Consider the following 72,089-nt stretch of genomic DNA (forward strand, 5'->3'; position numbering starts at 1 on the left):
GAGAACCTATTGTTAAATATTTGCCAACACATCTTTGGTAGCATGGTTTCATCATGAGTAATCTGGAATTGTGGCTGGTCATTGTGATGATCAGAATTCTAAAATCAAAGTTGTTTGTCTTTACAATAATGTTGTCATTGTAGGCATTTTTCTCCTTCCCTCTGAATCTGTTCATATAAGTCTTCTAAGTCTTCAAAGGTGTGCATCTTGAATCTATCACTTCTCTATCAGGAATGAGAAACATGCTTTATCATTATTAATATGCTGGAATTGTGATAGTTCACTGCATTGATCAGAATTCTTAAGTCTCAAAGTTGTTTTTCTTAACGAAGTTGTTGTTACATTATGAATTGTTCTCCTGGTTCTCATTTCAATCTATAATCAGTTCATACAAGTCTTAACAGTGTTTTCTTAAACCATCTCTTACTTTCTTACATTGAACAATAATACTCTATTGCATTAATAAACTGTAATTTGCTCAGCCGTTATCTAATGGATGGGTATCTCCTTAGTTTCTAGTCTTTTGTCACCATAAAAAGAAATGCTATAAATAACTTTGTATCTGAGGGTCCATTTCCTCTTTTTTTGTTGTTTTTTGTTTTCTTTGAGGTATAGGCCTAGTTAATGGCACTGCTGGGTCAAAGGGTATGTGCGGTTTGGGGCATAGTTTCAAATTGCTTCCCAGAAATCCTAGACCCACTTCCTCTAACAGTATACTAGTGTGCCTATTTCCCTCTAGGCTCTCCAAAATTTGTTGTTTTCCTTTTTGGTCACCTTTGCCAATCTGATTTGCCTTTAATTATGTTTTCCACATGGCATTGATAGTAGAATCAAAATTGTCCATGTTATTTTCTATAATCCTCTTTTTTCCTTCTTTGGTCATGAACATTTCCCCTATCCACAGATGTGAAAGGTAATTTTTTCCTTATTCTCTAATTTATCATGTGATCTTTTATCTCAGTCATGTATTTATTTGCCATTTGTCTTAGTTTTTGGTGAGAGGTGTTTGTCTAAACCTAATTTTGGCCAGATAATTTTCTAGTTTTCCCAGAAGTATTTGTCTATTAGTGAGTCCTTTCCCCAGTATCCGGGATCCTTGGGTTTATCAAACACAAGACTGTTAGGTGTGTTTGTTTCAGCATTTTGTATTTCTAATCTATTCCACAAACCAACCTCTATATGTTTTAACCAGTACCAAATAGTTTTGATGATTTATACTTTGTATTAAAATTGAGATCCAGTACTGATAGCCCCCCTCTCCCCCTCTTTTTCATTATTCCCCTTGAGATTCTTGACTTTTTGTTCTATCAGGTATGAGTTCTTGACCTGAATTTTGTAAACCCATTTTATAAAAAAATGCTGAAATTGTCTTTTAATAGAATTGATTTTCTTGTAACCTGGTGTAATTCTTATTTTATGCATTTAAAAAACAATATTCAGAGAAGGGGGTCTGTAGGCTTCACCAAAGTGCCAAAGGGGCATAAAAATAATGCATGAAACGTTAAGAATCTCTATTCTAGATAAATGTTATTTCCCCCCTAGCATTAGAAAGAAATCCTTTGGCGTGGCACTGAATAAGTAAATTAATTTAGGCAGTATTGTCATTTTTATTATATTGCCTCAGGCTGCCCATGATCAAATAATATTTCTTCACTTTCTTTGGGTCTGTTTATTTCTATAAAGTGTTTTGTAGTTGTATTTATATAGCTCTTATGTGGGTCTTGGCAGTAGACTTCTAAGTGTTAGGCATTCTGTACTTATTTTAAAAGGAATTTCTCTTTTTTTCTTTTGCTGGGTTTTGTTGGTAATATCCAGAAATGCTAAAGATTTAGATAATTGTAATTTTAAATCTGCAATTTTGCTAGTTATTGTTTAAATTAATTTTAGTTGAGTTTCTAAGTAAACCATCATCATCTGCAAAAGGGTTGATTTTTTATTCTTGTTTGTTCTTCTTGATTTCCTTTTATCATCATCTTAAAATAATTAACATTTCTAGCACTACATCAAATAATACGAACATCTTTATCTTACTCCTTATCGTAAATCTGTAGGTCCCACTTCCCCCCGCCATTACATAAGGTTGTCCCAAAAGTCATAGTGCAATGAAGATAGCCTGTATAATGCTCATTCTTGCTTTTAAATATACCACTTATTATAGTAAAGAAAAGTTTGGGGGCAGCTAGGTGGCGCAGTGGATAAAGCACTGGCCCTGGATTCAGGAGTACCTGAGTTCAAATCCGGCCTCAGACACTTGACACTTACTAGCTGTGTGACCCTGGGCAAGTTACTTGACCCCCATTGCCCCGAAAAAAAAAAAAAAGAGTAACTTCTCTTAGCTCCCCACATGATCATGTGAAAAAAAAAAAAAGAAAAGAAAAGTTTGTCAATTACTATGCTTTTTAGTGTTTTAGACTGGAATGAATATTACATATTGTGTTAAGCTTTTTTTATTGTTGTTCTTAATAATATGGTCTAGTGTTTATAGTTTTCCTACTCCATGGCAGGTATAAATCTAACTTGGTCATACTTTATAATCTTTTTGGTATATTGCTTTAGCCTCTTTGAAAAGAATTATATTTAAATTTCTTGTGTTGATACTCAGTAGGGATATTTATAATTTGTTTTGTTTTTTTTTTGGTATGTGTTTTGACTTTCCCTTATTTAGTTATCAAGATCATATTTGTATCACAGAAAGATTTTGGTAGAATCCTTTCTGTCCCTATTTTTGCAAACAGCTTATGTTTGCATAAACTATTTTAGTAATACTGGAATTAATAATTCTTTGAATATTTGATAGGATTCACTTACAAGTCCACTTGTTCCTGGTTGCTTTTTTTTTATTTAAAATTTTGGGCACTGTTATAACTTGTTTAATTTCTTTTTCCAAGACCAAGTTAATTTAAATTCTTAATTTTTTTTGGCCTGATAATTTGAGCACTTTATATTTTTGTAAAAATTCATCCATTTCATTTGTTAGTTTGATGGGAATATAGTCAGGCAAAATAATTTGCTTTATTTCTTCTTCCTTTGCTGTGAATTATTTTTTATTTTTGATACTGGCAATTTGTTTTTTCTTTTTCTTTAAAAAACCAAATTAGCTAACAATTGATCTATTTCATTGCATTTTAAAAATCAGTTCTTTGTCATTTTAATGGAATTTTTGCTTTCAATTTTAATATTTTGAATTTTTAGAATTTCTATTTTGGTGTTTCATTGAGGTTTTAAATTTTATTGGTTTTTCTATGTTTTAAATTATTCTAACATATGCCTAATTCATTGATCTTTTTGTTGTTGCTGAGTTTGGTATGTTGTCTTGTTGAAATTTTCTTTAATGAAATCTATTCTTTCTATGATTTGTTTTTTGGCTCACCAATTCTTTAGGATTAAGTTACTTGATCTTCAATGAAATTTTTTCCTTTTTTAATGATCATTTACTGAATATAATTTTTATTTCATTATGGTTGCTAAAAGATGCATTTTAAAATATTTCTACATTCATCATTTTTTAATTTTTTATTTTTAAGTGAGGCAATTGGGGTTAAGTGACTTGCCCAGGGTCACACAGCTAGTAAGTGTTAAGTGTCTGAGGTCGGATTTGAACTTAGGTACTCCTGACTCCAGGACTGGTGCTCTATCCACTGTGCCACCTAGCTGCCCCCATTCATCAGTTTTTTATACATATGTGGTCAACTTTTGTAAAAGTGCCATTTACAACTGAGAATATATATACTTCTTTTTATTTCCATTCAGTAACCACCAGGGATCTAACATATGTAACTTTTATAAAATGTTATTCAAGGTCCTAACTTCTTTCTGTAGTTCTTGTTGTTGTTGGAACTAAGTCTGAAAGGGGCACAGTGAGGTTCCTCTGTATTATAGTTTTACTATTCCTCCCTGCAACTCATTTAACTTTTCCTTTAAATATTTATTTGATATGCTACATGATACATATGTATGGGGCTTTTAAGCATAATGTAGTTTCTCCATTTTTTTCTTGTCTATTTTTGCTTTTTGCCTTGAGATCATAATTATCACCCCTCCTTTTTTTTGAGTTCTGCTGAAGCATAATAGATTGCTCTAACTCCTCATTTTAACTGTGTGAATCTTTGTTTCAATATACTGTAAAAAATATTTTGGATTATGTTTTCTAATTCATTCTGTTGTCCTCTTCCATTTTGTGGGCGAGTCCATCCCATTCACAGTCATAGTTGTAATAATTGTGTATTTTCCTTTATCCTATTCTTTTGTTTTTCCATCTCTGTCTCTCTCTCCCTTTGACAGAGACTGAGAAGAATGTGTATAGCACTAATGATTTTTGCTTCATGCTATCTATTTTTGCTCCACTGCCCTTGTTTTTAATTCTTCCCACCACAGATTATTTTTTTTATTTCTTTCCTTTTAAACTTTCCTTCACAATCTATCTTTTGAGATTGAGAATGAAATTTATTTTGGGTTTGACTAATCTCTCCTTGAACTTCCTTTCCCTCTTATTCCACATTCCCTCTCCCCTTTTCTTCCTGTTTTCTTGTCCAATTGAAAGTCTTTCTACATCAAACTCTGAGTATATTCTAACCTACTTTGACAAGTTCAGGTCAAAGTGAGGTTCAAATCATCCTCCCCCAATCTCTACCTCCTTATTTGCACATGTGAGAGAGACAGTAAATCTCCCCTCTTCCTTTGCTAGGATATTCCTTTCTTTTCCTTTTTCTTTCTTATATAATGCTTAAAGAGTTGCAAAGCATTTTACATATGTAGTCTCATTTGCTCTTTACAAAAACGTGGTGAGGTAGGTGCTATAATTATCCACATTTTACAAATGAAGTAACTGAAGCTAAGAGAGGTTAAGTGACTAGTCCATGGTCATACAGCTAAGTAATAGAGACAGTATTTGAAGTATGGTTGTCTTGATCTCAAGTCTAGAACTCTATTCACCATGCAACACCTCCATCAGAACATTAAAAAAAAAAAATGATTCCCAGGCCCTTTTTCTTATGTGACTCTTTTTATTACTGCTAACATTAGAATTTGGGGGGAAAGGGAAGATTTCTTTTCCTCATAAGAGAATGTAAACACATTATCCTTGTAGTCTCTTCTGAATACTCATTCATATTTACCCTTTTATGTTCCTCTTAATTCCTGTGTTTACATTTCAAATTTTTACTTAGGTTTTTTTTTTTTTTAAATCAGCAATACTTGGAAGTCCTCTCCTTCCCACCCTCTTTCTGTATGATTATATTTAGTTTTGGTGTGTCATTTGCCTTTTGAAATATATTCCAAGTTCTTTGTTCTATTTTTTTTTAAATGGTAGCTGGCAAAACTTGTGTTATCTCCTGACTGTGACTCTTTGGTAATTGAGTTTTCTTTTTGGATATTTGTAGCATTTTCTTTTTAAATGTGAAAGTTCTGGATATTGGTTATGGCATTCTGGGGAATTTTATCGTGCAGTGTTTTTCAGAAGATGGTAGATGATTCCTATTTTCATTTTGCCATCTGGTTCTAATAGGTCTGGGCAGTTGTCATTCATGATTTCTTGAAATATGGTGGCCAGCCTCTTCTTTTGTGTCATGGCTTTCAAGCAGCCCAATAACTCAGATTTTTTTTTTCTACTTACTCTTTTCTAGGTCAGTCGCTTTTTTTTTTTTTTTGCTGGGCAATTGGGGTTAAGTGACTTGCCCAGGGTCACACAGCTAGTACGTGTTAAGTGTCTGAGGCCAAATTTGAACTCAGGTCCTCCTGAATCCAGGGTTGGTGCTCTATCCACTGCACCACCTAGGTCAGTCGCTTTTTATATTAGGTACCTTATGTTTTCTTCTTCTATTAGTATGTTTCTTTTATTTTTCTTTTTGCTGTCTTATGGAGTCATTAACTTGTTTGGTTTGTTCTAATCTTACTTTGGTAAGGTTTTGTAACTTTTATACTAAGCTATTAAATCTCCTTTCAATTTTTTTGCCAGACATCTTTTTTTTTTCTTTTTTGCAGGGCAATGAGGGTTGAGTGACTTGCCCAGGGTCACACAGCTAGTAAGTGTCAAGTGTCTGAGGCCGAATTTGAACTCAGGTCCTCCTGAATCCAGGGCTGGTGCTCTATCCACTGTACCACCTAGCTGCCCCCTCATTTCAGTTTTGATTTTTAAACTTCCTTCACTTCTTCCAGGAATTCTACTTAACCTTGACTTAAGCTTTCTCTCTTCTGATGCTTTGCTTGTAGATGCTATGGCACTATTCCCTTCTGGATTTGCATCTTGGGCATCTATGGCTCCATATCTTAGGTCCTTTTTTGTTACTCATTTTTTTCTAGAATTACTTCCTGAATTATAACTGGATTAGGGACAGATTCTGTCTCTGGACCTGGTTTGATGCTGATTTTGTATTTTCTGGGTCTTGCTGTTATTTTCTCTGGGTGCTGTGTTCTTTAAGAATTTCAGAAGTACTTAAGGCAGGGGACCTACAAACATTTAGTGTGCCCCAAGCAGTCTGACCTAGGAAGCTGATCAATCATGGCCCTCCTAGTCTAATTGCTAATATCTATAATTATATAACTATATAGTGCTTACTGTGTGCCAGGCAGTGTGCTAAATACTTTACAGTTATCTCATTTGATCCTCTTAACAATCCTGGGTGCAAAGTGCTCTTATTATTCCCACTTTACAAATGAGGAAACTGAAGCCAAGAGTGTTGTGTCTTGCCCAGGATCACACAGCTGCCATATTTGAACTCAGGTCTTCCTCATTCCAGGTCTGGTGCTCTATCCACTGAACTATCTAGGTTGCCCTGAACTTTGTAAGCTTCTGATCCTGCTTTGGGTTTGGGTGCCACAACTGAAGGTTTTTCCTTTGGATTTCCCAGTCACTACTCTGGTGCTCTGAGGCAGCTAGATAGTAGAGTGGGTAGAGCATCAGACCTAGAACCAGAATGATGAGTTCAAATGTGGCCTCAGACATTAACTAGCTCTGTGATCTTGGGCAGGTCACTTAACACTGTTTGTCCATTTCCTCACCGGCAAACTGAGCTGGAAAAGGCAAAGCACTGAAGTACCTTTGCCGAGAAAACCCCAAATGGAATCACCAAGAGTTGGTCACCACTGAACAACAAGCCCTGTTGCTCTTCCTTGAACTTTTCTGGAGTTGCTGGAAAGAACTGGGCTGTCCTGCTTCCTCTTACTCTACCATCTTTGTCAGGATACTTATTTTTCCTTTTTATCACTCACAGTATCTACCTTTAATGTGCTCAAAAAGTTTTACTGAACTAAATCTGGTACCAGAATTATGGTTGTTGCTCAAACGAAATTTTTTTTTCCTTAGGAAAATCCAAATAGATGTGTCCTTCATGATAAACTCCCTCCAATTTCAAGTTACTAATATGTGAAATGTGACATTATTTCTGTGCCTCCCTACATTCCTTTACACTTAGCCTTTTTTTTTTTTCCCCGCTGGATGAGGGTTAAGTGACTTGCCCAGGGTCATGCAGCTAACAGCTAGTGTCAAGTGTCTGAGGCCAGATTTGAACTCAGGTCCTCCTGAATCCAGGGCCACTGCTTTATCCACTGAGCCACCTAGCTGCCCCTAGCCATTCTTTTTGGTTTTTAACCTAAGCCGTTTACTCTCCAGTCTCTACCACATCCCATTTTTTGCTCCTTTTCATTTTGCCCCTTATACTTTCTGCAACTACAGTAATATTCAACCATTTTGAGGATATCAAGTATTCTCAACTTTCCAGCCTTTACATGCTGTTAAGACTATAGGGATCTGAAAAGCAGTCGTGGTGAATCCATCTTCCTGAATAATGTGCTATTGGGAGTAAAAACTTGAGTTTAAGAACATCTGCTATTGTCAAACCATTCTAATATAAAGTGTGATACTGTATTCATGAAAGGCAATTGTGCTTAGAAAGAGTGTCCTTGGGGCAGCTAGATGGCGCAGTGGATAGAGCACTGGCCCTGGATTCAGGAGTACCTCAGTTCAAATCTGGCCTCAGACACTTAACACTTACTAGCTGTGTGACCCTGGGCGAGTCACTTAACCCCAATTGCCCCACAAAAAAAAAAAAGGAGTGTCCTTACATATCTCTGCACAAAAATAAATGTACCAAAAGAGTCAAAGAAATTTCATTTGAAATTAATCTTTAATTCACTTTACAGTACTAATTTGAAATTTATTCACACAGACCTATTCAGCCCACATAGGTATTGTAAAGTGCTTCCAGCAAGTCAAGAAGCATTTATTAAATGCTTACTACATGCCAGCCACTGTTCTAAATGCAAAAAGCACAGTCCCTGCCCTCAAGGAGCTTACATTCTATTGGGAGAGACAAGTAGACAACAAGGTAGAGCCAAGGCAGAGAGCAGATGGAAAGTAATCTCAGAAGAGAAGGTATGAGCAGATGGGAGGAATGGGAAAAGCCTCCTGGATTAAGTGAAATTTCAGCTGAGTCTTAAAGTGGTTCAAGGAAACTAAGAGGCAGAAGTAAGAGGGTAGATCATTCCAGGTGTGGGGGACAGCTAATGCCAAGGCATTAAAGATAGGTAATGGGGTGGTATTCAAGCTGCCAGTGGTTCTGGAACAGTGTACCAGGAAGTAAGTAGAATGGCTAAATTCCGAAGGGTTTTATCCTAGAGGTAATAAGGGGCACTGGAGCTCACTTAGTAGGCTGGGGTGACGTGGTCAGATCAACATTTCAGAAAAACAAATAACTCTGGCAGCTAAAGGGAGGATGGATCAGAAGAAGTTAAGAACTGAGGCAGGGATGCCAACCAGAAAGTGGTTGCAATAGTCCAGGTGAGAGGTGATGAGGGCTTGAACAAGGATCATGGATATGTGAATGGAGAGAAGCATATGTATACTACATGTTGTAAAGGTGGGAATGTCAAGATTGGAAGTGTGGGATGAGTGTAATCATTACTGGAATGGCCTCTAGGGATCAGTACATTTTGCAAAATGTCTGTTGCTAAATGAAATTAGATTTTTGTATTATAGAACCATAATGAATATAAAGACCAGCTATATTTTAAAAATAGATCAAACGGATGTCAGTTTGATAGGGAAGTGCATTTAGCAAAGGCATTTGCTAATTAGCAGTTCCTGTGTTAATTAAATTCTGTGCTGAGTGATCATTGAACATGATTTACAACCAGTATAATAGAAGTAGCCTTTTATTCTAATTCTTTATTTTGGTGTGGAGGCAACTCTGGCTTCCTGAAGTCTACACCAGAAGAAAATAAGCTTAGGCAGTTCTAATGCTAAGAGGGAAAGACTTATAAATATGGGCCCCAATGGCAGATTACATCTGTTGCCTGTAGACCAGTCTAGTGATGCTGAAGGAAGCAATTTATAAGGAATCAAACCACAAGCATAAGAAAAAATGTTCACTTTGTCTAACAGTACTCTTTAACATGGAAGACCTATCAGGATGTGTTTTAAGGTTTTAATTTCAGGTGCATGATCTCAAAAGTAGAGCTTTAAAAAATTAATTACTGAGGTCTTGATTACATGTAAATATACCTTAAACAGAATAAAGTTTCCATTTATCTCAAAAAGCTTCTATAACGACTTTAAAAATACTTTTATATTAGCATCCTTATCAACCTGATGGGATTTTAAAAAGTTGCATCTCTGGGCATCTGCTTGAACACAATGAATACTTCATACTAAATTCTCCAATTTTTCTATTTGAAGTTCACATTAAATTTCAAGGTGTGCGCCTTCTCTTACTCTCTATTGTAAAAAGTTATTTCTAGGGCATTTAAATCTCAGAAGACATCACAACACAAGCACATTAATGCTTTTTTGAAAATGATGGTTAAACACAAGTTAAAAGGCAAAGAGAAGTGATGTTCAGGAAGCATAAAAGGCTAATTTAAAATCAGCCTCTGAGGAGGAATTGTACTAATTATTACATAAAAGGCAAAGATGCATGACTACATTCAAGGACAGAGTTGGAACTATAGTATTTCAACTAGTGGGAAGACACACAATGCTTTAAAACATGAACAGTAAATGTAAAATATAGCCAAAAATGGGTCATGAATAGAACTAAAGAACAAATTTCAGGTGGAGAGAGGACTACGTAAATACTGCATTCTTCCTTTAGTCTAGCAACCTTGAATCACATTGTTTCTTGTTTTCAAAATGTTTTCTGTAGTGTTCTGGCAAAACTAAGTGAGGGTGGCCATATGATTAGGATTCAGAATTTCAATCCAGTAGCCATCAGGATCTTGAATAAATGCCAGTCCTTTCATTTTGCCTGGGTGGAGAGAAAGTAAAATGTTTACTACTAAATCATTAAGAAAGAAAATTTAACATTTAAGGTCTCAAACTAATTCCTAATCCCTCTTTGGATAGAATTATACTGTTACTGAAAGCGTACCCCTCTCAGAATGCCTGAGGCTTAAGCACATACCTGGAAAATGACCTTAACTGTTAGTAGTAGCTTCGACCAAAGAATCATGTATCCAGAGCTAGAGGAACCTTATAGGCTGTTGAATAATGTAATTTTTTTTACAGATGAGGAAAACCTAGAGAAGTGAAATGACTTGCGAATTAGCAAGTCCTCTGATTCCAGAGGCAGTAATTAGTCTTTCCATAATAGTCACATTGCTGAGTGTTGAAATTTCTTTTTTAAATTCTCTATCAGTTGACCACATGCAGAGCACTTTACTGAAAGGAACCAAAGAGGAAGGGGAAAATCAGAGGAGCAGGGCCATGGAAACCTAAAATTTCAGAGCTAGAAGAACCTTGGAGATCAACTAGTCTACCCTCACCTCATTATATATAAGTGGAAAAAAGTCTAGAGAAGCAATTGACTCCAGGTCCCAATGACATCATGTAGCAGAGGTGGGATCCAAGGTTTTCTGACTTTGAATTCAGGACTCCTTCTGTCAAGTCACACCCTGTCATATGGTTTCCAGTTGGGTTTAAAAGTAAAGACTCCTCAATCCTAAGCCCAGGGCTCTCTGCAAATGTGGCTAATGCTCAGGGCTGGATTCTTCCCAGAAATTTACCAGGTATTAACTTTTTATAATCTTATACTGTCCAGTGAGGCTAGATATATATGCATTCCATTATGAGGTCTTTGATTCAAAGGGCAAAGGGAATCATTGCTTGACTAGTGATCATTTTACAGTTTTTGCCTGTACCAGTAGAGAATACCTCTAGTTTACTAAGACTCCCTTCTAATCCAATTTAATCCCCAAGCATTCATTAAGTAGTTACTACAGACAGTTCTTGCTTTATGTAAACTGACACAGACCTCTCCTTAAAGCAATTTTTACAAAATGCAAATCTGTCCATAGATGTGGGGAAAGGATAGAAGGAGAAAAGAAGAGGGCCACACAAGCACCTGTGGAGGGAGGAGGCTGGCAAATAGTTCAAGAGTACGTGGGGTTCAGGGACAGAGAAGCAAGAGAAAGAGGGGGAACATGTAGGGACTGGGGTCAGCCATATGGGGACCTGGCCAGGAATTGGGGACAGACATATAGCACTCCAGCACAGACTGACAGGGTCAGGGAGAGACACATGAGTGAAGCAGGGCAAAGGTATTCTCTACTGACTCTATAGGTCTCAAGTCAAGCCCCACCATCTGCTCTGCTGGCCATGGGGGTCTCTCTGTTCTATCAGTTTTTCTGCTTTCACTTGGAGGGTTTTTACATATGTTTGTGTGTGTGTGTGTGTGTGTGTGTGTGTGTGTGTGTATGTAGGGGAAAGCCATGAATCACTGAGTTGAGGGAAAGGAACAGAGAGAAAGAATAGTACTGTATAGTAATGTTAATGTCTTCATATAAAGTCAAATTTGTGTAATGTGAATTTATACAAAATGAGAACTGTATATGCGAGGTAGTCTCTGTGAGGTGTTAAACAACAAAAATCATAGCAAAGGACAAATTTTAAAGCACATACCTTTCCAAGGCCCTGGAAATACCAAGTTTGGGACATGTACTAGACCATGGCTTCTTACATTTTTCCACTCATGACCCCTTTTTGCCTGAGAAATTTTTACATGACTCTGGGTATATAGGCATATAAAATAGTTATACATAACCTTTTCCTGTTGCCAAATTTTTCATGACCCTCACATTCAGATACACAACCCATAGTTTAAGAAGCTTCGCATTAGATAATGATATTGCTCAAATTTACTGTCTAGTTGTTATGGGGCATAAAACAGTGTTATGCAAAACTCTGGGTACTTAAATATTATTTAAAATGAAGGAAAGTGGGTGGAAGACTGATACTAAGACTTACCTTCATCAGGTTTCTTCACAAATTTTACTCCTAGCTCCTCAAATCTTTTACAAGCACTTTGTACATCAGGAACAGCAATTCCTATGTGGCCTGTGGGACCAGAAAAAAAACCAATACAGCAAAGTGGGACCACAGCTGTTGAAGAATTCTAAAATGTAGTTTAGTTCAACTATCTCATTTTATTTTTAAAAATTTATTTATTATTATTATACACTTAATAAGTACCAAATAAAACAGGCATTTTCATATAAAGAGCAGAAAAATCATACTTGAAATTGGCAGCTAGGTGATGCAGTAGATAGCATTAGGTTTGGGGTCTAAAAGACCTCAATCCAAATTCTAGCTTCAGATACCAGCTTTACAACCTGGGCAATTCTCTTACCCTCTATTAGCCTGTTTCTTTCTCTGTAAAATGTGGCTAATAATAGTACCTACCTCCCAGGTTTGTTGCAATGAGAAAATGAGATGAAACATGTAAAATATTTTGCAAATCTTATTTTTGTTTACATATCCCTGTTCTCTGCCTCCATTCCCATTTGTTTAAAAAAACAAACAAAATAAAGTCCTTGCAACAAATATGCATACTCAAACAAGATCAATTTCCACATTAAGCTGTTTTCAAAAATATATAGAATATTTTGTATCTTCTGTCAAGAGTCAACCTCCTCACTTTAGAGAAGGGCAGAATCCTAGAGAAGTGTCAGGGCTAGAATTAAAACCCAGGTTCCCTAACTTCAAACTCAAAGATCTTCCAATTATTACCACACTGTCTCCTAATATCATCAGAGACGTAATAAAATCCAGTTAATTTAAAGCATAAACTCATAACATCAGCTCAAAAACTGACTGAATCAACTTGGTTCGGGTTAAAAGAACAAATGGTATTTAGCAGGCTGACAATAACAGTTACTTTGACTTCAGCATTGTTCTGAATGTTATATGGATTCCGTGAGATAATACCTTTGAAAATACCATTGCCATTTGGTCCCAACCTGTCTTTCCAGGCTCACTGCCCTTCCCCTCTCTTCCTGTACTATGAAATCTACCAAACTGGCTTTCTCTATTCCTCACAGTGTGCTATCTTCTTTCTGAATATTTGCCCTGGCCAATGCCCATGCCTGGAATGTATTCCTCCATACCTCTGCCTCAAAGGATCCTTCTTTTCCTTCAAAGTGCAGCTTAAGATACATAGCAGGCGCTTAAATGCTTGCTATTTGAGTGCATCATGGTATCTTCTTTTTTACTCCATCTATGCCTATGGTTTACTACCAAAAGGAATAACCATATTTAGTATGTTTAAGATTCTACTGGGGCAGCTAGGTGGCACAGTGGATAGAGCACCGGCCCTGGAGTCAGTAATACCTGAGTTCAAATCCGGCCTCAGACACTTAACACTTACTAGCTATGTGACCCTGGGCAAGTCACTTAACCCCAATTGCCTTACTTAAAAAAAAAAAAAGATTCTATTGGCTTTAAGGATAACTGAATCCTATGATTTTAATGGGAAGATTTAGTTCAAGACAGAAGTATCCAGTTGGTCTGGGTATGACATGATATTGGCAATTACAATTTTTAAAAATCTGCTGCAAATACGATGAGGATTCCAAAGTGAATCTGCCACAATGAAGCAAATCTAAAACCTAGGCAGAGGCAATAACACTTAATAATTTCTAAATGAGAATGCGTGTGAAGAACCAGAATGACTGCACTACCAATGCCCTACTTATACTAGTTTTGTATTAGTGAAATTGAGGAGAATGACACCAACTCAAAGCATATTCATACTAAAAAAAAACATAAACATAAATATTACATATGAACATGTGACATACCAAATCCCCGAGGATCTGAATTGCCATTATGGTAAGCCTGGTTCTCATCATTTTCAGTGCCCCAGTTGCTGCAGAAGGAAGTAAAATATAAATATTTCAGAGTAAAAATTTTTTAAAAGAAAGCTTTTTGAAATCCTATAATATCAAGCAATTGCCTCATTTATTCAGCCCTGTCCCTGTTATTGCAAAATGAAGAATGCTTTTGGTCACAGTGAGTGAGAATCCAAAGTACAAACACTTTGTTTTTATATCACATTTTATTTCCAAATATGTCAGCTATCCCTACCCAGTTCTCTCTTTCTTGTAACAAAAACACAGTTCATCAAAAGCAAATAATCGATCAAGTGTGTCAGAAAGTACATGCAACAGTCCTGAGCCACAGACCTCCTTCTATGCTGCCAGTGAAGGAGGGAGGTGCCTTTTCTCATCTCTTCTCCAGGGCCAAGCTAGGTCATTATAATTATATACAATATTCAGTCTGACTTTATTTTTTTATTCACACTGCTGTGACTCCATGTATATTTTTACCTTGTTCTGCTTATTTATTTCACTTTGCATTGGTCACCATATGTCTCTCCATATGCAGGGTATCCTGATAGATGCTAATACCTCTACTTCTCTTCATTCACACCTCTATCACTCCTCATCTCTCTCCTAAACTAATGAAATATATGAGTCTGGAATAAACTGCAGACCACTGCCCCACAGCACAGAAGGGATGAACTGTCTCCAAGTCTCTCCTTCCCTAGTACATTTTCCACAAGGTGCCAATTCAATTCTCCTAAGATGTAGGTCACCTGTATCAGCCCAATAAACTGCAGTGTGTCCTTACTGACTTTAGGATCAAATACCATTTCACCCTTAAAATTTATATTGTCTTATAGCATATATATATAATTATTAGTGTAACATTACATGTCTATAATTCATAACAAGTAAATATTTACATACTGCATGTGGTATGTATTTAAAAAATAATTTTACTGCTAGGACATGAAAAGTCTGGGGACTGCCCCACTAGGGGTTTAGTCATGGCAGGAGTTTGCTTATTGTTTATGCAAGGTTCTTCACAACACCAAGCTTGGTTTTTTGTGATTATTGCTTCCTTTTAGAGATATTCACTTATTTCTTTCATAACATACTATAAGATCTGGCCAGGTGACAATGCCAAGCTCCCTGTTTCTTCCTACCCCCTAATGTATCCCCTCCTTCCCTTTTTCAAGACTAAGACATTTGTCCTTTTCCCAGGACTGTGGGGCCCCTGCCGCTCTTTGTAATTTCTCGTGGCTCTCCAACAGTGGCTCATTGTCCCATTCCGTTACACCATAACTGTCAGGGCCCCAGACTTGGTTCATCAGGGTCAGGAGACCTGAATTCATCAAGGACAGCTCAGAGTTTTCAGTAATTCCTCCCTCTCTCCTTATTTATCTTGGGCACGAATTCCCGACTAGCCTTTTTCAGTCTGATTTTTCTAGCCCAAACATTGTTCTCCTCAGAAGAGAAGAGGCAAGCGAAAGAGGCTGAAGGTCTGTGTTCCTTCAGTTGCTGGTTGCCACTTTGCCAGTCTTCAGCCTTCTTTGCTCTTCCTCACCAGCTTTAGCTTACTCTGACTTCTGGCCTTCAGGATAACATTTATATATTGGGTCCTTTTATATCGATCCTTTGCTAATCTGCCCTGTTCCCATCCTCTGTAGATAAAGGACCATACGTTTAGAGTTGGAAGGGTTCTCAAAGACCATCTATTCAACCTCCCTCATTTTACTGAGTCCCAGGGAGGATTTACCCAAAGTCTTAAAGAAGCAAGCCTCAGAAGCAGGATTAAAACCAAAGTCCTCTGACCTTGGAGATAGTGCTTCCCCCCTCGAATGCATTTCCTTCTTTGAAAGATCTAACTCAAGGGCAGCTAGGCGGCTCAGTGGATAAAGCACTGGCCCTGGATTCAGGATGACCTTGAGTTCAAATCCAAGCTTCAGACACTTGGCATTTACTAGCTGTGTAACTCTGGGCAAGTCACTTAATCCTCACTGCCCCCCAGAGAGGATTGAGAGGAGAGAGAGAGAGAGACAGACAGAGAGAGAGAGAGAGAGACAGAGAGAGAGAGAGGGAGGGAGGGAGGGAGGGAGGGAGGGAGAGATCTAACTCTTTGCATCACATTGGTTTCTTCAGACCACCTCCATTTTGTTTCCTCATTCCCAACTGAAACTGTCTCTTTGTGTCTTCAGGATTTAGTTCTTGAGTTCTCATTTCTCCTGCAGTGACTTCTAGTCCACAGCACCACACCTGCCCCTCTCCCTAATCTTTTTAAATCTGCTCTCTGAAAATCAAGGATGCCTGTCAGAGCATGCTGGGCTTTCCTCTTCTCCTCTACCACACACCCTCTGGGAGTGGGGTCACTTCTCTCCAAAGTTCCCGTTATTCTAAACCCTAGCAACCAGTTCCTCCCTGTTTGTGAAAATGAGATACAGAACTGGATTTCCCTCTTTTAGGTTCCTCTGCTTCTGGAAGGATGACATTAGTGTTGAACAAATAAAAAAAAATATTAGCACCTTTGCAGTCAAATGCCCATGTGGATAGTATTACTTTCCCCTATGATATTATGAAGAGGATTCTAGTAAACAAGACCAGTATGAGACAAATTCTTGTAATAAGACCTAAGAACTTGTACTCACTGTGTTAATTCAAGTGTACCTTTCCTGGAAAACAACCAAGCTGTTCGTTCACTTTCATCTTTTGGGATGTCATTTTTGTCCTCAAAAGCCAAGAAGTAGAGTGAAAACTTCATAGTGGGAAAATCATACTTTTGGAGTAGTCTGAAGTTAGAGAGAGGACAAGATGAAGGCGATTAGATGAAAATTTCAATAAACAAAACAAAACAAAAAAACAGTTATTTGTGAAAATAACAAAGTCCAGTTAATATACATGCAATGAGGTGTTTTTAAAATCCCCCAAAGAAACCTAAACTAAAAATATCCTATTTAAAAGAACAAATCTAAAAATAATCAAAATACCAAGGAATCATTATTATGCAATTATTCTAATTCTCACCCCCCCCCAAAAACCCCAACTCTTAACTTCTTTTTATTAGGCTTAATGTTTATTTAGGAATGTTCACATTTGGGGGTCTTCATCTAAATATGTTGATCACAATAATTCTCTTTTGACTAAATTGGTTCTAAAGTATCTGCTCTTTCTCTACAATGAAGAAGTGCCAATGAGCCTTAGTAAGAGTGCTCGATGGGGGGCAGCTAGGTGGTGCAGTGGATAAAACACTGGCCCTGGATTCAGGAGGACTGGAGTTCAAATCCGGCATCAGATACTTGACACTTACTAGATGTGTGACCCTGGGCAAGTCACTTAACCCTTATTGCCCTAAAAGAAAAAAAAAAGAGTGCCCAATGTGTACCCACTTAACTTAACAAAAATAATACACTGTCACAATATGTCCATGGTCTCTGAGGTTTGACAGATTGTTTTTTAATATAACCACACACTTGCATGTACATACAGAAACATAAATCAGACCCAGAGGACCTTAATAAGCATACTTCTTATGTGGCATGGAAATTGAAATTTGGGGAGAAAAAAGAGGCACAGGAAACAGTTTCTCCACTTTAGGAAAAGTTTAAAAATCCAGGTTATTTCACTCATTGCTATTTTAGGATAATAAATACTTTTAGGAGGGAAGTTACAAAAATAAAACTACCTGGAAATTAAGAACTATCTCATTCTTTTTGTTAATCGAAGCTCTCCTTAATAATACATTTCTTGAATACTAAATAAATTTGTTTATCAATGTAATTTCCTCAGTTGAGAGGTGCACACACAGACACACACATTCTCTCTCTCTGTCTCTCTGTCTCTCTGTCTCTCTCTCTCTCTGTCTCTCTCTAACACATACCCCTCTAATTTAAAGAATGGAAACTACATTAGTTCCCATAATGGTTAATAGCTATGAGGTAAAATTTTTCGTAAGACAAAAACCCTGACGTCAATGTAGACTTTCCCTTAAATTTTATTTTTATTCTGACTTAAAAAAACCCCCAGCAAATAAAATGAGCATTTCTGTGTACAAAGGAGAACTGAAAAAGATTATACACAGAACTGTAGATCTCTACTACATACAACTTGCCTTTATTTTTAAGTACAAAATAAATAAAATATGTAGCTTTCAAAGTCATCTTATTTGTGTATACTTCTGGTCTTCCTTCTATTCTCTTCTGTGCATTAAAATGTTTCAATGACCCTATTTTGTTTCTTTCCATTTTGGGCAAGGAGGATCACGGATAATGATGTTATATGGTTTTTAAAGTTAATATGCTGAGGACTTTTAAATGGCCCTCCTTTTCTATCTGAGTTTGATACCACTGGCCTAGAGCACCAAGAAGGTTCAGGAACTTTCCCAGGGTCACACAGGCAATATCTATCAGAGGTAGGACTTGAACACAGATACTCTGGGCTCTGAGGTCAGTTTTCTATCAACTACACCATGCTACCATATTAACAAGGCTTTAACAATCATTCTCTAGTGTGTGAAAGAGTTCTACCCAAATACAAGTTAATTTAGCATGCATTTATTAAAATGTTTCCATGACAGGTGCTGAGAATAGACAAAAATGACAAGTCCCTGAACTCAAAGAGCTTATATTCTACAGGAAGGAAAAAACATTTACACACAGAGAAGTGAATATAAAATATATGCAAAGTATACACAAAGTAAGTGGAGGAGAGGGAAATACTAACATGAAGGGCGTCTTGTAGGAAATGTCATTTGAGCCTTGTCTTGCAGGAAGCTAAGGACTCCAAGAGGCAGAGGTGAGGAAGAGGGGCCTTCCAGGCATGGCACAAGTGTCCAAAGGAGGGAGAGAGAATGATATGTAGTGGGAAAATCAATTTGGATGGTTTGCCTGGGAAGTAGAATGTGTGAGAAGTAAAATGAAAACAGTCTAGAAAAATGGGGTTGGAGCAAGACTTTGGAGAGTTAACAGGAGTCTGTATTTTATCCTAGAAGTAACTGAAAGCCATTGATGGTTCTTGAGCAGTGAAGTGACATGCTTAGAGAGAAGCTTCAGAAATAATAATTTGGTAGCTGTATGGAAGATGGATTGGGGAGTATCAGGAAGATCATTCAGAAAGCTATTTGTTGTAGTAGTCCAGGTGAGAGGTGAACTAGGTGTCAAACAATAAGCATCTAATTGTTCTCTATCTCCAATGAAAATTTGAAAAGAGGAAATTGGCTGAAACTATGACAAAAAACTAAGAGACAAACTACAAGCCCATTCTAGCTTACTTAATTCTATATTTTTTCTTATGCAAAAATAGTGTATTCTTATTGCTGAAAAGCCTGTGTAAATTTATCTCAAATATTAGGTTTGCTTTAGTCCACCTAGCTATTTATTAGCAATAAAATATCATGAAATAACTCCATTAAACTTCTCAAGAACATAAATAATGTCTTTACAAATATAATCATACACTTTTTTTTTTTAAAGGCAGATAGAAGTATGGAGCCAAGATGTTGGAGTAGGTAGAATTACAATGAGCTCCCTCATTCCTCCCCAAACCCTCCTACAAATTGGTCTGGAAAATGCACTGGACTAAATCCTGATTGCAAATCTAAGGAAAAAGTTGAGTGTGACCCAGGAGACACAGGGAAGTCTGGGCACAGGATCTGGCCAGAAGCACACTGTGTAGAGCATTCCAGTGCAGGGAGAGGCTGTGTGCCCGGCAAAAGGAGGCCCTAGGTCCAGCATAAAGGAGCTTACACTTGTGTACAGTGTAGGGAAAGGTATCAACTGCAAGTGTGTCAATAACTTCCCAGTTCTAAATCATGAAGGGAACCTGTGCCTTCAGGTAGCATTCCAGGGTGACTGACGAGTGGTTGTTGATGAGAGAGAAGTAGGTCCAGAAGCACCAGAAGTAACAGCTATGTGGCCCAGATTCTAGGAATAGAGCAAGATCTCATTTCTGGCCTTTAGTCTGTCTGCAGCCTGCCCTGGAATTACCAGGGCACGAATCCCAGACCAAAGCGGAACCTACAAGTCTGTCACTCTGAACCAGCAGAGCTTCCCAGCTGGATAACAGTGACTGAATCCAAAGACAATCTACTGGTACTCCAAATGAGATGAGTGCACAGTCCTTTAGCTTAGACCTAAACTCAGGTCAGGAACTTGCAGGGCTCAGAACCGGGGGAAAATAATCAAACTTGACCTAGATCAGATCATTGTGGGATCACTGAAAGCTTGCAGGTCCCCAGCCCGAGATCCTGGAATAATACAACCCTCAATACCCCAAGAAAGCAGAATCAGGACAAGCCCAAATCTCCCCTCCGGAAGTGGAAAAAACCTGGCCCTAAAAGTCTGAAGTCAGGAAGTAAGCTGGAAGAATGTGCAAACAGAAAAAGAATCTCACCATAAAAAGCTATTACGGGACAGGGAAGCTCAAGTCACAAATCTAGAAGAAGAAAATGTCTCTGAAACATCTCTAAACAACACCTCAAAGAAAAAAACAGCTTGAGTACAAATTCAACTAAAACTCCTAGATGAGGAAGTAAAATTTTAAAAAAGGTTAAACTTTTAAAATAAATTAAATAAGAACATGAGAGAATAAAATGGAAAAGAAACAAGAGCTATGGAAGAAAAAATTGGAAAGGGAATTACAGCTTGTTACAAGACATACAAAACCTTGCCCAAGCAAAAGACTCCCTGAACATTAGAATGGACCAAATAAAAGTCAATGACTCCATGTGACAACAAGAAATATTAAAATGAAGACAAAAGACTTTAAAAAATAGAAGAAAACTTAAATATCTCATAGAAAAAAAATTGACCTGGAAAATAGTCATTGACAAGAAAAAAAGTTAAGAATCACTTTATTTCCTGAAAGCCATGACAAAAACAAAAAGAGCCCAGACATCCTATTTCAATATATCTTAAAAGAAAACTGTCCAGATTTCTTAGAACAAGAAGGTAAAGTGGAAATAAAAAGAACCCATTGGTCACCTCCTGAAAGAAGTCCCCAAATGAAAACTCCCAGGAACACTATAGCCAAATTTATGCGCTTCCAAATAAAAGAAAAAAAAATACTGCAAGCAGTCAGAAAGAATTCAAGTACCAAGAAACTACTCAGAATCACACATGATTTAGCAGCCAACACTATAAAGGAGCTGAGTGCTTAGAATATGGTATTCTAAAAAACAAAGCTTATAGGCTTACAACCCAAAATAACATACACAGCAAAACTGAGTATGATCCTACAGGGAAAAATGGATATATGTCTCATATAACTCCTGTTACTGTCAAGGGCACCGCCATCCTCCAGTCCCCCAGGATTGATTCCTCACTCACGGCCCATATTCAATCTGTTGTCAAGGCCCACCCATTTTACCTTTTTACCATCTCTTGAATATACCTCCTCTCCTCAGAAACTGCCATCACTGGCGCAGGCCCTTATCACTTTACACCTGGACTACTGCAACAGCCTGCTGGTGGATCTGCCTGATTCAAGTCTCTTTTCATTCCAGTGTATTCTTCACTCTAAGTGATTTTCCTAAAGTGAAAGTGTGATCATATGCTGCCCTCCAACTCAATAAATTCCAATGGCTCCTATCACTTCTAGGATCAAATATAAAATCCTATTTGCTATTCAAACCCTTTCATAACCTATCTCTACTCTTTAACCTTACATACACAATCTTCAATCCAGAACTCCTTGCTGTTCCTTGAACAAGATATTACATCTCCCAATTTCAGGTATTTTCATGGAATTCTCTCCCTCTTCATTTCTACCTCCTGGCTTCCTATGCTTTATAGGAAGCCCTTCCAATCCTTCTATTTCTTGTGTCTTCCCTCTCTTGACTATTTTTATAGCCATAAGGATAAGAAATAATTGTGTGATTTGTAGTAAAGACATAGTCCCAGGTAGAAAAACCAGTGTGTAACTCAACTATGATGCAGTCCAAGAAAATTCCTGTGTTAGTTAACCCCAGAAGTATAACTAAATCATTATAAAATGTGCATCTTAAGTATGTTACCATAACAATCATACCTATTTATTAATCTTTATATTAAAATGATAAAGCAAGAAAGTTCTATAAAGGGCTGATTGAGACATTATGGAAAGTACAAAGTTAAGATATCATAAAGTTAGGGCATAGTGACCTGTAAAATGCAATCTTAACATGAATCAGCTTCTAGAGGACACTGCTGCACTATGCATGAATGGAGAAACCTACAAATATCTGTGAATTCTGTATTTTGGCATCCCAGATCATATGGGATAGACTGTAGACCCTACCTTTGTTTCTCTTAATAAAAGGTCGGTTCCTTTGCCCAGAGAAGTCTCCCAGTTTCATTTTTACAGAATCCAATGGCTTCCCAGTTTTTATGGAAGTTTACACTTTTACAATAGCAGGACAAAGGGAGGAAGGAATACCAGGAAAGGGCTTAACATGGGAGGGGGAACAATGCAGCAAAGTGTAGAACACCAAAACCACTTCCCACAAAGCCGCATTCTTTTGTCTTGGGAACTGCCAAACTAAGAAGATAGGAGGGTGCCCTTATCTGCAGAAGACTCTTGTTGCACAAGCAGTATCCCAGGCTGGCACAGATGACTGACACCAGTCTTACCTCCCAAGGATACCCAGGGAGTCCAGCTTGGGCTACAAAAACAAATTATGTCAGCCCAGGAGGAGCTTTCTTCTTGACTCATTCAGGGCTTCCTGTATTCTCTGAGTCTGACGTTTCAGGGAAATATGGCAACTCAAAAAGACAAGTTTAGGGTACTCCTTAAGATACCCTCTCCCTGGTCAGACAAAAGTGACCCCTGCATACACAGATGATCGACAGAGAACACACTGGCTAAAACTGTACTGTGAATACCACTTCGAACAGCCCCAAGTGGGACCAGAACCATTAAACAAGCAATGGTACAAGTCATAATATAAGAACAACCAAAATTAGGGACTAATTCGAAGGGGGAAAAACAAGCAACATCAAAATAATCAGGAGAATGTAGTATACAGATACAGAAAACAAACACCAAAGCAATAACAACAGACATAAAGTCTCCCTTCCAACAGAGTACTCCTGCCCAATGTCCATTCAAACAACACGATTCCTCCTGGATCTGATATCCCATGCAGATGTCAGGTCCCTGGGCATATCATTCCTTGGAGCACCCTGGAAAATACCATGTCCTCAAGGGCATTCCTCTCTACTGGACTCATCCATTCTGTCTCCAGGTTACTTGGAGCAGCTTCTCATTTGTTCCTGCCAGAACCCCTGATCTTAATACAAGTAAGCACAGACTCTCAAAATTTACTTTTCCAATAACTAGTTCCTATTGTGAAAACCAGCTCAAACCACATAGTTCCAATCTAATCAATAATAGAGCAAAAAGGGGAGACACCAAAGTAGGAACCCAAACTTTACCTGAAACTTTAGGGAATTTAAGTTATAAATACCTCACACCATTTACATCATACTCTAAACTCTGTACCTCACATAAACACTGGTCACAACAAGCTAAAGGACTACTGATGCAGTGATATATGTAAGACATCCAAAATAAACCAAACATTTTAAATACCCCAAAGGGTTCCTCAAAATTTACTCAAATCACCTTTTTAAACTTTGCAATATTTACCAATTATTTATTTTACTAAATTAATTATTTTAGAACTCCAAATTCAAACACCATTTGATTTAAATTAATTCCAATTCAATTCAATTGTCAGGGACAGACAAGGATTTTAACCCTCACACAAAAACATATGGTATAGAACACATTTTACAAGAAGATGACCCAAGATATAAAAATAAAGTTACATAAAAGTCATCAAATTAACTTCAAAAATAGCAAAAGACTTGGGATGACACTCAAGTAATCAAGTTCCAAACAGTGCACATCAAATAAGTTGTTTATAAGGAAAATCTGGTTTGTACCACAGGATACACAGTACAAACAGATGTTATTTCCACATTAGTAATAAACTTGAATAATATTGACTTTTCCATTGATATGACATAAACTATTCCATAAAGACATCCCTCTAAGAAAACTGATTGCACTAAAATTCTCTTCTCCAAATCAAATTGTAGATGTTCCTACTTTAGTTTCAGTGATTAATAGAGTAACAGTTAAGTCCCACAAACAGTTGTATCAATATCCAATTATTCATACATCGTTTTGAAACATTCAAGAACCTTGTTTCATAGAGATGCATATATCCAGTAACAGGTAGATGACTAGGCCAGACACTCATTTACTAAGTTGTTTAGGGTATAGAAAGGACTATAATTCTTAGGCTGAATAGCTCACATCTTAAACACGTGCATTTTATTATAGTAGCTCAGATGCATGCCAGACTCAGTTCATGGGATAATGATATAACAGCATGATTACATCTTTGGTTCACAAACTTTTTTATCTTTGTCTAATTGTTTCTATATTATCCAGAAAGGATAAGCTATTTCTGGGACTTAATTTTACACATGACTATGTAAACATAGATGGCAGATGCCATCCTGAGTACTAATTTACCTAGTTGTCTGGGATATGGAATGATTTGTGCCCGTATAAGGTGGAATAGACTAACACTGCTGCACACCCTCACACCCCAAGGCAGATTGCTCTGGATAAGCAGAACCAATCCAGATAAGGCTTTCACCTCATCCCCTCCTTTCCATAAACAGTAATCAATGACCAGTTAGCACAGTATAAAAAAAATTTTAGAAACATAACAAATCATAAAGAATATTATATAATTAAAACTTGATACAAACCCATTAGTGATCAGGTGATTCCAAACCAGCTAAATGCATTTTCAAATTACTTTACACAGAAAATCAGGCATCTTATCGCCACTGGCATTGTACACTGATCACACCTACAATCCTACATAAAGTTATCAATTATGAAGCAATTACACCTAATTAAGGAACTAATAATAACTGTGGATATCTATAGTGTTTGCCCTATGCTAGGAATTGTGTTAGACACTTTACAATCATGTGAAATAAACTGAGGTAAATAGATGTGAGGTGATTTGCTTAAGGCCACCCAGTTAAATTTCAGATCCGTGCATTTTCCCAATTTGTCAATGCCAAATAGTCCAGCTAGAAACAATAAGCCCAATCCTGTCCTAGCTAAGAGAACCTTTATCCAAGCATTCAGCCCACTTATCCAGTTTGGATTGTCAAAGCCATATTGGCTGGGATCACCTTAAAAATAAACCAAACAAGGCTTTACCTTTGTGTCCCCTTTACTAGAAGACAACCCACTTTTTCTTGTAATGAGGAACTCAACCCAAAGAGAGGGGAGTCTGATATATGAGTGGAGAAAGTGAAACTTCATAACCAGAGATCCAATAGAGGTGGGGGGAAAAAGCCCATGCTGGTCTTGAGCCCTGCATCTGAACCCTCTAGCCAGTCTAAGTCACTTCTCTTATCATAGCCTACTGTCAACAGGCCATCGTGAGACATATGTGAAAACCAGGTTTATTATAGAAGAAATGGACATATATGTGAACCCAACAGGTTCCCAGTTTTTACAGAAGTTTACACTTTTATAACAGCAGGACAAAGGGAAGAGGGGGTACAGGAAAGAGCTTAACATGGGAGGGGGAACAGTGCAGCAAAGGCATAGGACACTAAAACCACAACCCACAGGGAGGAACAGGACAATGGCAAAAGCCACATTCTTTTTCCTTGGGAACTGCTAAATGATGAAGATAGGAGGGTCCCCTTACCTGCAGAAGGCCCCTGATGGATGAGCAGTATCCCAACCTGGCACAAAAGGCTGGTGCCTGTCTTGCCTCCCAAGGATACACAGGGAGCCCAGCTTATGGGGTACAAAAAATATTATGTCATCTGAGGAGGAGCTTTCTCCTTGACACATTTAGGGCCTCCTGCATTCTCTGAGCCCAGTGTTTCTGGGAAATATGGTAATTCAAAAAGACAAGTTCAGGGGACCCCTTGACCACCCTTAACAGCACTCAATAAATGTTTATTGTCTGACTTTAATGAAACAGAGGCTTTCCAAGCATTTCTGATAAAAAGCTGCATAGAAACTTTGAAGTATAAACACAGGAGTCAAAAGAAAAATAAAAAGGTAAAGATGAAAAATCATAAGGGATTAGTCACTGGAAGTGATTCTATTATGATAACAGGAGGGTTTTAAATGATTTATTATTTTTTTCCCAATTTTTGCTGGTTGTATTTGGGGGGGGGGGAACAGGGCAATGAGGGTTAAGTGACTTGCCCAGGGTCACACAGCTAGTAAGTGTCAAATGTCTGAGGCTGGATTTGAACTCAGGTACTCCTGACTCCAGGGCCGGTGCTCTATCCACTGCGCCACCTAGCTGCCCCATATTTATATTATTCTTATGTTCTGGGTGGGATAGAGAGGAAAGGAACATTGGTCATTTAAAGTTTACCTCTGAACATAAGCCATTAAATCCTAAAATATTTCTACTAGATTTTTAATAAAGGTTCCTGAATATTCCCCTCCCATCCTCATCCCCTAGTTACAAGGCCAATTTTGTTTATTTATTTATTTATTTTTTAATGTATGAGGTATTTTATTTTTTCCGTTACATGTAAAGATAGTTCTCAACTTTTGTTTATACATGCTTTACAATTTCAGATTTTTCTCCCTCCCTCCCCTCCCTCCCCCCTCCCCTAGACAGCAGGTAATCTGATATAGGTTATATCTATATATCTCTATACATATACATATATATATATATATATATATATATACACACACACACATATATATATACACATAATAACATTAATCCTATTTCTGCATTAATCCTGTTACAAGAGAAAGAATCAGAGCAGTGATGCAAAACCTCAAAATAGAAAAAAAAACAGCACCCAAAACAAAAGAAATAATATGGTTCAATCAGCATCTATACTCCACAGTTCTTTCTTTCTTTTTTTTTCTTGGATTTGGAGATCCTCTTCTATCATGAGTTCCCTGGAACTCTTCTGTACCATTGCATTGGTGAGAAGAATATAGTTCATCACAGCAGGTCAACACTCAATGTTGATGATACTGTGTACAATGTTCTTCTGGTTCTGCTCATCTCACTCATCATCAGCTCACGTAAGACCCTCCAGGTTTCTCTGAACTCCTCCTGCTCATCATTTCTTACAGCACAATAGTATTCCATTGTATTCATATACCACAACTTGTCCAGCCATTCCCCAATTGATGGGCACCCCCTCAACTTCCAATTCCTTGCTACCACGTAAAGAGCAGCTATAAATATTTTTGTACATGTGGGTCCCTTTCCCCCTTCCATGATTTCTTTGGGCAAAAGACCTAAAAGTGGAATTGCTGGGTCAAAGGGTATGCACAGCTTTATTGCCCTTTGGGCATAATTCCAAATTGCTCTCCAGAATGGTTGGATCAGCTCACAGCTCCACCAACAATGCATTAGTGTTCCAATTTTCCCACAGCCTCTCCAACATTTATTATCTTCCTTTTTTGTCATTTTAGCCAATCTGATAGGTGTCAGGTGGTACCTCAGAGTTGTTTTAATTTGCATCTCTCTAATCATTAGAGATTTAGAGCATTTTTTCATATGGGAATAGATAGCTTTGGTTTCTTCATCAGAAAACTGCCTGTTCATATCCTTTGACCATTTCTCAATTGGGGAATGACTTGGATTCTTATAAATTTGATTTAATTCCCTATATATTTTAGAGATGATTCTGAAAATATACTTATATATTTTCATACATGTAGCTTATGTTTTACTTACGTCATTCCAAGAACCCTCGTGTAGAAATCCAGTGACTTTTTCGGATCCTTTATTCTTAACATTGTTTGTTGCAACAGGAAATCCTAAGGAAAAATAATAATAAATGAAAACATGGTTTAAACTACTACCTAGATAGCAGCACGGAACAGGAGAGGTAAGAGTGTTGGCCTGAGAGTCTAGAAGGACTGAGTTCAATTCTGACCTCTGTCATATTGGAGGTGTGACCCTGGGCAAGTCAACCTCTAAGTGCCCCAGGCAATTCTCTAAGACTATATATTTCCTAGGTGCAGATATACACTGTTATAGGGAGTCCCTCACTAGGAGCTCCATATACTGATAAAATCATAGGTCTAGTTAAAAAAAAAATAACAAAAACAACATAAATAGTATACAATCATGACAACCATTCTGATATTTGTTTTTTGGGGGGGCAGCAATGAGGGTTAAGTGACTTGCTCAGGGTCACACAGCTAGTAAGTGTCAAGTGTCTGAGACCAGATTTGAACTCAGGTACTCCTGAATCCAGGGCTGGTGCTTTATCCACTGCGCCACCTAACTGCCCCCTTCTGATATTATTTTTTAAAAAAATAGTGCTTATATTGCCTAGTCAATCTAATCTAATGAATTTTTAAGACTTTAGTTTGGCACAGGTTATAGAACAGGGATAATATGAACAACATGGAAAACTGAATCTTGAATGGTTGACAGAGAAAAGGGTCTTTTTTTTTTTTTACCTTTTCTTGACACCCCTAATGATGCTGAATAAAGGAAGTACAATTTTATATTCATAGTATATGTAATGTACTGAGAGGTATGGATAGATAGATGACTGGAATAAGGCCTAAACTGAGGATGGGTCTGTTCTGATAAATCCACAGGTATGTATTTCATGGTCTTAGAAACTGTGTAACACTGGACTAATTAACAGACTTATGAGTCTCACTCTAATCTCAACTCCTTAAATTTATTACCATATGACTTTACAAAAATAGATAATTTCCCCTGAAATTGAATTTCTCACATAATGGATTGCTGCCTAGGGATTTTTTCAGATAACTGGAGCTTATCCCTTTAGGAACTAAAATTCTTTTATTTTAACCACTTTTGATGGAAATCTTTGTAAAACGTATTACAGACTTCTCTGCCTTATCAAATTGAGTATTATGAATGTTTCTGACAACTCCATCAACTTATATCAAATTAGGCTGAAATTGTTATCGTCAGTTTCTCATGCTTTCCAAATCCCCGTGTCTCCTTTTCCCATTAAAAACTCTCTCTTTTAAAAAATCCGTCTCCTAAATCTTCAGATCCATCAGTTCTATCAATGATAGACATTTATATTTTCCAGCCTTCATATCTTCTTAGGGTATACCAAAAAACCAAAGTACTTAATAATTACTCTTGATCCATTCAGAAAAGTATACTCTCAAATTTACATATTTTGGGGGAGGGAAGATTTTGCCACAGATGCTCTACTTGGTCTTCCATAGAGTAACAGAAAATCTCCATGCCCTGGAAACTTACAGTTAGAGCGAGCATGGCTATGGAATGCTGAAAAGAGTACTGGACATGGAGTAAGGGAGCCTAGGTTTGAATCCCATTTCATTTATAAGCTGTGTGATCATGGGGAAGTCACTTATCCTCTCACACCCTCAGTTTTCTTATTAATAAAATGGGAATGATAATACACACAACCACCTTTTTTAGTTTTCATGAGGAAGAACCTTTGCAAACCCTGAAGGAATACGTACAACACTAGTTCATCTACTTTGTAGAAATGAAGAATAGGTATGATTTTTTTTGGAAAAGCAATCTGGAATTATGAGGCAGCATGGCATAGTGGAGAGAGCTGATCTCTGAGTCAGGAAGACCTGGGTTCAAGTCTAGCCCCAGAAAAACAATGGCTATGTGATCCTGGACAAATCATTTAACTTCTCAGGGACCCCCATTTAATTCTCAAAGACTGGAAGCTGCAGAACAAGTCCTAATCTACAGGGACAGAGGGAGATTCCTATCTACTTGTTCTCTACACAGATAAAATCACTGGTCTAGACCAAAAAAAAAAAAAAGTTTTATTAAGGCTCTATGAGATTGATATCATCTCTTCAATGATGACTATGCTGTGTCAAGGACAACACATCCAAGTCATGTATAAAAGTGAAGTGGATGAAGTGAAAAATAGTTCAAGTATAAAGAAGGGGCTCACCTTCCTCACCAGGACTAGCAAAAACTATCGACTTAACTGCCACCAAAAGGTAGATCAACACAGGAACCCTGGAAGTGACAGCACCCCGCCCCCAACTCCTACTTCCAGCCCAGCTACCATGATCCAGGGAAGCCAACACCTATGGAGAAGGGGCCAGCCAGCCCCACATATTGCCCCTCACAGGTCAGGTAAGCCAGCCTAGCCAGAGAAGCTGGCATGATGAGGAAGAGCCAGGGGCTCCTAGAAAGCAGGGCATCTCTTAATTTTCAATTTTTATCCCCAGCACTAAGCACAATGCTTTGCATCTTATAAGTGCTTTAAAAATGCTTTTTTCCATTCATTCATTCATTTATTCAAAATGGCACAACCGGAACTCCATCCAAAGGCCCCTGATTATAAGTTCAATATTCTTTCCACTAAACATTAATGGGCTCTCGAATTCAACAATGCTAGATAGCAAGGCAATCGTGAGTGTTCTTGAGAAATAAAGGTATTATTTCTTATTAACATTAATCAGGTATATATCAGTAGGGTGGCGAGTATAAGGATCATCACTGAGGCAATGCATAATGCCATGACTTAGGAGAAACAGAACAGTCACCCTTAAGTCAAACAGTGGTCCTAGGATTCTCCACCTCACCCACTTAAAATTACCTCTATCAAGAAACCCTTAAAATGCCTGCCAATTCTAGAAGGCAGTCCACTGAGAACTCAACACTGATAAGGCAGGAGGGCTAAATAACTAACTCCAGCAATAATTTAGCATTGCCTTAGGCTAAAGTCCAGAGGAATTGGCTTTCCTATATGTTAATGGCCTGGGTAGCTACTTAAATATTAGTTACTTAACACAAATACACAATACACTCCAGTAGCAGGTGCTGAATTGACATGTTGTAAGGTGGAGACTTGGAAATCTTTTTGGATGTTTTTTTAAGCTAGAAGGGCAGTTTACCTCACCTGGATCTGTTTCCTCAGTTAAGTAAAGGCTCTCTCAAAAATCTGAAAGTGTATATATGTTAAGGTAATGTATGTATATTAAGAAAGATAGAATGAACTTAGAACTGCTGTAATAAACCAAGTAAACCCTAGGAAGAGTTAACCTCAGGAGACTGATAATTAGCATGACTGGGTTGGAGGTAAGGGAGTTATTGGAGATGAGTCACCTCGGGTGGCCCAAGGGCCTTTGAACCCCACCTGTTGGGAATTGGAAACAGCCACAATAGCTAACAGGGAACCTTCAGTTCACAGATGTAGAGACTGAAAGAACCGTAGGTTCTAGAAATAAACAAGTCCAACCCTTTGCCTGACTTTATCAACAGGGAAATTGAAGCCCAGGTAGGTCCAGTGATTTGCCTAAGGTTACATAAATAGGAAGTATCAGAAGCAGGATCTGAACTCGTGTCCAAAGACTTCAATCACTGCTCTTTCTGGTCACTGCCTCCCAGAGTGGAGACTTGCGACCTCTGGAGAAAAAAAAAAATGTAATAAAGAACGTGTTAATACCAGCAGGCAACAGCTCCACTGCAGCCAAAAACAATCACGATATTCACGACAAAGGATGATAACTGGGGGAAGGAACGGAGACACTCTTTATGAAGCTCCTGGGGAGAAGGGTAGCAAGCGAGTCCCCAGTGGGGCCTGCTCCCGGGGCACCTTGGGCGCTCAGACCCCATCTCAGGCACCAGGCCTCCGGAAAGCGAGGAGAAGAAGGGCGGCGCTGGCCCGGGGCACCTCTACTCATCCACCCACCTTGGTGCTGGGGTCTGGCTCAGAGCAGAAACTCAGGGCGGCCTCTCTGCTAAGGCCCTCCATTGGCTGCGAGGTCTCGGCCATGGCGATGCGCGTGACTCGCGTGGGGCCTGGGCAGAGAAAGGAAGAGGCTAAGAGAAGGAGTTCTCAGCCCCCGCCTATTCTTAACTTCGCTCGTAGCGCGCAGGGCCACTTTAGTACGCTTTGAGGGAGGGGCTCTGAGGCCGATCATCCAATCAGGACTCAGAGAACGAGTTCGTTCTCCCAGGATTGAGTCCCGATGAGTCACGGCCTTAGAGGTCTCGCGCCGTGAGCCTCCGAGGAGACTACAACTCCCAGTGTGCAAGGCGGCAAGTACGGTTCAATTGGGTCTTCTTCCTACGGAGGCCGGATGTAGATAAATAGAATTTTTCTGGGATGGGGCCAGGTTTTACTAATGTATGGGCCTACGGCTGAGGAGCCTCTTGTGCTGGGCGGCCCCCTACTGGGAGGTTTGGGCAACGAAGCTGTAGGGCCTGAAACCAAACTCATTCTCGGCCTTTAGGGCTCAGAGAAGAGTCCATATATAGTCTTTTCTCTCAATGTGAACCAGTTTAATGACAAGAGGATGACCTAAGTGGCTACTTAAGGTCCATTGATTAAGGCTCACTAAATATTATCAAGTTCTCACTTGATTAAATATTATTAAGTTCTCACTCATTCATTAATTCAACAAATATTTATTTAAGATATACTACATGCCAAACCCTGCTAGTAGGTCCTAAAGGACATGGATACAAAGACAAAAAAATAAAAGTGAACTAATCTTACCTTCAGGGAGCTTACAGTCTATTGAGGGAGATAACATACACATAAATAAATACAAAATGCAGAGTAATGTTTGGAGGAGTCACTAGTAAGTGAGGAAATCAGGATTAGCATCCTCTAGGAGATGGAAATTAAAGGAAGTTGGGAAGATGGAGAAAAGGAGGGAGAGGATTCAAGGTGTGGAGGACAGATTGTACAAAGGCCTGGAGACAGGAAATGGAATATTATATAAGCAGGACAGCAAGAAGGAAAGTTTGGATAGATAAATGGCAGCTGTTCCTATTATTACATAATTATTTAAGAACTAAGCCAGAGAGGGAAATAGAAGTGATAGCAGCATCACTTCTCTTATACTATTCACAGACTTCTCACTGAAATCAGGGACACTCCATTGTCCTTTGGGTTAGCCACAATTTTGATTCTTTGGAGCATGATTTACAGCTATATAGCTTCAGTGGAAGATATTATACTCTCAACAAATGTTAATGGTAAAACCATTGTAAATCTGAAAACTAGAGAAAGCCTTGCCTAGGTATATAGGAACTGTGCTGACAAATGTCACCAACTGGAAACCTATAATATCTCAGGTTATTCTCCACTGTCCCTGATTCCCATCCTTTCTTTTATTCATCAAATCTTGTTGATTCTATATAGGCTTTCTTCTACCTGCTCCTTCCTTTCTGTATACTTTGGCACCAACATAGTCCAAGCCCTTATTATTTCACATCCATGTTATTGTAATAGTCCCCTAATAGGTTTCTTCACCTCCATTTTCTTCCCTATATTCTCACTCTTTTCATTGAATTCAGAAGCTGCTACTTCTCCTTGTTAAAGTGATCGTCTCAGGGTGGCTAGGTGGCGCAGTGGATAAAGCACCGACCCTAGATTCAGGATGACCTGAATTCAAATCCAGCCTCAGACACTGGACACTTACTAGCTGTATGACCTTGGGCAAGTCACTTAACCCTTATTGCCCTGCAAGAATAAATGAATAAATAAAGTGATCATATCTATTTATGTCTGTGATCCCATTCCCACACCACTCCTATCTCCTCTGGGAGCCTACTATAAAAGTTTTTTTTTTCTTTTCCTTTCTTTGTCTTACAGCAAAGTTGAATTGGTCTGTAAGTGCCATCCCATTGAAAGTGATCAGAGTTGCCATTACTGTGACTGGTGGAAGAGTTAGGGTCTGCTTTAAGCCATATGAAATGGCAAGAGTCCCCTTATTTTATGTGGTACTATGTGGTACTGATAACTTCCATATACAAATAGGAGCAACCACCTCCTCCCTCAGTTGTTCTTTTCCTTCCCTTGTCAGAGCAAATATGTTTTGTAATCTCAACTAGGTTCTCGTTGCTTCTGGGCAATCCTTCTACACCTCCCTAATTAACACATTATCCCTTACACCACAATGGTTCTTTCAAATCTCTTCATACCTGAAACTCCCCATGGCTCCTCTCCCCCTATCCTTTCAACTGAGAATCTTATCTCGTATTTTACTGAAAAAAATTGAAGCTATTCATTGAGAGCTTCCTCATCTCTCCTTCTCCTTATCTCATATCACTCTAATGCCTTCTGCCACTATCTTCTCCTTCACCTGTATCTCACATGAAGAAGTGGCTCTTTTTTCTTTCCAAGGAAAACCCCTACATATGCACAAGTAATACTATTCTATCATGTCTTCCCCAGTAGTTTGCCCTTTTTCATCCCTACTGTCTCATACATCTTCAATGTCTTTTTGTCTTCTAGCTTCTTTTTTACTGCCTACAAACATGCCCATATCTCCTCATGTTCAAAAATAACTCTCCCTTGATCTATCTATTCCCACTAGCATTCATGTCTCTCTTGCTTTTTGTGGTTAAACTCCTTGAGAAGGTTATCTATAATAGGTGCCTCTACTTCCTTTCCTCTAATTCTCTTAGTTACCTATAATCTGGCTTCTGACTTCATCATGACGATTTCTTAATTGCCAGATCTAATGGCCTTTTCTCATTCCTCCTCCTTTTGACCTCTCTGTAGCCTTTGATACCATTGATCACCAGTTTCTTAATACTTCTCTTTATATTTTCATGACCCTACTTGGGGTTTTTGGTTCTCTTCCTACCTCTCTGATTGCTTCTTCTTAGTCTCCTTTGCTATATCTTTGTTCAAATCATGTCCTTTAACCACAGGTATCTCACAGGCCTCTGTCTTTTATCTTCCCTTTTTCTCCCTTTATACTCTAAATTCTTAAATTCTGGGGCTCAGCCTCATATTTGGTCATGTAACTGAATGTGAGGGGTCTCAAAAACTTTGACAGCAGTAAAAGGCTATGTATACCTATCTTATACCTGGGGTCATATAAAAATTTCTTGGGCAAGAAGGGGTCATTAGTGAAAAAAGCTTAAGAAGCCCTGGTCTGTACTATTTCACTTGGTGATCTCATCATCTCCCATGGAGTCAATGATCATCTCTCTGTTGATTGTCCTTAGATCTGTTTATCCAGCCCTAACCTCCCTACCCACTTCAATTCTCTTATTTCCAATTACCTTTTGGATATCTCAAACCAGATGTCAGACAAACATCTTAAATTCAGCATATCCAAAATGGAACTCATCCTTCCTCCCAAACTCTATCCTCTTCCTAGCTTCTCTATTATAGTCAGGTGGAGAATCTCTCCAACAGACTCCATAATATGCAGAGGGTGTATAAATATATCCAAGATGAGCCCTACAAATATACTATTTCCTGATTTCACTTTCCCAAAGGGAAGTAAGTCAGCTACATCTTTCCCTTGGGGTTCTAGAGTTTCCCTTAAGGGGTTGTAAAGTATGGAAATTTGTTCTGCATGACAATACATGTATAATCTATCAAATTGCTTGCCTTCTCAAGGGATGAGGGGGAGTCAGAGGGAGGGATAGAATTTGGAACTCAAGATTTAGAAGAATGAATGTTAAAAAATTTTTTTACATGTAATTGGGAAATAATGAAATAAATAAAATATACTAAAACAAGAGACTAGATTGTGCTTCTCTAATGCTATCAGGCTGAGCCTTCATTCTGATGTTTTAACCACTGTTAGCCATCAGTAATTTGTACCACAATTCCATTTGACCAACTAAAATCAATTAGCTTTTACAAAAGGACATTTACTTTGAATAAATAGCAAGGGCAGAATAAGAAACATTTCCCCCACTCTTCCAACACTTTGGAAGCATCCTCTTTTGTATATCATCTTATCTGTTGGGGAGAACCTCATATCCAAATGTGGCATTGCTGCTAGTCGAGACCCTCATCAGGTACTGCCTTAGTCCCAAAGGAAAGCACTCCTCCTTCTTGGGAACCTCAGAGTTGCACTGGCTAGCTGCAAACCCTGGCATGGACTCTACACCCAGACCTTGTTAGCTTGCTCTCCTGATCTTTCAAAACTCATCAGGTTATAGCCTCCAATCTCCTTCACTTAAAATGAAGGACAAATACTGTGGCAAAGAATCAACACTTGTATTTATGGGCCACATGATGGCCTTTGATGGGAAGGGACTGAAATCTCTCCCCTTAAAGTGTTATCTTTCTTCCCTCACAGGAATATCCCCAATCAGGAAAGAGGCAGATAAAAGGAAGGGGCAAAACCAGGCAGGCTTGGAATAAATAGTACCTTTCAAACATTCCCAGTTCTAGTTATAGAAGCAATCGAGGTGAAAAGCTATGGGGAATTGTAAAATGTCTACTCATGTTCCAAAGTCCACATCAAAGGTACTCTGCACATGTTCAGAAGGACTGCCCGACTTGGCTTATCCCCTGTTTTGTATGTAATAGGACTGGTTCACATAGAAAGCTGGGAGTGTCATAATGCTTTTTGTTTGTTTTGCAGGGCAATGAGGGTTAAGTGACTTGTCTAGGGTCACACAGCTAGTAAGTGTCAAATGTCTGAGGCCACATTTGAACTCAGGTCTTCCTGAATCCAGGGCCAGTGCTTTATCCAATGTAGCACCATCTAGCTGCCCCCCCCCATTCACTTTAAAAAAAAATTAATAAAGTATTTTATTTTTTTTCTGTTACATGTAAAGATAGTTCTCAACCTTTGTTTATACAAGCTTTACAATTTCAGATTTTTCTCCCTCCCTCCCCTCCCTCCCCCGTGCCCTAGACAGCAGGTAATCTGATATAGGTTATATATATATATATACACACACATAATAACATTAATCCTATTTCTGCATTAGTCATGTTATAAGAGAAAAAAAAAACCAGAGCAATGATGGATAACCTCTAAATAGAAAAAAAAACAACAGCATCAAAAACAAAAGAAATAGTATGGTTCATTTAGCATCTATACTCCACAGTTCTTTTTTTTTTTTTTCCTGGATTTGGAGATCCTCTTCCATCACAAGTTCCCTGGAACTCTTCTGTGCCATTGCATTGGTGAGAAGAATATAGTCCATCACAGTAGATCAACACTTAATGTTGATGTTACCGCCATTCACTTTTTTTTTTAAGTGAGGCAATTGGGGTTAAGTGACTTGCCCAGGGTCACACAGCTAGTAAGTGTCAAGTGTCTGATGCCAGATTTGAACTCAGGTCCTCCTGAATTCGGGGCCAGTGCTCTATCCACTGTGCCACCTAGCTGCCCCCCCCATTCACTTTTAATTGAGAAAAGATCACTAATGTGATGCCTTGGAGAGATAATGGAGCTTGTATAAACATTCTGTAATTGGTTCTTGCTGGCTTACCAAATAAATGTAGGCTCTTTGATTGTCTGTGGAGGAATTAAAAGAAAACTAGAGACCTGAGCCTTGGCTATTTTTTTTTTTCTGCTGTTCATTTTTGGTGAAACTGTTTGAGTCCTTTGCTGACAGCATCTGATGTGAGACCTTGAGCCCACCCACTATGGCCAACATATACTCTTGTGAAGCAAGCCTTGGTTATTTGCTACAGTGTTTATTTTGTTGTTTTAGGTGAAAGAGCTGAATCTGGAAGCTCCAACCTTGTGAGTTTCAAAAGATGAGGAGAAAAAAACCTCCAAGTTCCTGGGTTTCCATTGAGAGTTTATAGTGTGGCACATAATCTGAAATGTTGACCTGAGCTTTATTTCTGTTGGTTTCTTTCCCAGCAGTTGTTTTTGAATAGTGGATTTATTAAACACTAGGACACTAGATTTATTTGCTTTTATATGGTGTTTGAACTGAGTACTGAAGGAAATAAGGGATTCTGTGATGTGGTAGTCAGGAGGTACCAGATTCCAGGCACAGAAAATAACCAATGAAAAGGTATTAGGATGGGCAACAGAATACCATGAATGAGGAACACAGAGAAGGCTATGTTGGATGGATTGTAGTGGAAAGGGGAGTGGTATATATAACAAGGAATATATAACAAGTGGTATATATAACAAGGCTTGGAAGATAGGTTGGGGCCAGATTATGAATGGCCTTAAAAGCCAGATATAGGGGTTTATATTTTATCCTAGGGACAATAGAAAGCCCTTTGCTGAATAGGGGAATGACATGGTTATGAACTGATGTAAAGTGAAGAAAGCAAATTTTAAAAAATGTATGAGATAAAGACAGTCATACAAATATAGAGGAAAAGGCAACAAAACTCAGGCCAGATACAACTGACAATGTTGATAATCACTATCAAAATTAAAGTTCATTCTGTTAATGATCAGTACAATATAAAAGTGAAAAATGATGTGCTATCAGTTATAATCATTCTACTGCGTGGTTTTACTGAACTATTTGGGAAGAATGTACTTTGAGAGATTGTTGGGCAGTGTCTATTTTAGCAAAAGAAAATATGCCCTCCAACCCCTCAAAGGAAAGCATTTGCTAAAGCAAAACATTGAGAAAGCAGAAATATGTAAAAACATATTTTTCCATTGGGAGTTGGCCTTGGAATCAGAAGGCAGGATTTCATAAGAAGTCAGATTCTTTTACCTACTACTTATGTGACTTTGGGCAAATCTCTTTTTTTTCTGAGTGTCAGTTCTCTGATATGTAAAATAGGCAATATTGTTCTCATACTACATATTCACAAGGTTATTGTGAAGAAAATGCAGAATTTTGACTTTAAAAGCATGATATAAATGTGAATTCTTATGACAAATTGATTTTTAATTTTAATGCATAAAAGTGAAAACCTTTCAAAATATAATGCAATATTTATAGATCACTTCTTGTCACTCTTGCAAAAAAAAAACCCAAACCAAACCAAACCAAACCAAGACATTTACTAGAATGCCCAACATTCTTTTCATTGCCTTTAGATTTCACAAATTAAATGATCATACAGAAATATTTCATTAATAATTATTTACTTACCTTTCCAGAATTATTAAACATTTCCTTTCATAAACTACAGTATAGGGGCAGGTAGGTGGCACAGTGGATAAAGTACCGGCCTTGGATTCAGGAGGGCCTGAGTTCAAATCTGGCCTCAGACACTTGACCCTTACTAGGTGTGTGACCGTGGGAAAGTCACTTAACTGACACAAAAACCAAACAACCAAACAAAAAACATAAACCCTAAAGTCAGAATTCTCCATAAACTACAGTATATTGAAGCTAACCTATTTGCTATTCCTTACATACAACATTCCATTCTCTCTTCTGTTTTTTTGCATGTCTAGAACACTCTCCTTCATTCTCTTTTATTTTTTTTTTTGCGGGGCAATGGGGGTTAAGTGACTTGCCCAGGGTCACACAGCTAGTAAGTGTTAAGTGTCTGAGGCCCGATTTGAACTCAGGTACTCCTGAATCCAGGGCCAGTGCTCTATCCGCTGCGCCACCCAAGTGCTCCTCATCTAAGACAATTTAATGTATAGCCAACTAGCTGCCCCCCCTTCATTCTCTTAACAGTGCTTAGAACACAGTAAGCACTTACTAAATTCTTTTTCATTAATTCATTCACTTCTTTGTCTTAGGATGCCCAGCCTCCTTCAAGGCTCAACTAAGTGTGACCTCCTACCTCTACTAGGTAGAAGTATCAGAGGATGGAAGGGTGTGGTGTATTTGAGAGATGTTATAAAGGTAAAATCATAAGGCAACAGACTGGATATGGTAGATGAGAGAAAGCACAGTCACTCATACGGCATGATTTTTATCACTTTTCAATGGGAACAAATCCTAATTTTCTGATCTCAGCTGGCAATGCTTCTCCCTACTCCTGAAATTATCTTATATTTTGTTTTGCTTTGACCAGACCTATCACCTTTTACCACTGTAGGGACTCCTTGATGAGATTTTTTTTAGCGTAGATACCTAATAAATATTTGTTCATTAGTTGATTAATGAATATAGATGTTCCCGTGTTTCTCTGAATTTTTTCATATTTAGTAATTTTCTTCCAGACTGAAATCCCTAACTGCCTATTAGACATTCAACTGCTTCTTAGTAGTGGGGGAAGAAAGTTGTTGAATAGCCTGGACTTGCTTAGGAGAGATAGAGCGAGTTCCAGCAGCCAAAATGAAGTTCAAATATTCTACCTGAGGTAAGCACCATTGCACCTTTGACTTAGAGACCTTGTGGCCTCTCTTGTATAGTTCTAATAATAAGCGACGGCTGTCCTCCTGACATGTTTCAGCATCAGGGGAGGATAAAAGTAAATCATCAATATACTGTACTAAAGTGGAGCCTTTAAAAGTAATAGAGGCCAGGTCCTGCTGTAAAATTTGAGAAAATAATGTAGGAATATCTACAAATCCCTGTGGGAGTCTAGTCCAGGTCCACTGTGTATTTTTCCAAGTAAAGGCAAATAAATATTGGAAGTCTTCATGCACTGATATAGAGAAAAAAGCAGAGCAGAGGTCTACCACTGTGAAGCATGTAGCCTCACATGGGATTGAGGAAACTATGGTGGCAGGATTAGAGACTATGGCATGTCTTAGTATAACATAATTGTTAATCACTCTAAGATCCTGTACAAAATGATAAACAGGTTTGCCATCTGGCCCAGGCTTGGGTCTTTTAACTGGCAGAATGGGAGTATTACATGGAGAATGATGGCATGGGACAATAATACCCTGGCTTTTCAGAGCCTCAATTATAGTGGTGATTCCTTCTATAGCTTCTTTAGACAGTGGATACTGTGGAATGGATGGAGGTGGTTCCCCTTTAACTCTAATAATAACGGGCCTAGCAGATTTAAGGAGCCCCACTTCAGTAGAGGATGAGGCCCATATGAATTCAGGAATGTTAGAGGGGATTTTTAGATGTATCCCCTACTGTTCCTTGAGCATCTGCAATCAAAATTGGTAATAAATGAACAGTATCCTCTGGCAATTGTAGGGAGACAGCCCCATTTGGAGCACAAGATATGGTTGCTCTAAGTTTACAAAGGCGATCACGACCTAATAGATTTACAGGGGCATCGGGCATAAGTAAAATTGAATGTTCTACTGTTAAAGGCCCCATAGATACCATGCAGGGGGTTAATTCTGCCACTCTTTGGGCTTTTCCTGAGACTCCTACCACATTTAAAGATCCAATAGCATCGCATCCAGGATCTGGTTTACTCACTAAGACTGATTTAGAGGCTTCTGTGTCTAATAAACAATCATAATAAGTGTCCCCACCCTTAAGGGTCACATGGGGTTTGTTAGTCTGGGGAGGTGAATGGATTGGTATAAGAGGGTTAATATATTCAGGGTATGGAAGAATAAAACTTTCAGTGTCTATTGTCCATTCCTTCCCATTACACCGTCAGTCCTGTGTCTCCCTCTGAGGGATTCTAGAGTTATCCCAATTCTGATTCTGTCCTTCTGTACCTCCCTGATAGGGTCTATGGTTATTCTGATTCTGTTTGTAATAAGGCCTGTAATTGCCTTGGTTGTTTCTTCTCTGGTAAAAGTTTCCAGAATTATTCTGGTTTCCCCTGAAAAAATCTTCAAGACCCTCAGTTATTGCCTGCCTAAGTTCTTGCTTTCTAATTCTACATTCTCTCAACAAGTGTCCTGTATTTTACAGTACTGGCACACCTTAGGGTTTTTATACTGACCTTTAAATGCCTGACCTGAAAGTGCTGGTGCTAGAATGCTTTGCTTAGCTCTATTTTACTTATTTGCCTCGAAGATATATGTGGCTACTTCCTTAATCTTTTCTATAGCCATATCTTTCCAGCCTGGACACTGTGTTATAAAATATTTATGGATTTCTGGGAAGGATTGGTGGACAAATATATTAAGCATAATATAGGAATCTTTGGAATCAAGTGGGTCTAGTCTTGTAAATTGCTTAGCAGCTTCACAAAGTCTATCATAAAATCTATTAGGTTGTTCATTAGGCTCCTGAGTGATTTTTAAAAATTTCTGCCAGTTTTCAAATCTTTTAGAACAGGATTCCATCCCTTTTAGCAGTGTTTCCCTAGCATCTTTTAATTGTTGGAATTGTTGTGTGTCATTGTAATTCCAATTTGGATCCTGGAGAAGCCATTCTGTTCTAGTTTGCCCTGAGGCTACTAAGGAATTTACTTCTGTGACAATATCTATAATTTCACTCATGGATAGTATAATTTCCATAAGACAAGTGATCGGCCCAAGTGTGTTGATATGTATTAAGTATAGACCTTAACTGTGAAATTACTGCCTTCGGATTCTGATCAAACCTAGGTATAATTTTCTTCCATGCACTCAAACCCATTGGGATAAATGGAGTATATCTTTTAAGTTACACTCCTTTGCAGATAAGGGAGGAACCATGTTCTGTAACATCCTGCAGGGGGAACAGTTTCTGATGATCTGATTCTAAAGACTGGTCAAAATCTGTTTCTGAACTCAGTTCATCTCTAGTAGAGGGAGCTATCTTAGCTTCTCTCTGAATATGTGGCCTACTATGGTCACACTCTTTCCAGCATTTTATGAGAAAATGCCATGTCACAATAATGATAACAGAGAGAATAAAATTTGCAGTAACTAGAGCTATGATTATGCTACCATAGTAAGGCTCAAATTTAGTTACAATACTTCCAGCAATGCTAGACATGTGCTCAGTGAGGAAAACAGGTTTTCCCATCCCATTATTCCAAAAATTTCTTAACGTGTGGAAGAGGAGAAATCCTGTAAAACTATGATGAAACACTAAATAAGTCACTCACCTGACCCGAGACATTATGTGGTCCCAAAAATGAGAAAAAACAAAGGGAAAGCAAAATATTCAATCATGGTGCAGTTTAAATTGGACTGGCTTTTCTCTGACCAGCAAGATAACTGCTAGAGGCTTTCAGAGGCTTTAAAAAATTAAGGGAGGCAATGGGCAAATAAGGGAGGCAGTGGGGGGGGGCGGTGTATTGTTAAGGATAATGTTCGGATTCACTCCTACAAAAAAAAAAAAATGACACTCCAACACCAGGTGAAGAAAATTAAATTTAATGAGTATTATAGTACAGGAAAAGAGATACTAGTTTTGCAACAGTAATAAAGTAAGCAGCTTAACATGTAACTATTAAAGCAAAAGTGACCACTATGTAGAGATTTAAAGAGAAATACATCACCAAATCAGGGAAGCACCAACTCCTGGGTCCAATTGGCTGGGGGTCCTGGTACAGCCTCCCAGAATCCCGATTGGGAATATCCTGGGCAGAGTGTCCTCCTCTCCATGGGTGAGACGCCAAAGAGGTGGGGGCTTACTTTGACTTATATAGTACCTTAAACAAAAGTGCCTTGAAGCCACCAATAGCAGCTTGTATGATGAGCTAATTTTATGACTGACACCAAGTGAGTTTGTGCGGGATCACTGCTAGAGAAGTTGGAATAAACATTTAATTTCTCAGGACATACTCCTGAGGGGGAGCCAACCCCCAGGACTACTCCTGGAATTGTTTATAGTCCCTAGGAATGGCTAGTTCCGGGGAACCATAGGCAGTTAATCAGGGAGATATGCCAGATACATGGCCAAGATCCCAGCAGGGTATCCTCCTTCACATTCCCACTCTCGGTCAAAACAGGGGCAATTTCCCACGTTAAACTATAGCTAGAGTTAGCAGAAAACATCTGGGAGTTCATAGAGGGGGCAAACACAGACTTGTGAGCTAGGCCTATGACTGGATGATCTTCTAATATTCATTTACCTTTTAGGGGGTTAAAGAGATTCACCAGGTTAGTTAACTCCTGGCTATTAGGTTAGTTAACTCCTAACTACTAGGTTAGTTATCTCCTGGCTGGCTCGCCAAGCTGTAAAGGCCAAATTTAATCTGATTAGACTCTTAAGAGTGACTAAAAACAAATAATATCAATATATCTGTAGGGAATTAAAAAAAATTAAAAAAAATTTTTTTGTGGGGCAATGAGGGTTAAGTGACTTGACCAGGGTCACACAGCTAGTAAGTGTCAAGTGTCTGAGGCCAAATTTGAACTCAGGTCCTCCTGAATCCAAGGCCTGTGCTTTATCCACTGCGCCACCTAGCTGTCTCCCTTATCTGCAAGGAATTAATTGTGATTTGGTGTTTTTATAACCCCATCTTTGCTTCATTATGGTCAGACTGAAAAGACGCAACCTTTAAAAGCCTAAGAGAAGATGGGTGTGTACTTTAAGAGATAAGAGAACAAACAAAAGGAACTCTGATCACAAAGAACATTTATTGAGTCAAAGTATCCAACTAAAGTACCTAACCCCCACTTAGGAGTTCCTCCATGCCCACATGGGCCTGGTCAAATTATAATGGGGACAGCCCAGGGGGTATGCTGAACCAATTGGAGACTCAGCATGACTAAGAACCACCCTGCCCATTAGAGAAGCAGGAAGGGAGAGTTGAGTACTCTCAGAGAGGGACGGGGAAGGAAGGTGGAGAGAGGGGTGGGGGTGGGGGAGAGAAGCTGGTGTGTGTATGTTTTTGGTCTTCAGACCTAACCAGGAGACACTGCAAAGCTGATTCTCCTTAGAACTCCAGATTCCAGGTGGTGGTGAGTTTGTGTTGTTGAAATGAGGCTGGCTTGTTAGGCCAGCTGAGCTGGAAACAAGTTAGTTTTTGCCAGACCCAAGCTGTTGTGAGTAGCTGAGGAAGTAGAGCTTATTTGAGGTACCTGGGGGGCCTTTTGTTTTGTTGTTTGTTTTTTTTTGTTTTTTGCAGGGGAATGGGGGTTAAGTGACTTGCCCAGGGTCACATAGCTAGTAGGTGTCAAGTGTCTGAGGTCAGATTTGAACTCAGGTCCTCCTGAATCAAGGTCTGGTGCTTTTATCCACTGCACCATCTAGCTGCCCCCACCTGGAGGCCTTTTTACCCTGGAGATTTAGATTCTAACTATCTGGGAAGTGGGACATACTTTTCCCTTTCTCTATCCCCTTTCTCATTGTACCTGGCTTTATGAACTCCACTTGTGTTGTAAATTTTGTTACCATTAATAAAACCTGATTTGTTTGTGGAAAAGAGGCTGTTTATCTCCTTTCTTATTAGTCTGGGAGACGTAACTGAAAAAGAGGCAGTTTGGAGAAGGGAGAAACTCTGGACCTAGAGGTCCCCCATTATTTTCTGAACCCCAATATTATGGTGAGCTGCCCAATTAACTCTCTCCATATTGAATTTGGCCCTTACATATCCAAAGAGAGTGTTTCCCAGGCTTCTTGATCCTCCTTATATCAGGAATTATCCCCCTCTATTACAACCCAAACACCAATAGCAGGGAAGCTGAAAGTCAGAAGTTCAGTTCCCCATAGTCATTCACAGGGGGGGTCTGGAAAGGACATATGTCCCAGCCTTTTCATGCTGTGGTAAATCAGTGTCTAATCCATAGTTATGGAAGTCCATAGTATCGAAATGTGAATGCTTTGGCTGATCTCTTCTGAGGTGCCATTGACTCCATGACCAGACTTCTGTCTGGGGGCAGTCTTATGTTTAGGTGCCAGGAGTCCCTTGTTCCTCAAACTCTAGTGTCATCAGGCACACTTATTTATGTAGCACAGACTCTCTCAACCCCCATTTGCACTGGCAGGTTGGGTTTTGAGCCCCCGGGCATTTTCTAATACTTTCAAACATGTGGAACATCAGGTATGTTCCACAATATCATTTAATCAATAATTATATCCTCATTAACTAACATCAGGTAGCTTTTATAGAGGGAAATTTACCAATAAGGTATTGTAAGGAACAAAGTACAACAACATCCCTCAAATTAGGAGGCACACTGTTTTTTTACATAGCTAACTCAGTCCCTGGGAAGAGTGGACTTCAAATTAGTGTGGCTGCTAAAAAAAGATTCTCCCTGCTCCTCCCCCCACTTCCTCAAGAAGTACCTAGAGGGGGCAGCTAGATGGCACAGTGGATAGAGCACCAGCCTTGGAGTAGTCAGGAGTACCTGAGTTCAAATCTGGCCTCAGACACTTAACACTTACTAGCTGTGTGACCCTGGGCAAGTCACTTAACCCCAATTGCCTCACTTAAAAAAAAAAAGAAGTACCTAGAGGGTACTTCTTGGCTCTGATAGTCCTTTTTGCCCTTCAAGGAGTCCCCACCAAGTTAATTTCTGAGCATTAGCAGAGCTGATGGATGAGTCACCTCTTGCTTGTGTAAGGGGCTAAAATTCTAGCTAGAATGTCTCAAATCTAATGAGTGCTCACCTTAAATTAGAAGCTTTAGCAAGAGTTTAGACTTTTAAGCATTTTATTCAGGTGCATTATAATCTAGTGATCAGAGAGAAAAAGCCCAATATTCCTTCATCTATCTATCTAAGGGAGCTAGCATCTCTACTCCAGCCAAGCCGAGGTCCGGGGTGAAAAAGACCTCGCTCGCTCCTTCCTCCTCCAAGAAGCCTCTTGTGAAACAGGAAACAGGGCTGTCCACACACACACACAGTTCCAAGCTAATTGGTTGGCAGCACTGATTGACAGGACTAATAGGCGGCTCTACAGATGCAAGTTCCAGGACGCTGGCCAACTTCCAGATGCTAAGGTCACATGGCTTCTCCTCACATGCCTTCTCCTCATGGTGGAGCTTCCCTACAGTATCTCTCCAGCAGGGGGTGCAATTCCAATTCTTACACTTGCAAGATATGGTATTTTGGCTCCTGGGTCAATTCACTAAACATTCCCATTTTTGTAGGCAGACTCAGTTTTAGCTCAGCAGCCAATTAAAAAGCTCTTTGTCACTGTGCAGTAAGTTGATAGGAAGCTGAGTATATGTCCTAATTCTCTGGATGGTGGAGAATGGTCATTCTCCAGAGGTTGTCCCATGTCCAGGTGCCAGTAGTTTCTGCCCTTCAAATGCTAGGCATACTTATTTATGTAGCGCAGGCTCTGGGATCACTCTTCCCACCCCTATTTGCACTGGTAGTTCAGATTCCTAGAGGGAAGCTAGCTATGTCTCCCATTGTTTTTTGTGGGATAAACCTGAAGGTTTGGAAAATTTCTCATACCATCACTCCTAAGTCCCTATTAGGTATATTGCACCAATTTTACATGCTTGGAAGGGGGCTCCCTAAGTCTCCACATGGGTTGGCACCAGGCAGGGCATACTGCACATATTCTAAGAACTGAGCTCTCATTGACCAGTCCTCTTACTATTTTTAATTTGCATCTCTACCCTGGTAGTACCAGGTATATTGGTGAAACAGCTGGAGAGGGGCTAGGCACTGACTTCTGAAGCATGATGCTTTTTTACCCCCTTCTGTCTTCCTTTTCTCTTTCAAATCAGTCCTTTGGAATTCTGTGGTTCGGTTATTTCTTTACCACTTGGCCTGTGAGAATCCCCAGAGCTATGTAGGTGAACAAAGTACAACAGAGATTTTATAAATCTATTGTGATTTGACTACACTAAAAATTTCCTGTCATTTCTATAGGCAGCAAAGTCCCCTACATTCATTTATTCTGCGAGGCAAAGAGCAATCTGTAAGGTACAGTGAATTGGGGTGATCATCCTAGGCTCTCTACTTTGGAGAACTGTTGGCCATCTACCTCGATAGAAAATCACCTCTATATAACTGAGACTTGTTTCTAAAATGTTTCATCACTAGGGTTGACCTCACGTTTTATTCAGTCACAACAATGCCTCAGACTTTTGTGAACCCAGGTTTAGAAAGGGCTGTCCCTAAATTCTAATGCAGACTTACTAGAATTCAATAAGTATTTACTTTTTTTTTTTTTAGTGAGGCAATTGGGGTTAAGTGACTTGCCCAGGGTCACACAGCTAGTAAGTGTTAAGTGTCTGAGGCTGGATTTGAACTCAGGTACTCCTGAATCCAGGGCCAGTGCTCTATCCACTGTGTCACCTAGCTGCCCCAGTATTTACTTTTTTTTTTTCAGTGAGGCAATTGGGGTTAAGTGACTTGCCCAGGGTCACACAGCTAGTAAGTGTTAAGTGTCTGAGGCTGGATTTGAACTCAGGTACTCCTGAATCCAGGGCTGGTGCTCTATCCACTGCGCCACCTAGCTGCCCCAGTATTTACTTTTTATAGAACTTTGGACTTGGTGTTTTTTTTAGTGGAGGTTCCACTTTCTACAGAGAACCAAGTGTGGAAATGTGGACCCAGCAATCCTCATTTAGCACTAACCCCTTCCTCTCCTATCCTCCCTTCCCCTCTCCTTTCCTTTCTGTTGGTTTTCTCCTGGGTTCATTCCTCTCTTCAATGTTCTGATATTTTAGTTCACTTCCTTCTGGTGGATTTAGAAGTTCTCAGAGATGGAAGGTTTTGGTCCTTTACTCCTTGGAGCTCCCACCAATGCAGATGCTACTTGCATGTTTTAGAATTCTTATCATGGAAATTAAAATGGAGAGACTGGATGTGGGCTCTGTGATGGATGAAATACAAACAAGTCTTATAATTTTGAGTCATTCCCAGCTTATTTCTTACAATTTGCTTTCACACATGGGATTATTCCCAGCGTGTGATGCTCCTGTAATTTTTTTTTTAAGCTTTCTTTTCTTATCAATGACATTCAGGCAGGTGGCTCTGTGGATAGAGCTTGGAACTCATTTTCATGAATTTAAATCCAGCCTCAGACACTTACTAGCCACTTGACCCTGAGACAAGTCACTCCACCCTGTTTGCCTCAGTTTCCTCATCTGTAAAATGAGCTGAAGAAGAAAATGGTAAATCACTCCAATATCTTTGCCCAGAAAACCCCACATAGAGTTATGAAGAGTTGTATGTGACTTAAATGACACAACAACAAACAAAATCTCTTTGGTGATATTCAGCCTCCTGACTTTGATCCTCATCTTCCTAATGCTCAGGCTGATTCTGCTAGTATAGACCTTTGCTTTAATGACTTTTTTTTTGCCTTAATGACTTTTAAGCCCAATTTTTCTGGGTATTTCCTTTTACTCTTAATTTTCTGCCAAAAATATGGCAGTTGAAGTTCAACCCCATCTTGGGTATATACTAACTGCCTCTCCAGGGGAAGAAATACCCACCCCATAGTAGGTTGGGCAGAGGTGGCAACTGTCATAGTGGTGACCATCCAATCAAGGGGTTCACACAAAGGTCTTATTTCACTGTCTCCTGATGATCTGATATTTATACTTTACTTTTTTCATGATGTTCTTCCAGGTGGCCTCTGAGTCCAATAGCAGTGACTCCAAATACCCAAGTCTTTTTCTATACTGTTTTCAAATCAGCTTGTTTCTCCCACAATGTTGGTTTTTTTAAACTTGGGAGTCTTGGTCAGTTGATGAAAATTGAGGAGAAAAAGAAACAGGAAGAGGAGAATGAATCATAAACCAAAGAAGAGGAAACCTCACTTTCCTCTTGACCTTCAGCTCCTGTTGGATCCATTCTGTAATGAAAATTCTTCTTTCCCAATGTCTCTGAGAAAAGGAATGGATAATTCAACTTCATTCTTCTTAGCAGACCCCACTCTTGGTCAGTCAGCTTCTTCCTGCCTGGCCCTGTTCTCCACCCTGCCCTCCCCCCCCCCCCAGCAAAGCCACTCACACACCAGTAAGGTAATGTTCTTTTTTGTCTCTGGGACTGGGATTTCCATCTGGAACCCTGGGTTCTCCTCTGGTCTCCTCCCCCTCCTCCTTCAACAAACTCCCTCCTAGCCTCATAGGGTGATCACTGAACTCTTGCATCCTGATCAAGCTAGGATCCCTCCTGATGACTAGAAACATAGTCACTCAGTTCAGAGATAAGTTTTGGTTTGTCTAGAATCAGAGGGAAATCACTTTCGTGTGTGTGTGTGTGTGTGTGTGTGTGTGTGTGTGTGTGTGTCTGGACATACATTTCTCTGTCCAGCAACACTTAATTTCTTTAGGACTTTGTTTTCTTACCTGTAAAAAAATGAAGAGACTTTACAACTTGATCTCCAGCTGAATACAACAAATAGAGAAGAATCAAGAGAATGGAATAGGAGATCTGTTGCATGCTCAATACATATTCCTTTGTAATTCCTCATTTGTGTATAGCAGAGGACGGGTTGGGACCATTTATAGGGACAGAGGACAGGAATCATTTGGAGATCCTACGTAATGTCAAAGATGTTCAGGGAACCTCTAACAATAGCTCTCTGTCAACACTCACTTTCAGTCCCTCCCTCCTTTTAGCCCCACATTATGAATCCAATCTCCTAAATCTACCATAAGTCTTATATGCTCTCCATCTTCCCAGAGAATAAGTAATCCAGTCTCTCTCTCCTCTGGATCCTTCTGTCTTTCCACAGAGACAATGTCTGGCTCTTACTTTCTAACTCTTGGGAGGTTTAGCTATTAATCTCAGCAGCTAGTGGCTCTGTTCCATGTCCATACCTAATGGTAAAAGATCACAGTTGAACCTTGGAAGAACTTTTATTCTTACTGTCTTAGTACTAAGCAGATTTGATCTTTCTCCAACAGTATTGACTCAAAATGTCTGAGAAAGTATGGAACCAGGCAGCAATCATTCTACTCTGCAGACCTATGGGGATCTGCATGATCAGCAGACACTTAGCAACCAGGATATGAACTCATCAGTAAAATGGGACCATACTGTAGGCCCAGATTAAATAAAACATGGCAACTACCAAATCCCTACTATGCCCTCAACTATCAGAAGGGTAATTCATTTTTTTCTATTTCCTTTAAAACAAACTTTCTACATTATCTTCATTTCTGAATATATCCCTCCTTCACCCAGCAATTTATCTCTTCTTGTAACAAAGAAAAAGAATGAGAAAAAATAAAACAGTTTAGCAAAACTGATCAACACAGCAAGAGAGTCTGATAACACATACTACATGAAAGGATACTGTCCCAAAGGGACTTTTCCCACTAACCTCACTTTTATCACTCCCATACACCAGCAGCATTTAGAGTCAAGAAAATTAAAAAAAAAATCTACAGGACCCCAAAATTCCCTTCCTAGTATTAAATTTCTCCCTATTATGTGATTCTGTGACTGAAGCAAGTGCTATTACATTGGAGAAGCAAAAAGTAAGAAGGTTTGGGGAAGTCAAAAGAAAAGAGATTAGTCTGGAAATCCCTCATTTCATTCCGGGCATTCATCTTTAGCTGACTGGCTCCTGAAATGAGTGAGTTTTATCTAAAACTTAAGCCTCTGCAGAAACAAAAACTAAAAATAGCCCTGAAATTGGCCATGAGTTTCTGGCTTAGGCAGGTACTGTCCCTACTAAGTTCTACCCCTTGGGAAAAATACCACAAAGATGTATGTATGGATAGAAGTAAAGGCAGCTGGTGGTACAAGGTATATAGAATGCTGGTCCTGGAATCAGGAAGATCTGAATTTAAATCTAGCCTCCAAAACTTACTAGCTGTGTGACCCTGGGCAAGTCACTTATCTTCTGTTTGCCTCAATTTCCTCGATAGTAATCGAGTATAATAATAGCACCTACTCCATTGGGCTATTGTGAGAATAAAGGAGAAAATATTTATAAAGTTCTTGGCACCATGCCTGACCTATTATGTACTTAATAAATGCTTATTTCACTTATCCAAATATATGCATATATGTATATATATACATACACACATACACACAAATACATATATATGCACACACACAATATATATGTATATAATGTATCCTGCTACTTCTCCATCTAGCAATTCATTAATTTATTTTTAAAAATGAATTTAATTGATACCTTTTGTTTTTACATTAGTCAATTCTGGATATGCAGAATGATCCAGGGGAAAAAGCACCAAACTTGGTGTCACTGGATCCCTTGAATCTTTCACTACCCCTGTGATCTTGGGTGATTAATCAATTAATCAATCAAATAAACATTTATTAAGCACCTACTATATTTCAAGGGCTTACAAGACAAAAATAAGCCAGTTAGAATAGATACTAATGAGTTTAGAGCTGGTTAACTAGAATGTCTCAGGCTTCAAACATGTCATGTGACATATATTCTAAAGTGGACATGTCCTAAAAGTCATCTTCCCAAAATACACCTCTTGACGAGTTTAGACACTTAAATTTGTGGCCGTTCTCATAGGTGTGGTTCAGTTCCCACCAGGAGTTGTGGAATAGTTTAGACAAAATATTTTAACTTACCCATTTGCTTTCATATATTTTTCATTTTTTAATTAATAAAGTTCGTTTTGAGACAAGAGTGCAAATCCCCTAACATCCCAACCAATACCTGAAAAGTGCTTTCCCTGAAAAGCCAAGTCAAATCATTCATCTACCATAGTGACTCTGACCAACAGGACTTCTTACTTACAGATTGCTAACAGAAAAGGATGATACAATTTTAACTTTTAGCTTAATGACTTGGAATCAATTCAGTTTAACACCATTAGATGCTGGGAGAGTAGAAGGGGGAAAAACAGTTTCTAATTTCAAATACTTTAATTCTATAGGGAGGAAAGAACTACATGTCTAAATCAATATAGGAGTGTATACAAAATATCACAAAGTAATTTGAAGAGGTAGAGAGGCTAATAAGTGGAGGGATCAGGGAAGCCTTCAAGAAGGCTGTGTTTTGTTTTTGTTTTTGTTTTTTTTAGTGAGGCAATTGGGGTTAAGTGACTTGCCCAGGGTCACACAGCTAGTAAGTGTTAAGTGTCTGAGGCCAAATTTGAACTCAGGTCCTCCTGACTCCAGGGCCGGTGCTCTATCTACTGCGCCACCTAGCTGCCCCTAAGAAGGCTGTGTTTTGAAGGAAGTTCAAGATGAGGAAGGGAGCACTTTCCAGTCTTGGAGAACCACTGGTACAAAAATACCCAGGGCAGGAAATGAAATCTTCCTAGGGAATAGCTAGTAGGCTAATTTGCCTGGAATAGAGACCACGTGAAAAGGAATTATATATAACCAAGATAGTAGCCAAGTTGGGTTAGAGCCATATGTAATGGACATCTGGCACATGAAGAGATCACCTCAGTTTTCTCAGATAGTATCTACATCCTGACAGCTTGTAGGAGAATTGTGACGCTGTGTTTCAGATGCGTCCTGGGGATACGGCGGAGGATGTTCTGGTTGGCTAACTGTGGACTTGGGCACAGCCTTTATGACTGGCAGTAAAACCTGAATTGTGGCCTGCCTCAACTCCATTTTATGTGCTTTTTTCATGTCTGGGCAAGAATAGATGCTTTCTCTCATGGCTTCAGGCCTGGATTCTTGGCTTTTTTCATTTGTCCTGTTCCATTCTAGGTACAAGAAGTGGAATCTGTGAGCCAAAGGAATGTGAGAAGCTAGGTCAGGACATCTGGAGCAGGAATGTGAGAAGCTAGGTCAGAACATCTGGAGCAGCACCGATGCCCCTGAGGAATAAGGAATGACCTTTGGGAATGACCTTCAAGACTCCATCCCAGGAGGAGGACTCATAAGGTAGCAATGCCGATGTTGGACACGAACCTGGTGGGACCAATGCTATGTAGGAACCGAGGTAAGTTTCAAGCCTCCTCCCCAAGAGGCCGATGTGGTATGGAGAAGAGCATACCTGAGAGGAATTGGGGAAAAATGTTTGTACATGTGTTCTTGCTATCTCTTTAAAGTAAAATATCCCTTTTGTAAAAGTTAATTGATGTTAAGTGGTTAAATGGATTGGGGCAGGTGCTGGTCACTAGCCCCTAATAAATGAGGGGGGGGGGGAATCACTTCCAGTAGTGGCTTGAGGTGATAGGATTAGAGTAAAGAGAAACAACTGGGAGATGTAGCCTACTTGGTTCTAAGAGAAGTGGGCCACAATTTGCATGTTTCATGTATTATGGAGGACTTAAACTGCCAAGCTAAAAAGTTTGTATTTTATACTATGGGCAACAGGACAGTGAAATTTTTTGAATGGTAAGTGTCACAATCATAGCTATGTTTTAGAAATATTAATTTGAGTTAAGGGTAGGGTGGATTGAATGGAAAAGAGACTAGCGGTAGGGAGAACAATTAAGAGGTTGGTGCAAAAGTCCAGGTGAGAGGTGACAAAGGGTCGGAACCAGGGTAGAGCTTGTGGGAGAGGAGCAAAGGGGGTGAATGTAAGAGAGCTTATGGAAATAGGATTGACAAGATCTGGCAACTAATTGGATCCTACATTCTTAGATTTGGAACTAGAAGGGACCTTCGAGGCCAAACCCCTCATTCTGCATTGAGAGAACTAAGACACAGAGTTAAGGCCAGGGTCACACAGCTAGTAGATGTCTAAAGATGTCAAGGATGTCTTCAGGGTTGTGAATCTTGGTGACTGGAGAGATGCTGGTGCCCTCAACAAAGATGGGAAAGTTTGAAGCAGGGATTAGTTTGGGGGGAAATAAAAGAAATTCAATTTTGGAGGTGCTGAATTTGAAATGCCTACTAATATCGTCCTACATATTTGATCTGAATTTTGTCGATTGTTAGTGTTGCCTTTATCTATGTGGACTTATCTATGTAGTACTAATTGTGTACATAATTTCTTTTGCTCTGCTTTCATTATTCTGCACCACTTAATGCAAGTCCTCTCATGTTTCTCTTAACTCTTTGTATTTGTCATTATTTGGAGTCTAGACACATTTCTATATCTTAATTTGCTTAGGCTTATCTCAATTCTTAGACACACTTTGCTTCAAATTTTTAATTACAAACAATGCTTCTATGACTATTTTCATTTGTCTTGTCCTTTCATCATTAGCCTCTTTGTGATATATACCCAGTGGTGGGACTGTAGATAATAGGATCATATAGTTCCCTCAGTTTATTGACAAAGACACCATGGAAAAGAGGTGCAACAGAGCTAGAATTTGAACCCAAGACTCCTGACTCCAAATCCAGTTCTTGTTCCACTATATCAAATAGCCTCTCACTGGGGTTTTTTTTAAAAAAAGGCTATGAACAATATGGTAACTTTTCTTATACAATTTCAATTAGTTTTTTCCAAATAGTTCTACCAGCCTTTGTGTTCCAACCTTTTCTCATACTGGATTTTTGTATCTTTTTTCATCTCTGACCACTTGGAAGGTATATGATGATGGCTCAAAGTTATTTTAACATTAATTTTCTAGAGTATTTGGATTTTTTTAAAACAATTGCTTAACTGGTTATTAATATTCTGTATTATTTCTTTTGAAAACTCCATTCCTTTCTTTTAACATTTTAAAGACATCTTTGAACATTTGTTAAAGGTAACTAGGTCTTAATCTTTTTGATTTGTTTTACCAATAGATATTTAGATGTCAGACCAAAAAAAAAAAGCCAGATCTGTTTATGTAGCAGGGTTTTTGGAACATACACAGATTGCCCAAGATGGAGGCATCCCTAAAGTGGTTTGCCTGGGTATGCCCAGATTGTCCAACATCGAGGCGTTCTCTCTCTTCTACCACGTGGGTATGTGGGTGGGGTTGTCTGCATAGCCTGAATAGACTAGAAAAGGCTGCATCTTAAAAACGGCTAAGACTGACACACTATCTCAGGTTCTGACTCTTTCCTGCCTTCCTTTCTACTTTGTCCAGTGGGTGAAGATCCTAGTTCATTCAACAGCAAGAGGATCATGAGCTGAATTGGTGAAAGGTGAAAGATTTCCTTCTCCTGCTCTCCCTCTATTACCCCAGCTCCAAGAAATGGGTCTGGGAGTGTTTTATTCTGTTCTGTGTCATTTGTCCTTTCTTGGTTCCAGGTGCAGGTGGTGATCCCCCTCAGACCTGGAAGTTCAAGCTTTGGAGACTTTAAAGCGAGGCTTCCACATGGGATACTATAGCCAGCTAGCCTGCCTGACATGGAAGTCTGGAAAAGCCAGAGCACCTGGGACTCAAATCTGAGGGGGTCTTGTACTTAGAACTGGGGCTGTGCTCTATAGGAACTGAGCTAAACTGTGAACCTAATCCCTTTCCTCTCCCCACACACTGAGGTGATGTTGGGGGAGTGTTGTGCCTCCCATGTTTTGAGGAGTGAGTATATTTGTGATTATACTTTTGAAGTAAATATTTCTTTGTAAAAGTGAATCCTGGGGGCAGCTAGGTGGCACAGTGGATAAAGCACTGGCCCTGGATTCAGGAGGACCTTAGTTCAAATCTGACCTCAGACACTTGACACTTACTAGTAGATGGGGGCCAGGGTCATTTGCTGAGAGCTCAAGAAGCATATCAATCCCCCTTAAGGGTATTGGAGAACACTGGGAGTGGGGTGGGGTGGAGGGGAGAAGTGGAATCTAACATACTTGGCCTTCAGGCAATAGAGGCTAACTTAGCCAGTGTTAACATTTAATGTAAAGATTTATTTGCTCAAAACTTTCATCAAAATGGAAAGGTAGTTTGACAAAAAATAGGTATAGGCCATCAACTTATCCTCTAAATGATAATAAATTTTAATTGGATAAATAATATGAAAAGTTACACCATAAAACAGAGACCAAATTCCAACGAAGGCTTAATAATGTATGCCAGGGCAACAAATTTCTATACCTGGGCTCATGCATGTATGTGTGGATATACATATCTATACATACACATTTGTATAAATACACACACAAGGTATATACATAAAATTGTAAACAATTTTATGGGTAGGCTCCTAGAGTAAACCGTAAGGGAATTAGGGCTCTTCATTATACACTGCCTGACACAGGCTAGGTTTTTAAGTCTTCCTTTCTGGGACAGGATGCACTAGGAGAGCATGACAAACATGAACTTGGCTGCTGTCTCCTGTTCTTCCCTTGTGAGAGCATCTAGATTGGTGTAAACCACAGGGTTTGACACAAGGGACAGTCTATGGTGAATCTTTTAATTTGTCTCCTTGACTCAGCAGCTTAGAGTTCCTGAAGGTCGTTGTTTTGGAAAGTCCCTAATTTCAGAATCTTTGTTGCATGGATATATGAGATGATACTATATTGCTATGTGTCCAATCATGTGCCCAGTCAGGCTTATTTCTACTGCTCTGGTCAACTGCTCTGCTGCCTTTCTTCTCTAAGCCTCTGGGTTAGAACTTAGTTTACAAAGAGGTTTGGGATTAGGGTTAAAGGATAAGGACAGCCTAGAATTTATTAGATTGGCAAAACATGCTGTACACATATTGTAGATACGTATTTTTTGCTTCTACAAAATATTGGGGAAAAAGGTACCAAAAAGAAAGTTCTAAAGACTTGTGGAATGTTCCAAAATGGATGTAAGTATTCTACTTTTTGGAAGACTATCATAAGTGACTATGCAATTTAGGGAGTTAATTTAAAGAGCTTCTTATTAGGAGAATCGACACTTTCAATTTCTCCTAATCCTAGGGAGGCAGCATGCTAGAGGGAAGAGCTCCTTGCTAGAGGAAGAGTAGAGAAACTTGGTGGGGGGGGGGTAGTTATGCTTCTGTCCCTCACTGGGACATGGTGTGAGTCATTTACTCTTTTTTTATTCTCAACTTCCTCTGCTGCAAAAGGAGGGGGTTGGATTAGATAATCTCTAAGGTCCCTGTTGAGTATAGAATCTTTGTATATGGATCACCTAGACTCAAATAATCTTTGCAATAATTGAGATATGTCTTTCCTATTTATTATCATGAGAGGGCAATCAATCAATCAATCAATCAATCAACAAATATTAAGTACCTACTAAGTCTCTGGCATTGTGGGGAATATAAGTAGAAAGACTGAAACAATCTCTACTTGCAATGGTCTTAAATTCTAATAGGGTAGATACAACAAATACATAGAAAAGTATTTACAGCATAAATATAAAGTTAATAAATATATAGGTGTATGTCTATATGCATGCATGTATATGTAGATATGTATGTGTATGTATATACGTTTAGAAATATATACACACACAGGTACAAATGCAAAGTAGTAAAATATGAAGTAGTTTGGGAGGATGGATACTAGCAGTTGGAGGCAGTGGCCAAGAAAGGTTGAGTGCAAGAAATGGTGCCTGAACTGCATCTAAAAGGGAAAGAGTTAGAGTTATAAAGAGTTCTAACTTCAAGTTAGAAATAAGGACAGAGTACATTCCAGGTATGGGGTGGGGTGAGTGGCCAAGGTAAAGTCAGAGAGAGGAGACATGAAATGTCATGAATGATTAACAGAGAGAAAGCCATTTTGTCTGATTTGTAGAGAGTGGGAAAAGCATTGTCCATTGAGGTTGGAAAGGTAATTTGGGGTCAGGTTTTATAGGGCTTTTAAAAAGCTTAACAGAAAAGTCCCTATTTTATTCTAGAAGAAGTAGTAAATTATGGGAGTTGGTGAAGTAGGGGAATCACATGGTCACTTTGGCAGTGGTGGGTAGAATGTACTTGAGTGGTGAGAGACACGAGGCAGTGATACCAATTAGTAGGCTATTGTAATAATGTAGATGAGAGGCAATGAGAATTTTAACCAAGGACTAAGGTGGTATTTGTCTAAGTGGAGAACAGGGTCAAGTGTGGGATGTTACAAAGGTAGAAATAGCAAGATTTGGTATATGAATTGTAAATGTGAGGTGAGGGAGAGTAAGGACCTCGGGAAAATGAGAATATTATGAACTTGAGACATTGGAAAGGTTGACAGAAATAGGGAAAGATGTTTATTTTATTTTTTAATTGACAAGCATTTCTTTTCTCTTCTTCCCATCTCTCCTGCTTCTACTTACACAAAAGAGAAAAAAATCCTTGTTACAAAAATGTATAGTTCGACAATACAAATTCCCAAATTGTTCATGTTGAAAAATTTTGTATCATTCTGAATCTTAAGTTCATCACCAGTCAGTAAGGGGCAGGGTATCATGCTTCACCAGCGGTACCCAGAACTGAATGTGATGCCCCATATCTGCTCCTTTCTGGGGACAGTAGAGCAGAATTTATTTCTGGAAGTCATGTCTCTTTTAAGGTAGCCTAAGACTGCCTTAGCATTGCTTGGTCACCATACCCCAATGTTGATTCATAGAGAGCTTTCAGCCTGCTAGAATTCACATTAAAAAAAAACAACACATCTGTAGGGGGCAGCTAGGTAGCACAGTGGATAAAGCACCAGCCTTGGATTGAGGAGGACCTGAGTTCAAATCTGGCCTCAGACACTTGACACTTGCTAGCTGTGTGACCCTGGGCAAGTCACTTAATCCCCATTGCCCCGCAAAAAAAAAAAAAAAAAGTAAATTGCTAGCTATCCAAGCTTCTTCTATTTTGTACTTGTGAAACTAACTTTTTCAATGCAAGTTTAAGGCTTCACATTTATCCCTATTAAATTTAATCTTATTAGATTCAGCCCAATGATCCAGGCTTTCAAGATCTTTTTAGATTCTGAATCTATCATCCACTATGTTAGCTATCCTTCCCAGGTTTGTGTAATCTGTAAATCTGGTAACCTTGACATCTCTGCCTTATATTATCTGAGAAATTAATTTTGCCTTCTGGTTGATCATTAAACATAAAAGTCAATGTAAACATGAATAAGTAGTGTACTTTGTACCAGGGTTAACAATTCTTTGGGGGAATCTATGTTAGGGAGTTGTCACTAGCTGCTCTGTTATTGTTAAGTAAATAAAGAAGTTATTGGCTACTTTGCTTTTGGCAGAGAGAGCTTTAGCATCTATTTGAGTAACTGAAATCCCCCATCACAACCAACCAAGCAACTAACCAATCAATCAATAAACATATTTATTAAGTGCTTACATGGAGAAAAATCATGTACACATGTAGATATATACAAATGGATGTAATATGACTTTCTAGGAGGAGGGCATTACTAGCCATAGGGATTAAGAAAGCCTTCATGTAGAAGGTAGCCCTTGAGTTGCATCTTGAAGGATGATAGGGATTCTAAGAGGTAAAAGTGAGGGAAGACCACTTGGGGGATGGCCCATTAGTGCAAAGGCATGGAGATGATGTCTGTGAGGAAAAGTTAGAAAGCTGGATTCATTGGACTTTAGAATCCTTGAGGGGGAGTAATAAGGATTTAAAGGTAAGTTGGAGACAGGTTGTGAAAGACTTTAAATGTCAAACAGAAAGAGTTCATATTTTGTCCTTAAGATCATTAGAGTTTATTGAGTAGAGGCATGACATTGTCAGAACCTAGACTTTAGGAAAGTGAACTTGGCAGATGTACGGGTAACTGATCGGAGCAGGCTGAGATGAAGCAGAAAGACTAATAAAATTATTTCAGTCATCCAGGTGAGAGGTGATGCAGACATTGTAGGTCTGGTGGGGATAGAGGCTGTTATGACCAGACAGATGGGAATATATTTGAGAGAGGTTATTGAAAAGTTTTGACATTTTTTAGATATTGGCCATGAATAAGTAAGACTCAGAAGTAGAGAATGACATGGTTCTTGACCCTTGGTGATTAGAAGGATGATGGGGTCCTTAATACAAGTAATGGGGATGGTTTGGAAGAGGAATTTTTTTTTTGGGTTGGGGGGTGAATAATGAGCTCTGTTTTGGAAATGTTGAGTTTGAAATCACTATGACATGTCTAGTTTGAAAAGACTAATTGGTTGGTGGTCGGGACTAGAGCTCAGGATGAGCTCAGGAGAGAGATTAGGGCAGAATATATAGATCTGGAATATATATCTGATATAGAGATGATGATTCAGCCCAGGTTGCTATTGAAGTCACCAATTGAGAGTGGGAGAAAAAAGGCCCTAAGATAGAGCTTTGGGGCACACCCCACAGTTATGGGGGGCATGATGACCCAGCAAAGGAGACCAAAGAACAGTTGGATATTTAGATGAGAACCAAGAGAGAGAGAGTTGTGTCACAAAAACCCCAGAGAGGAGAGAGTATCCCGGAGGTTATCAACAGTGTCAAATGCTGTAGAGAGGTCAATGAAGATCAGGACCAATAAAAGGGCATCACATTTAGCAATTAAGAAGCCATTAGTAATCCCAGAAAGAGCAATTTTCACTGAGTGGTTAGGTTAGATGGCATATTGAAGAGAATTGAAAAGTGAGGGAGAGGAGAGGGAGTAGAGCATGAAAAGTAGATAGCTTTTTCAAGATATTTGGTTTGATGGCTTGAGGGTACTGATAAATTTTAAAGACCTAGAAGGATCTTGGATATAATTTTAGGCTTCAGGAAGAAAATAGTAGAAAAGGAGATTGGAGAAAGAGTGGGGAAATGATTGTGGGGACAATCTTCTGGAGAGAATGGGAGGGGATGGGATCAAAGATCCATGAAGGGGGTTAGCCTTTTTGAGGAGAAGGGTCACCTCATTATTGGAGGCAAGAATAAAATAAGAAAATAGGGAGTGTTGTTGAGAGATGTAGAGAAGGGAAATAGAGGGAGCTCGTGGTAAATGACCTCTATTTTCTCTACATCATTCTTCTGTGTCAGAGTTGTGATTGGCTTCCTGAACTCTTCTTGTATATCTCCTTTACGTCCCGGTCATCTGTAGGATTTAGTGAAGACTGAATTGGCCTATAGAAGCCATCCTAAAGAATGTACTTCTCAAACTCCCTGGAGACTTCTATGTACTTTAAGGGTGGGGAACAGCTCTTGAGCCTTTGGGGGAAGAGCAACTTCTGAGCTGCTTCTGGCTATGTGGTGACCTGGTGCTGAAAGCATTTATTGCATTGGCACGAGGCAGAAAATCCTGAGTGCTTCCTTGGTCCTCAGCCCTGTCATGGTGGCAGAGGGAGGGAAAGTGGAGTGCTGTGCTAACGTGCTAAATGTCAAGGGGCAACTTATCATTCTAAAATTTCCAGTGCAGGCTGGGTGGTGGCTTGCTCTTCCTTACCTTGCCATCACAGTGACCACTTCCACAAGGCAACTAGAGCAACGGAACTCTATAAGGCCACCTTATACTCGGGCTCCTGGTTGACTGCCTTTTCTGATCAGTGTTTCCTTTCCTGAGAAGTAGAGGATCAACCTTGAGGAGGCATGTACAAGCTTGGAGGCAAACTTGTGAGTTTATAAGTTTATAGGTCTATAGGTCCTGAGTCTACTGAAGGATGCCAATAGGTGGCAAGGGGGAGTTTCTTCATTGGAGGTTACCACTGATAAGAGGTAGAGGAAGAGGAAGACAAGAGGAAGAGGCTAGACCAAGGCCTGACTTTCCAGAAGATGTGGAAGTTAAGGGAGATAATGAAGAGTTTAAAAATTTTAAGTCCCTAATCAGTCGTTTTATAAATTGCTTAATGTTCTGATGAGGTTTAAGTATTGTCTCTCAACAGATTTTAGCAACAGTTGTAAATTGTTACTGAATACCATTTTAAGTTGTATCAATGTGTTTTGGTGTTTTAGTATTTGTGTGTGTGTGTGTGTGTGTGTGTGTGTGTGTGTGTGTGTAGGAAATAAACACCTGTCCCAGTCCTGATTCACGAGTATCCTTTTAATTCTCTCTTTTGAAGAAACACCAGATATGAGCTGAAATCTAAGCTTTAAATAAGTTTGTCCTTTGGTTGATGGGCAGAAGTTTTAATGAATTGAGGAATGTAAGAAAAGGGACCTACCCTTGCTTAGAAGCTAGGCTTCTCTAAGACTATGTGAAGCCCCTCAGGGAGAGGGAATACATATAATATCCCCTGCCCTTTTTGGCTTTCATCCTTTCCCCTTCCTGGAAAGGTGCCCCCAAGGTGGAGATCTTAGATCCTGTCCATTCCACTAGCACTGTGGACGTTCTCCTAGCTTTTTACTTACTGCTAACTCCAGATGGACTGCTCTGGATGTTGCAGTGGCTTGTGGGAACATTAATGCTTGTGATGCAGTGGGAGCACCCTACTGCAGTGCCATGATGATAGAGTCATCACTGTCTCTTTCCACCTGAGTCTGTCGTTTTTTTCCCCCTCTACTGACATTCTGGGAGCCGAAAAAACTGCTAATGATATGCTAGGATACAAAATCTTGAGGAGACTTTGGGGCCTTCATGGGGGGAAAGGATTTGGAGATTCACAGAGGAGCCTGGGGATTGTGAGGGGGAGATTGGAAAGATGGCACAAGGGTCCTGGCTCTCCCTTGTTTGGAAGAATCTCCTATGCTTCTGCTGCTGGAATTTTTTTTGGGGGGGAATCCCATCTGTTTTAGTATCTTATGTTTAGATCTAAATGGAACCTTAGAGACCATAATCCAACCCCCTCTTTCTACAGATGTAGAAAACTGAGGTCAAGGAGATGAAGTAGCTTGGGGTAGCACTGACAGAACTGGTATTGGAAACCAGCTGACTTTGAAAGCTCTCTTTCTGTTATATCACACTGCATCAGGGGTCCAGGTCCTTGCCTGACTACTCTCCTTAGCTGCTCCATTGGGTTAGTTACTTAAACTCTTTGAGCTTCATTTTCCATTTCGTTTTAGCCTTTGCAGTGGCTGTCTCCCATACAAGCACATACCTCCTGTTTTCCTTCAAGAAATGGCTCAAGGACCATCTTCTGCATGAGGCTAAAGAATGTTTGAAATTAAACAGCAGGCAGGGCGGGCAGTCACTAAGGGCTTCACTTCCCACTCCAGAGTCAACTGCAGCTGTTGGTTTCCTATCCTCCAACATCCTTCCTGCTCTGTAATTGACCCCCAGCCCTTTCCAATTATGCCCCTTTTGGCTGTGGCTGCTGAGGAAAAAGCAGCTTCTAGTTAATAGCAGGTGGGGTAAAAAAAAATCACAGGTCACCAGCAAACAAAACATCTCACTAGTGGTGAGGCTATGGAAAGAGTACACAATGAAAAATTCCTAAGAATAAGGTGGAGTAGCTTGGTAGATCTGGAGTCAGGAAGACCCAGATCTAAAACTTGCCTCCCACATATTGACTACATGGCCTTAGGCTAGTCATCTAACTTCTCAGTGTCCCAGGCAACACTCTAAGGCTAGAGGTTGCAAAACAGTTGCCTATCTGCATAGGTGGGCAGCTAGGTGGCATAGTGGATAGAGTACTGTACCTGGAGTCAAGATGACTCCTTTCCTGAGTTTAATAATGGCCTCAGACATTTACTAGCTATGTGACCCTGGGCAAATCACTTAAACCTGCTTGCCTCACTTTCCTTATCCGTAAAATGAACTGGAGAAGGAAATGGCAAACCACTCCATTATCTTTGCCAAGAAAACTCCAAATGGGGTCATGAAGAGTCAGACCCAGTTGAAAATGACTTAACATCTATATAGTTTGAATGATTGAGGACATCTCTGTCCTTAGAATTCTCCATATTAATAAAACCATGAGTTCTGGGGAAAAAAAGAAACCCCTCCCAAACTTCCAAGATTATGGAAGAAAAAGTAATTTTGTGATTTTTCTCTTGTTTCCTGGGGACTGTCCTACCTGTCCCTTTCCTCTCTCTCTCCCTCTCTCTCCCTCTGTACACTGTTCCCTACTCTGAGCTCTAACCTTCTCCAATCCCAGTAAGAAAGCCTCAAATAAAGGTCATATCATAGCTAAACTCCGTAGGGTCACAAAACCTGTCCTGGGAATCTAAATTCTTACTTCTGGCCTGAGATAATTGCCCAACATTGTGTTTCCCCTCAAGCCATAGGCCTCAGGTAAACTCAGTGAAAGGCTTTTCCCTTTGAAGACTCACCTAAATAATTTTTACGAAAGCTTTAAAAAATTTAAAAATTTTAAAACTTTTATTCTGTGACTTCATGGAACTGAAAAAAAGGGGAATGAATTTTTCTCATGGTCAGTCAATCAATAAGCATTTATTAAGCATCTACTATGTGCCAGGGATAATGTGAAGCACTTTGGGGATGCAAAAAGGAAAGAGAATCATCCTTTGCTTTCCTTTTTTCCTTTTATTCTTTTTTTAGTCCTTTTCTTTCAAGAAGCTTACATTTTTTAAGGAGAAGACAATGTATATAAATATAGTAATATAAGATACATACAGAGCAGTCACAAAGTAACCTAGTATGGGAAAGCATTAGCAACTAGGTGGAGGAGACCAGGAAAGGCCTGCAGAAGGTGGACCTTTAGTTAAGTCGAAGTATTTATTAAGCACCTACTATGTGCTAGGTGCTGGGGTTATAAAGATAGTCCCTGCTGTTAAGAATTTGATGTCTAATGTCTAATGGGGGACACAATGTACAAACAAGTATGTATATACAAGCTATATCTAGGATGAACTGGACGAAGAGTGGCACTCAACAGAAATAGTGAAGTTTTGAAGAGGGATAGGTTTTGGGAGAAAGATGAAGAGTACTGTTTTGGGCGTGATAAGTGAGACAATTTTGGGAGAACCAGTTTAAAAGATCCAAAGTGTAGTTAGTGATGTGGGACTGGAGCTCAGGAGAAAACTTAGACCTGGATATATAGTTTTGTGAATCCTTAGCATAGAGATGATGAGGTCATCAATTGAAAGAATATAGAGAAAAAAGAGAGTAGGGCCTAGGACAGAACCTTGGGGTACCCAAAATTAGTAGGTTTAACATGGATAATGAATGTAAGAAGGAACAGTAAAAAAGGTAGGAGGAGAATCAAGAGAAAGTCATTTAATGAAAACCAGAGAAGAGAGAATATCCAGGAGGGGTGTGTCACAGGTAACTCAATAAGTTGAGGATATCCATTGAGAAAAAGCCTTCAGATTTGGCAATTAAAAGATCCTTGTTAACTCTGGAGAGAGCAGTTCCCATTGAGGGATGAGATGAGAGACTAATTGCAGAGGGTTTAGGAGGGAATGAGAGGAGAGGAAGTAGAGGCAACAGGCAAAAAATTACTTTTTCAAATAGTTTGACTAAGAAATAAATGCCTGGTGGTGGTAGTAGGATCTAGTGAAAAAAATATTTTAATAGGGGAAACTTGGGTATGTTTGTAGCTAACAAGGAAGGAACCAACAAATAGGGAGAGACTAAAGAGAAGAGACAGAGGAAATGATAGTGGGGAGCAATTTTCTGGAGAAGAAAAGAAGGGATCTAGGGCATATGTTAGAATTTGGCCTTTTTGAGGAAATGGGCAACCATTTCCTTAGAGCCTGAGGCAAAGGAAGATGTAGTGAAAGATGATGTCAGGGGATGACGAGTTCAGGAGGAGAGAAAGAGAGGGAGCTTGGCAAATGGCCTTTATTTCCTTTTCTTTCTTTCCTTTCTTTCTTTCTTTCTTTCTTTCTTTCTTTCTTTCTTTCTTTCCTTTCTATTTCTTTCTTTCTTTCTTTCTTTCTTTCTTTCTTTCTTTCTTTCTTTCTCTCTCTCTCTCTCTCTCTCTCTCTCTCTCTCTCTCTCTCTTTCTTTCTTTCTTTCTTTTTTTTTGGTGAGGCAATTGGGGTTAAGTGACTTGCCTAGGGTCACACAGCTAGTAAGTGTTAAGTGTCTGAGGCCGGATTTGAACTCAGGTCCTCCTGACTCCAGGGTCGTTGCTCTATCTACTGCACCACCTAGCTGCCCTGGCCTTGATTTTCTTAATGAAATATAAAGCAAGGTCTTCAGTAGAGAAGGGGGAAAGAGGGGACTCTATGGAAATCCAGAGAGAAGGGAAAGTTTGGAACAGTTGTTATAGTGAAAGGGATTGAGAAACAATTAAGGTAGTTTAAAAGGTTTTCCTGAAGGCTGTGAAGACCCAGCTGAGATCCGATAAGACAAATTTGTAGTGGATTGAGTCAGTAGAGTTGTGGGACTTTTTATAAACAGGTGAGGAGTGGAGAAGATAGATGATGGGAGTAATCCAGATTTGGCAAGGTGTGTTGCTAATAAGGCAAGGGGTCAAGAGAAAGGGTCAAGGCATTGGGAAATAAAGGATATTGTAAAGTTGCACTGGGTCACTAAGTTTTTCTTTTAAATTTTTTAAAAATTTGTTTTTTTTAATCATAAAAGTATTATTTTCCAGTTACATGTAAAGATAGTTTTCAACATTTGTTTTCATAAGATTTTTAGTTCCAAATTTTTTCTCCCTCCCTCCCTTCCCTTCCCCCTCCCCAAGAAAGAAAGTAATCTGATATAGGTTATATATGTACAATCACATTAAATATATTTCTGCATTAGTCATGTTGTGAAAGAAGAATCAGAACAAAAGGGAAAAACCTCAACAAAGAAAAGAAAAACAACCAAAAAGTAGAAACAGTATCATTCAATCTATATTCAGAATCCACAGTTCTTTTTTCTGGATGTGGAGAACATTTTCCATTGTGAGTTCTTTGGAATTGTCTTGGATCATTGCACTGCTGAGAAGAGCCAAGTCTATCACAGTTGATCATCATATACTGTTGCTGTTGTTGTGTACAATGTTCTTCTGGTTCTGCTCACTTCACTCAGCATCTGTTCATGTAAGTCCTTCCAGGTTTCTCTGAACTCCTCCTGCTCATTGTTTCTTACAGCACAATAGTATTCCATTCCATTCATATAGCATAATTTGTTCAGCCATTCCCCTATTGATGGGCATTCCCTTGATTTCCAATTCTTTGCCACCACAAAGAGAGCTGCTATAAATGTTTTTGGTTTTAGTATATTTAATTTTTTTTAGTTGAATATTTCTCAATTACACATAGTAATTTTTTAAACATTTTTTGGGCGGGGCAATGAGGGTTAAGTGACTTGCCCAAGGTCACACAGCTAATAAGTGTCAAGTATCTGAGGCCAAGTTTGAACTCAGGTCCTCCTGAATCTAGGGCCAGTGCTTTTGTCCACTGTGCCACCTAGCTGGCCCCTATAAATATTTTTTGTGCATGTGGGTGCTTTTCCCTCTTCTATGATCTCTTTGGGATACATACCTAGTAGTGGTATTACTAGGTCAAAGGGTATGTACAGTCCCATAGCCCTTTGGGCATAGTTCCAATTTGCTCCCCAGAATGGTTGGATCAGCTCACAACTCCACCAACAATGCATTAATGCTCAATTTTCCCACAGCTTCTCCAACATTTATATTTTCCTTTTTTGTCATATTAGCCAATCTGATAGGTGTCAGGTGGTACCTTAGGGTTGTTTTAATTTGCATTTCTCTAATCAATAGTGATTTAGAGCCCACCTTCCTGTGCATTTTTTTCATTAGTTCCCTTGACATACTTGACCTTTTTGTTCTTCCAGATGAACTTTGTTATTATTTTTTCTAGCTCTATAAAATAATTTTTAGGTAATCTGATTGATATGGCACTGAATAAGCAAATTATTTTAGGTAGAATTGTCATTTTTATTATATCAGCTCAGTCTATCCATGAGCAATTGATATTTTTTTCAATTATTTAGATCTGATTTTATTTGTGGGCCACTAAGTTTTGAGATGGAAAAAGGAGGAAGGTATAATTAGAGAAGGGGTGCTGGCCTGAGAAGGTAATGAAGGGGTGGAGGTTTTAGAGGTCATAGTCAGGACAACGAACAGGATTAGGAGAGTAAGGCATAGGGAGAGACAGACTGATAGAAGATTATGATCAGGTAAAGAGTTTTAGTTATCACCGAAGAAGAATATTTGGGGTGATGAGAGATCAAGTGTGACCATTCTCTGTGAGCTGAGGTGGAGTGGAATAGTAGGTCATGGGAAGTAAATTGAAGAAGTGGGAGATTATGGTATTAGAAGGGAACATCAACATTCATGTTGAAATCCCCAATATGTCTTTTGTTAGAATGAATTAGCACCTTTCCAGTGCTAATGAATGCAAATAGGGCCTTAGCCACTATAGAGAATTATAGTCATTTACCTGTAGTGATTTGAGGGATTGGGCAAAAGATTCTACCCAAAGTTCTCCCTCACCTTGCCACATTAAAACAAAATCCAGGGCAGCTAGGTGGCACAGTGGATAAAGCACCGGCCCTGGATTCAAGAGTACCTGAGTTCAAATCCGGCCTCGGACACTTGACACTTACTAGCTGTGTGACCCTGGGCAAGTCACTTAACCCCCATTGCCCTACAAAAAACAACAAAAAAACAACAAAAAAACCCAAAACAAAATCCACCAAAGTGATTAATTTCATTTCATTTCATTAATTTTAAAAACAAATTTTACTATAGTTTTAAAAATTGCTATTCTTTCCTGATATCACCCCACCCTTAAGTTCTTTTTTGTGTTTTATTTTTATTTACATATAATCTCTTGTAATAAGGAAGTATAGTTATATAAAATATGACCCTATTTGACAACATATTGTTATTCCTCAATAAATGGGCATCCATTTCATTTCTAGTTTCTAACACATAAAGTGGTGTTATAAATATTTTGGTGTATGTTGCACCTCTCTCCATCTTTGAACTCTCAAAGGGGGAGGGAAATGCTCAGTGACTACCACCCTATTACAATAGTCTCCAATTTGGTCTTACTCCCTCAGGTCTTTCTCCATTTCAACCCATTTCCCATACAGCTGCCAAAGGATATAATGTGGCTAAAGGATATAAACTTTAGTCACTTTTCTAGTTCCAAATCGTTTTTCAGAGTGATTGGCTTTATTCATAGCTTCACTGAGAGTGTGGTTTAAAAAAATCTTTTTATTATTAATTTGACAAACAAAAACAAATAACACTTCTGTATGTAAAGAAGAACAAAAGAGAGGGTTGTGTGTGGAAACTATGAATCTTTATTATATTGGTTTTTAAAAGTGTATATTAAGTTTAACATGCTTGTTCCAGAACTACCCTGCTTGTTTGTGTCTGTTTCTGAATTTCTTTCTGCTCTTTGATGTTGATATGTAAAATGCTTCATTCATGTCCTTTTCTTAATGTTCTTTTTTTGGCATCACTGTCTCTACCTCCCTCCCTCTTACAAATCTCTTCCATGCTCTCAGAACAACTCAAAACCAATAAATACAGTAAAGCAAAATAAACTCATTAGCTATGCTTGTAATATATGCCTCTTTCTATATCTCTAGTCTGCAAACTTTTTTTGACCAAGAACTACAATCAGAAAAAATTTTTTGAGCTTGTACAACCAATATAATTCTGTATAACAATAAACTTGCACAAAAGAAATAAAAATTTAAAAGGATGAGAGGAAATTAAAATAATATTTGATCCCAGAATCAATAAGGAGCCATTGGAGTTAATTAAGTGGTGATTTATAAAAATCACTTTGGTAACATCCCCCAAAAGAGAAAAATACCTATTTGTACAAAATATTTCTAGCACATCCTTTTTGTGGTTGCTAAGAACTGAACTCAAAGGATTGCCCATCAATTGGGGAATGTTGAAACAAGCTATGCTATATGTTGGTGATGGAATATTATTGTGCTATAAGAAATGATGAGCAGGATGGTTTCAGAAAGGGCTGGAAACACTTGTATGAATTGATGAAGTGAGCAGAACCAAGAGAACATTGTGCACAGTGACAGCAATATTAGTTTGATAAAAAACTGTGAATGACTTAACTTTTCTCAGCAATACAATGATCCAAGACAATCCCAAAGGACTGATGATGAAGTCTACTATCCACCTCCAAAGAAAGAATTGATATTGATGGAACACAGACTGAAGCATGCTATTTTTCACTTTCTTTAATTTTTTCTTTTATTAAAGTTTTCTTATACAAAATGACAAACATGTTAATATTTTAATTGCACATGTAAAACCTATATTTCATTGCTTACCACCTCAGGAAGGGAGAAGAAGGGAGGAAAGAAGGGATAGAATTTGGAACTCAAAACTTTAAAATGTTTATTATTGAAAAAAATCACTTTGGTAACTGACCGGAGAGGATGGACTAGAATAGGGAGAGACTTGGGTCAGAGACACCAATTAGGAAGCTACTACTAGTTGAGACAGGCCAGGGGTGATGAGAGTGTGAACCAGATTGGTGGCTGTGTGAGTATAAAGCCAACAATTGGCTATTTTGGGGATGCTAGGATGTGACCCATCTTCCCATCCTTTGATTATTGATCACGTGCTCCTTGGGGTGTTTTGGGGCCAGAACATCCATGGCTCTCACCATGTAGATCACTATTCTACTCCATCATTGCTTTTCTTCCAAGTGAGTGAAACAATTTCATCATTCTTCTCCTAAAGTCATGACTACTCATTGTGTAGATTATAATTCTCAAGTTTTTCCAAGTTGTTTTTCTATACCACACTGTAGTCATTGTATAAATTGTTTTCTAGGTTCTGCTCATTTTACTTTACGTTAATTCATAGAAGTAATAGTTTTCCTGGCTTATTTCTTATAGTACAAAAGGCCGCTAATTTTTGTGAGTGAATTTTATATCCTGTTAATTTACTGAAGTTATTAATTTTTAGGGCTTTCCAAGCAAACCATCATGCATTGTAAAAAAAAAAGGTAATAATTTTGTTCCCTCTTTCCCTATATTGTTATCTTTTTTGTCTCATGGCTATTGTTAGCAATTTAAGAATGGTATCAAATGATGATGGTGACAATGCATATACTTGCTCTATGATTTTATTTGAAAGGCCTCTAGTGTTTCTCCATTATAGATAATGCTAGCTCCTGGTTTTAGATAGATAATATTTACATAATAAGGGGATGGTCTATTTATTCTTATGCTTTTATATGTTTGTTTTTTTTTTTTTTTTAGTGAGGCAATTGGGGTTAAGTGACTTGCCCAGGGTCACACAGCTAGTAAGTGTTAAGTGTCTGAGGCCAGATTTGAACTCAGGTCCTCCTGAATCCAGGGCCAGTGCTCTACCCACTGTGCCACCTAGCTGTCCTGCTTTTAAATGTTTTTAACAGACAAGATGGTTGTATTTGATCCAAACCTTTTTAAATCTAGTGATATAATGCAATTTTCATTATTTTTGTTATTTATGTGGTCAATTATGTTTATAATTTTCCTAATCCTGAAGAAATCTTGCATTCTTGGTATAAATCCAACCTATTCTACACCAATACAGCATTAATACCCCAGTTTTACCCACAATGCTTCCAGCATTGATGATTTACATCTTTTATCATCTTTGCCAGTTTACAATATGTGTTTTAATTTACATTTTTCTTATTATTAGTTATTTAGAACACTTTTCATATACTTGTTGAGAATTTGCTCTTATGTTCTGAAAAATATCTAAAGTTCAATTAAATTCAACAGACATTTAGTAAGTGCCAAAGAAATTCACATCAAGATGTTAGCAAAGCATAAAAAATTCTATTTGGCTTGTGTCTTCAAGTCTGCCTTTGATGGACTTCATGTAGTCTTTGATGTACTTTTTTGTAGGATTCTTTTGTGAAACTAGTTTCTTGCAGATGATGGTTTATTACTGTCAACTCCAGTGATTATAGTGGCATCTAGGTGTTCCTTCACCCTCAGGACCTTCAGCAGAGGCATTTCCACCAGTGAGTGAATCATCAATGGTACCCTCTGTCCTACCGTCCTACTGTCTTCCCCTCCACCTCCGGGCACAGCCCGTTTGAGATCTCCCGGATCTTGTAAATGTTGGAGAGCATCTCATCGTGGCTGGAGGTCCCAGTAAGCTAGTGCTGCGGGGGGAGGGGGGTGGGGCCCGGAGCTCAGTGTGAGC

The 72,089-nt window shown here is 39.0% G+C and overlaps 1 protein-coding gene across 1 annotated transcript; it reads right to left on the reverse strand.

Moving 5' to 3' along the window:
• Nucleotides 1-8,101: 8,101 nt before the first annotated feature.
• Nucleotides 8,102-32,100, reverse strand: GLO1 (glyoxalase I). Its single transcript, XM_044004550.1, has 6 exons — nt 31,794-32,100; nt 27,839-27,921; nt 16,737-16,877; nt 14,068-14,135; nt 12,236-12,325; nt 8,102-10,238 (listed from the first exon to the last, which is right to left on the reverse strand). The coding sequence occupies exons 1-6, from the start codon at nt 31,875-31,877 to the stop codon at nt 10,150-10,152; spliced, it is 555 nt and encodes a 184-aa protein (XP_043860485.1). The 5' UTR covers nt 31,878-32,100; the 3' UTR covers nt 8,102-10,149.
• Between the last annotated feature and the right edge of the window lie 39,989 nt (nt 32,101-72,089).

The sequence above is a fragment of the Dromiciops gliroides genome, chromosome 4 (assembly GCF_019393635.1).
Source record: "Dromiciops gliroides isolate mDroGli1 chromosome 4, mDroGli1.pri, whole genome shotgun sequence".
In the NCBI taxonomy this organism is placed as follows: Eukaryota; Metazoa; Chordata; class Mammalia; order Microbiotheria; family Microbiotheriidae; genus Dromiciops; species Dromiciops gliroides.

Coding starts and splice junctions, on each gene's coding strand:
- GLO1 (XM_044004550.1), bottom strand. CDS start 31,877: ATGGCCGAGACCTCGCAGCCAATGGAGGGCCTTAGCAGAGAGGCCGCC. Junction 27,922..31,793: donor AGCCAGACCCCAGCACCAAG/GTGGGTGGATGA, acceptor ATTTTTCCTTAG/GATTTCCTGTTGCAACAAAC. Junction 12,326..14,067: donor TTCAGATCCTCGGGGATTTG/GTATGTCACATG, acceptor CTGGTCCCACAG/GCCACATAGGAATTGCTGTT.